Source organism: Gossypium hirsutum, chromosome A10 (assembly GCF_007990345.1).
Source record: "Gossypium hirsutum isolate 1008001.06 chromosome A10, Gossypium_hirsutum_v2.1, whole genome shotgun sequence".
NCBI classification, from domain to species: Eukaryota; Viridiplantae; Streptophyta; class Magnoliopsida; order Malvales; family Malvaceae; genus Gossypium; species Gossypium hirsutum.
The window spans coordinates 14,875,961-14,948,049 of record NC_053433.1 but is presented as its reverse complement, the minus strand read 5'-3'; the positions used below and the strand labels follow the sequence as shown (position 1 = coordinate 14,948,049).

At 32.5% G+C, this 72,089-nt stretch overlaps 3 protein-coding genes and 1 long non-coding RNA gene across 17 annotated transcripts; 1 reads left to right on the top strand and 3 right to left on the bottom strand.

The window, feature by feature from the left end:
* The first annotated feature begins 40,502 nt into the window (after positions 1 to 40,502).
* LOC107896123 (uncharacterized) lies at positions 40,503 to 41,321 on the top strand. The gene is made up of 2 exons (XM_016821256.2): positions 40,503 to 40,889; positions 40,989 to 41,321. Exons 1-2 carry the CDS (start codon positions 40,651 to 40,653, stop codon positions 41,119 to 41,121), a joined length of 372 nt encoding a protein of 123 aa, XP_016676745.1. The 5' UTR covers positions 40,503 to 40,650; the 3' UTR covers positions 41,122 to 41,321.
* A 467-nt stretch (positions 41,322 to 41,788) lies between these two features.
* LOC107897504 (uncharacterized protein At5g64816) lies at positions 41,789 to 43,810 on the bottom strand. Of its 2 annotated transcripts, XM_041078780.1 has the most exons (3): positions 43,551 to 43,629; positions 43,416 to 43,473; positions 41,789 to 42,383 (listed from the first exon to the last, which is right to left on the bottom strand). In XM_041078780.1, exon 3 carries the CDS (start codon positions 42,335 to 42,337, stop codon positions 41,960 to 41,962), a length of 378 nt encoding a protein of 125 aa, XP_040934714.1. In that variant the 5' UTR covers positions 42,338 to 42,383; positions 43,416 to 43,473; positions 43,551 to 43,629; the 3' UTR covers positions 41,789 to 41,959. The 2 variants fall into 2 exon arrangements, with proteins under 2 accessions (XP_040934714.1, XP_040934715.1); XM_041078781.1 differs by lacking the exon at positions 43,416 to 43,473 and having other exon boundaries at positions 43,551 to 43,810.
* A 597-nt stretch (positions 43,811 to 44,407) lies between these two features.
* LOC107897502 (uncharacterized) lies at positions 44,408 to 54,178 on the bottom strand. Of its 13 annotated transcripts, none has more exons than XR_005903207.1 (8): positions 53,940 to 54,177; positions 51,893 to 51,966; positions 51,524 to 51,764; positions 46,010 to 46,152; positions 45,678 to 45,922; positions 45,254 to 45,598; positions 45,078 to 45,179; positions 44,408 to 44,923 (listed from the first exon to the last, which is right to left on the bottom strand). It is a non-coding gene; the product is annotated as an uncharacterized lncRNA (long non-coding RNA). The 13 variants fall into 13 exon arrangements; XR_005903211.1 differs by having other exon boundaries at positions 51,524 to 51,629; positions 51,893 to 51,971; positions 53,940 to 54,175; XR_005903212.1 differs by having other exon boundaries at positions 51,524 to 51,629; positions 53,940 to 54,175.
* A 5,825-nt stretch (positions 54,179 to 60,003) lies between these two features.
* LOC107897501 (probable WRKY transcription factor 51) lies at positions 60,004 to 62,302 on the bottom strand. The gene is made up of 3 exons (XM_016822985.2): positions 62,006 to 62,302; positions 61,680 to 61,826; positions 60,004 to 60,282 (listed from the first exon to the last, which is right to left on the bottom strand). Exons 1-3 carry the CDS (start codon positions 62,218 to 62,220, stop codon positions 60,120 to 60,122), a joined length of 525 nt encoding a protein of 174 aa, XP_016678474.1. The 5' UTR covers positions 62,221 to 62,302; the 3' UTR covers positions 60,004 to 60,119.
* Between the last annotated feature and the right edge of the window lie 9,787 nt (positions 62,303 to 72,089).

The window sequence follows — 72,089 nt, the reverse complement described above, 5'->3', positions numbered from 1 at the left end:
TACACAAGCCATTTTACCAATTTAGGCCTTCGGATAGTGTGAACGAGTCTTTGACCTATCCCGATTCTCAAGCCGGCTTGTCAACAACTATAGTGAATGAAAATGAGGGGGTAAGCATAAATGCTTAGTAAGTTCACATGCAAATAGCAAGTAACATAATCATGCAATTCCACATAAAACATCATTTGCATAAACAACATCAAGACATTCGTGTTTCGTTTGCATTTAATATCTTTCTACGATTTCATCATACCAAGTTCTCAACCCGAGGATTTAAGCACATACCTATCAAATTTTCTCATTCACCACACTTACCAATATATCACCTTCGTTTTAGGCATTCTTCTCATTCACCTAAGATTCACTCGTTGAACACATCGGAATATAATTCGAATACGCGGATTTCATGAACATAAGTGCCATACCCGCAGCTAGACAAACTCAGTAGCCTGCGGAACTTATGTAGCCAAGCTACCATGTAACCCGCCCATAAGTGAACTCGAACTCAACTCAACGAGCTCGAGCGTTTGCATCCATAAGTGAACTCAGACTCAACTTAACGAGTTTGGATGCCTAGTTACATCTCACGAACTCGGACTCAACTCATCGAGTTCGGAACTCAAATATCCTAGTGACATGTCACTTGTATTCTAATCTATTCCCAAGGTTCAAACGGGCTTTTTCCTCGATTACACATCTTTTTCGTCTTCCACGGAATATCGAAATCGATACTTCGGTGATAGTTCATACTTATCAAGTAATTCACATAATTACATATTATTCAACAATAACCACAAAACATAACATTTTATGATAATAATAAGCATCATATCATATAAACAACATTAAATTGCTCAAAATGACAATTATGTTACTACATTTACACATGAACTTACCTCGATAAAAAATATTAACAATCGAGCCTATTCTTCGTAAACTTTGTTTTTCCCTCGATCGCGACTTGAATCTCGTTTCTCTTGATCTATAATGCCAAATTAATCTTATTTAATACATACATTCATCAAAACAGTCTTTAATACGAACTTTGGCAAAATTATATTTTTGCCCCTAAACTGCATAATTACACTTTTGCCCCTAGGCTCGGGAATTAAACTTCATCCCTTATTCTGATGTTTTATGACACGCTGATCATTTTTCCTTTCTATAGCAACATCAAATTCACACTCTAACATGCACTTATGACTATTAGGTATTTTTATCGATTAAGTCATTTTACTTGTTTTCACTTAAAACCGAGTAGTATAAGTTTTCTAACATAATTTAAAACCTCATATTCTATCATAAAACACCAAAATACACAAATTTCACCTATGGTTATTTTTCCAAATATGAACCCTAGGTTGAATTATTGCTAGCATAAGCTTAATCGAGCTACCGAGATTCCAAAAATGTAAAGAACATTAAAAACAGGGCTTGGAATCACTTACTATGGAGCTTGGAAGCTTGAAACAAACCCTAGCTATGGAGAACCCTTAAAATTTCGGCATAATGAAGAAGATGGACAAAAATTGGCTTTTAATTTTGTTTTTAATTCATTTTAATAACTAAATGACCAAAATGCCCTTCCTACTAAACTTTCAAAAAAAATCCATCCATGTCCAATTTTTGTCCATAGACTTAGAAATTGGTAAAATTTCTATTTAAGACCTTCTCATTAATTTTCCAAAGCAATTTCATACTAAAAACTCCTAGAATGCAAGTTTTGCAAATTATTCGATTTAGTCCCTAATTTCAATTTAAGCACTTTAGGCATAGGATTTCATCACGAAATTTTTACACAATCATGCAATCATATCATAGACATCAAAATAATTATAAAATAGTTATTTCTATCTCAGATTTGTCGTCACGAAACCACTATTTTGTTTAGGCCCTAATTTGGGATATTACACTTAGAATATACGTTTCTTGGAAATAATTCCACATTATCAGTGATTAGTGCTTCAGACTTACAACCAACCGAAAAGGACAAGTTACTCCAAGTGTTGAAGGAGCACAAAAGAGCCATGGCTTGGAAAATTTCTGACATAAGAGGGATCAGTCCTTCTTTTTGCATACATAAAATTTTAATAGAAAATGAATATAAACCTTGTGTGCAAGCTCAAAGATGAGTGAATTCTAATATGAAAGAAGTTGTGAAAGTAGAGGTAATTAAACTCCTAGATGCTGGAATTATTTATCCTATTTCTGACAGTTCTTGGGTAAGTCCTATGCAGGTTGTTCATAAGAAAGTAGGCATGATTGTTATAGCCAATGAAAAGAATGAATTAATTCCAACGCGAACAGTCATGGGATGGAGAGTCTGTATTGACTATAGGAAATTGAATGATGCCACAAAAAAAGATCACTTTCCCCTACCATTCATTGATCAGATGTTGGAAAAATTTTCTGGGCATATGTATTATTGCTTCCTAGATGGACTCTCTGGTTACTTCCAAATCCCAATAGTTCTTGAGGACCAAGAGAAAATGACATTTACATGTCCATACGGTGAAAAGAGATTGATGCAGCTGAACAAGTTAGAGGAATAGTGAGCTAATGTCTATGAGAACTCATGATTATACAAGGAAGCAGTAAAGCGTCGCCATGATACTCGTCTAAAGCAGCACAAGTAATTTGAAGTTGGAGATCCTGTCCTGTTATACAACTCAAGGCTCAAATTGTTCACTGGAAAGCTTAAATCACGATGGTCAGGTTCTTTCGTAGTCCAAAATGTCTTTTCATATGGCACGGTAGAGGTAAGTCACCCAACCCAACACACTTTTAAGATAAATGGAAATCGTCTTAAACTTTATAACGGTGAGGATTCTAAAGACAATAGAGAGGAGCTACGGCTTCGTGAACCCGCCTGACATTCCCACAAGGTAAAGTCAAGCTTAGACTTTAAATAAGCCCCTCTCGTGAGGCAACCCGAGCACTAACCCCACTAAATAACTTAGTTTATTTTTCCTTTGGTTTTACAGTCTAACTGCAGGTATTCTTGGCACACACGACCTAGCACACGGGCGTGCTTTAGGCCGTGGGATCCTCACGGGCAGGAAACATGGATGTAGCCAAGGCCGTGCTAAAACAGGACAAACATTTTTCCCAAGATAGGATAACACACGGGCTGCGATAAATAGCCATGGTCGTGCGACACGGCCGTGCGCACCACACTGCTAAGGGACACGGGCTTGTCCTAGACCATGTTGAAACTGCACTTTAATTTCCCAAATAAATCAGTAGAGACATAGGTTGCGATAAAACGCCGCAGCCGTGCGAGGTGGCCGTAGGAGCCATACAGCCTTTAACAGGGCGTGCCCGAGGCCGTGTGAGAACTTGCCCAAAGATTGACACGTTCAAAGAAGTCAAAATAGAACACGGGTTGATGGCACGGCCGTGCTTGAAGGTCGTGCACAATCTTGATTAATTGACACGGACGTGTTGGACTTACCACGGGCATAGGCGAAACGAAGGGAGCACCACATAGTCGTGCGATACAGCCGTGTGGGCCCACGACCTAGACACATGGGCATGTCCATGGGCCATGTGCAACACTAACTTAAATCATCAATTGATAAGCATAATTGATAAACACGGGCGTGGTATACTGAACACGGGCGTGGGAAAAGCGAACGAATGTGCGCACGACCACCACACGGCCTGAGGACATGGGCGTGTCTAAAGGACCGTGTGCGACACTGACTGCGATTTCATGAAAAACACGGGTTGGGAGCATACCACACGGGCATGGGCCATGATCGTGTGGCTTAAAACGGGGCCTAAACGACCGTGGCCCCCTTTTATTTCCCCCTAACCCTAATTTCTTCTCATTTCCCTTCACTATTTATCATCTTCTCCAACCAGACACCCTCTTTCTCCTTCCTTTTCTTCACTTTTCTTTCCTTTTTCTCATTTCCCTTCTTCTTCCCACTACTTCCTTATTTTCTTTACCCCCATCCTCTTTCTCAATTTTTCTTCTTCCCTTCTCTCCTTTCTCCCTTATTTTTCCCCTCCCCTTCCGACCACCTTCTCAGCCACTGTCGAGTCACCGATCAGTTCATGCGACAGCTTCACTGTCTGACATCTCTGACCACCTTCATCACTTTGAGCAATATTGCACTCAGTGATTCGACAGCATCGAGGCGACTTTACAACAAATTTGCCAACATTTTCACATATCGCCTCCAACACCACCACCTCAGGATCCAGCTGTCGATGAGGACTTTTGAGTCCATTTATTTTTCTATTTGTTTTTCTTTTTCTTTTATTTTATTTTTGCATTTATTTTTTACTTTATTTATCATTTTCTTAAAAGACCTTTATTAGTATAATTTGAATTTCCTTTTATCTAGTTATTTTATTATTACCAACCATAATATCCCTATCGATTTAAATCCCCTAAACATTATTGATGGCATCGCAGTTTTACAAGGTTCAGTCGATGGGTGGTACTCAGGAATAAACAAACAATCTTCCACAACTACCATGTCTTGCTCCACCACGACCATAGCCACCACGACACAGACCACCACGATAACCTCATCGCTGGGCACTGTGATTGTGGAACCCAACTTCTACCACCACCTTCACCTCTGTTTACATATCACATACACATCACTTTCAAGTTCTCTAAACTCGTTTCCGCTCTTTCAAGGATTATATCCAAAAATTCAGGGCAGTTTCGCTTCTCTCACTCTCTTCTGAAATTATGATTATATTACTATTATCTATCTTTGTACATTGAGGAAAATGTATATCTTAAGTGTGGGGAGGTAATTTATGTGATTATCAGAAAATCCCTGAATTTTTATCTCGTTCTCAAATAATTTTCTCTTATCATTATTAGAGTGAATTCGGATTGATTTATGATTTTGATTGATATGTTTTGAATTAAATCATAGGTAACCATGCATTGATTGTTTAAACTTTAAGACATTAAGGGATCAAGCATGATAAGTTGACTTTTGAGAATTAAACTTGCTAGGTTGTTTCCCTGGATTGAGGTATTATCTTGAAGTTTTGAATTTACAGGATTGGCATCAAATACCCATAATTTTTGTGAGATTTTAAGCCTTTTAGAGCATATATCTTTCTTGCTCACTAATTTTATTAGTTATGAGTGTGTCAATATTGATTTGTTATTCTAGAACTTGCATCAATTATACATGTCGAGACCATACCTTTGATTTGATATACTAAAATGATAAAGGCACTTAGGTTTTAACCCATTTACCCCATAAAAAAGCCTACCCACATAATTGACCCCTAGTAAACCCCTTCAAGCATTAATTATTGTTTCTTGATTTTCCCCTTAATATTAACCCGCGACTTAACCCTTTTTGATTCGTTAAGAATTTCTCCCTTCTCATTGACTCCTTTTTATCGAGATTTTATTTGACTAGTTACCTAACTATGTTCGTTCATTCCGGTTGCTGAATTATTTCTTATTATGTACTTTCCATTTAAGTACTTGTTTTTATTCTTATTTAAAATAAACTATATATTTATATTCATTTAATTACATATTGTTCTAAAGAGCTTGGATAAGTAAGTCATTATATTGAGAGAAAAGCTCACTTCATTAGTTTTGGTTAGTGTTAATTCTGGCACTTGTCGGTAATTCAGTGATTAGCTTTATTTTTTTCTAAGTTTGACAACCTATTAAATTAATCTCGATTCTAACCCTTTTTTTCAACCTTTATCCACACCTTTAACCCAAGCCCCATTATAACCCGATTAAAGACCTTTTGATTTGTGTACCATCTTATTATAGTGGTGGAGATTTGATTTTCATGCAAGCCTAGGGTAATAACTTTTCATGTTTGACTATTGAGTGCTTAATTATTGAACCTTAAACACTTAGAGTGATTTGAGTGAATCTTTAGTGAGGATGTCAACCCTTGTCGATTGGGAATTAAAGGTAATTGCTTAGATAAAGGGGGATACCTACGAATTCATGATTGAAATATTTAATTTGAATTGTTTGAAACTTTAATGTTCTTTTAGTTAAGCTCTCAATGTATGATTACTTGTGAATTATTTCGAACATTATTGATGAGAATTATAAGTTAAGAAGAATTTATTTTAATTGTGAGTTGAGGATTTTGCTTGAGGACAAGCAAATGCTTAAGTGTGGGGATATTTGATAAACCGTAATATACACATATTTTTACCCCACACTTGGCATATTTATGGATGATTTTTCCTTGGTTTCAATGAATACGATGCTCCTAATCCTTTAAATTCATGTTTTATACTTAGGCAAGCATTGGAAGGCGAAAACAGCAAGAATCAGGCCAAAAACAGACAAAATGGGCCTAATTTAGCATGGCATACGGCCTAGGCACTTCCACACGGGTGATCCACACGTCTGTGTGTGATACACGGGTAGACCACACGCCGTGTGTCATGGCCGTGTCAACACAAGACCAAGTCAGAATTACAAACGGCTTGAGCACCTTCACACGGGCATGGCAAACAGTCGTGTCCCTGTCGAGCTTAAGTCTAATTCTACTCAGAAAAGGCCAATTTTGGGCTAATTTGGGCATTCCAAAGTCTATTTAAAGACCCTAGAAGAGGATTAAAAGGGACACGCAGAGTTGAAGGCAGAAAATACTCAAAGACAGTCATCAAAATCACCTCAGAGGCAGGATCTACATCAAGACTGAAGATTTCCATCTAATTTCCTAGAAGTTCTTTGGGTTTCTTTATGCTTTGTTGTTTTCCAAATTTTGAGATGTTTTCCATTATTATTATGAACTAAACTCCCTAAATACCTAAGGGAGATAAAACCTAAGACGGATCTTATTATTATTTGAGCTATATGATAAATACTTGTTCTTATTTTTAATTGTGAATTTAACCCTTGCTTTAATATTCTAGGATATTAATTCAAGTTTTTGATGTGCTTATTCAGTGGAGCAACAGTCCCCGTTTAAGAGTAGATCATTCATAATTAAGCGGAGTTGCATGCAATCCTAGAGATAGGACGACATAAATCTGTCGGATTAGAGTCAAATCTAATAAGGGAATCCATAGATCGATTTAATGCGACAATAGGGGTTTTAATTAGAAAGAGATTTCAATTAATCAACCTAGAGTCAGTTGTTTTTAGTCTTGAGAGAGATATTAACATAAATCAGGGATTTCTACGGTTTAAGTCAAGTGAATAAATCGTTTAACTCAAAGGTAATAAGTGAAGTCTAGGTGGATTCTTCCTTGGGTATTGTCTTCTCCATCGGTTTTCTAAAAAGTATTTCCAACTTTAATATCTATCGTAACCTTAGTTACTTAGATAGTTAATTTTAGTTTTAAAACATCCCTTTCATTCTTAGGCTAGATAATAAAAAGATAGTAATTACTAGTACTTTTAGTCCTCGTGGATACGATATTTTCGGTCTCACCACAACTATACTACTGTTCGATAGGTGCGCTTGCCTTAGTCAAATTTATAGTTAGTTTTACGACTATCAAGTGTGTATCTACTTCAGTGGTTAAGTGTTCTGGGTGTGTGTGAGGTCCTAAATTCAATCCTTAGCTTAGGAAAATTTTGGTATTTTTCTAAATAAAGCTTTAAGCTTCCTTAATAGGCTTATGTTTAATTTTTTATAAGATTATATTAGAATGGGCCTGCTGGTTTGGTGGTTAGGTGGAGTGCTTGTTTGCATGAGGTCCTGAGTTCAATTCCTGGCTTCAAATTTATTTTTACACGATTATGGAGAGGAGTTTGAGTGGCGATAGAATTCTAAATAGTGGGGATTTGGTGGAGAGAATTAAGGGGGAAATGATTAGGGGGATATCAAAATATCCTATTTGGTTTCTTTTTTTTGTAAATTCTGGATTCTCATCTCCCTCTCTGTTGAAATTCCCATCCCTCTTTCCCTATTCTTTGTTCATTATTTTCGTTAGGTTCCAAATTACCTCCGGTTGTCCTACATCATTATTGCGCGTTTGGTAAGTGTGTTATTAACGTTTTGGCTCTGGAACTGTAGAATCTTTATTTAATGAGTTTAGTCCATGTTTAAGAAGAGGCTGAGACTAAAAGTCAAGCTCTTCGACCTGAATCGGGATTGAGTTCGATTGTTATCGGTAAACCATTTATGCGTTTATAGGATTCTTCGTTTCAATTCTGTTTTACTGCGTATCAAGTGTTAACCTGGTATTTATCGGTCAATAATAGGTTCTGGAGTGCTTGGGGTTGTCTTAGCTTCAAATCGATACCAGGTGTGTACCCGAAAACACAGGAAGCAAGAATCGGGAAATCCAAAACAGAAACTGTCAACGCCACACAGGCGCGTGTGAGCCCAATTTTCTTTGATACTCTAAAAGGTTGCTCGGGTCACCCAAGTCAACTGGAACCTACTGTAGTGTTGGTAAAGGTTACTCGACCCCCTGATTATGTGATCTGACTATGTATATATATGCCTTAGTATGTGCACTAATTTTTATATATGGTATGTTAATTGCATATTTGCATGTCATGTATTGTATGCTGTATTGCATCGAGGTTGGGTTAATGTTGGTGGAGGAAGTATTCTGAAAGACTCCTAAGCCTGATATCTGGCAGCCCAGCTACAATTATCTATTTATGTGTCGCATCCGATACAGCATGGTGTGTAAGGATGGGTGGGTCGATTTTATACCCACATGGTGTGTTGGGTTGGACGGAGTTGGTGTGTAAAGGCTTGTGGGTAGGACTTTATTATTCCACTCTGTTATGCATGATATATCTGAAATGGGCTAAGGCCCGTTCGTATCTGATTCTGTATTTGAGTGGACTAAGGTTCACACTGATTCTGTAAAGGGTTCAGGCCCTAGTTATCTGATATTTGGATGTATGTCTGACTTCTACTATGGTGTATAATTTCTGAGGGGATTACAAACTGATTTTGTGAAAACTCACCCTTTTCTATTTAATCTTTGTAGGTATTTCCCATACTTGACGGTTCAGTGCAGCGGAGGACTCGATGGTGGCCACACATATTTATACTATTTTAAATTCGGTTTCGGTATTCATTTTTTTTAATTATGTTCTGGTTTGGTTGATGTAATGTGGGACTTTATGGACTTTAATTGGATTTTTAAACTGTTTATGGGATTTTAGACTAAAATCAATTTTCGTAAAAGCTAACGTCTTCGTACATGAAATGGTTTCTTAAAATTTATTGGGTTTTCAAAAGCTTCCACGCAAAATAAATATTTTAAATCAAATCAATTAAAACGTGTTTTCCCGAACTAAGTGAAATTAATAATTGAGACGATTTTAAGGTCAATGCATTTCCAAAAACACTCTCATGTGACATCGCTAGATTCAGCCATAACGTCCAGGCCGGGTTTGGGGTGTTACATTTATTGGTATCAAAGCCAGGTTGTAAAACATGGCTATGGATTTAAGTTTTAAAGATTGGTTTTAAAGAAATTATTTGTAAGAAATTTGAAATATTTTTGGAATAAGAATGTGGCACACCAAGTCTTTGGCGCCGATCTTGTAAGTTTTCTACACCTCTGTTTAAAATTGTCTAAAAATATAATTAGAATATACTGAAACTAGTTTAGGTAGTACATTACACTGAAAACAATTTAGGTAGTGTAAATTGAAAACTATAGTGAAACTACCACTGGCGATAATCGACTTTGAATATTCTGATACTATTCTGCATAAAATATCTAGTAATAAATATTGGAACTGTAACTAATGCATAAAACTATTAATACAAATAAATTTTAAAATTTATTATGAGCACACGTGGTACTCGTGGACGGGGTACTAGAGGCTGTGGTAGGGGCCGTAGGGAGGTTCGAGCTGAGTCCTTGGCATCTGATACTATTCTGAATATGGATACTAGTGAGACGCCGATATCACCTGCGACAAAGATTGGCTCTGGGTCTCATGATCGTGTGGCTGGGGACGATGCACAGTCCCAAGCAATGCTACGAATTTTGGAGAGGGTCACTAGGCCCAACACTAGATCTAGGGGCCGAGGGTCGGTTATTGAACAACTCCAGTCCAATAGGGCTGAATTATTCAGGGGTGTCGCTGGAGTTGCCTCTAATGTGGCCGAGTATTGGATGGAGGCCACGGAGAGAATTACGGACGACCTGGATTTTACTACTAAGTAGAAGCTTAAGGGAGCTATTTCTCTACTTCGCGACGAAGCATACCAGTGGTGGTTGACAGTTAAGGAGAGCACTCAGCCCGACCGATTGACCTGGGATTATTTTAAGACTACGTACAAGGGTAAGTATGTGGGGGCCAACTATATTGATAACAAGAGGCATGGGTTTCTTAATCTCACCCAAGAAGACCGTTCAGTGGCTGAATATGAGGCCAAGTTCTTGAGGTTGAGCCGTTATGCGCGAGGCATGGTGGCAACTGAGAATGAGCGCTGTGTCCAGTTTAAAGATGGTCACAGGGACAGTTTGTGAGTTTTGATAGCTCTACAGAGGGAGTGTGATTTCTCTGTTCTATTTGAGAAGGTGAAGATTGCCGAGGAAGTTAAGCGTGCTGAGTGCCAAAATCGAGAGAAAGGAAAGAATAAGAGGGAATTGGAGCCCTCGAGTTCTGCGATGAGGCCTAAGAAAAAGGTCAAACCTGATGGGCCAGTCAGAGTTAGGGTCCCCATTGTATCTACTAGGGTGGCGCTGTGTGGGCACTATGGTAGACGCCATTCAGGCGAGTGTTGGAGGAATACTAGGGTGTGCTTGAGATGCGGGTCGACTGAGCACCGTGTTCGGGATTGTCTCTTAAGTACTGATCAGATGCAAGCTTTAGTTACTGGGACTGTACAACCGCCGAGGGTAGTTCAGCAGCCACATAGGAGCCGTGGTCAGGCTAGGGGTGGTAACAGCATGGGCTGAGGATAGAGAGCACCGAGCAGAGGTGCTGGACCGATTGAAGCGAGGCAGCCTGCTTTGGTTTGTGCTGCTTACCACCGTGAGGATCGTGATGCTCCGGATGTCATTATGGTACATTTTTAATTTTTAATGTAACTTATTTGGCATTTATAGACATAGGCTCTACCCATTCATATGTGGCTAGTATTGTGTCTGAAACCTTGGGCATTCCAGTTGAGAGTACTTTTAGCGAAGTAACTGTTGTGAGTCCACTGGGACAGTCTATCAAATGAGTAAACTATTTAGAGGCATTTCGTTAGAGGTTCAAGGGAAAATATTTTTAGCTGATTTAATGGAGCTTCTGTTTGGAGAGTTCGATTTGATTTTGGGAATGGATTGGTTGGTTAAACACCGAGTAAGTCTGGACTATGCGACTAAGAGGGTTGTTTTGAGAACCGAGGAAGACGTCGAGGTAGTTGTGATTGGGGAACGTCAGGATTTTCTGACTAATGTGATTTCTGCGTTGGTGGCAGAAAAGTTGGTCTAGAAAGGATGTAAGCATTATCTGGCTTATGTGAGTGTTTCAAATTCTAGGAACTCTTCGGTTAAAGACATCAGAATACTGAGGGATTTTCCAGATGTGTTTCCTGAGGAGTTATCGGGGTTACCTCCGAGCCGTGAGGTGGAGTTTGAAATTGAGTTGTTTTCTGGCATAGCTTTGGTGTCTATCGCCCCTTACAGAATTGCACCAAAAGAGCTGACAAAACTTAAAGCTTTAAGAACAAGTACCCACTTCTGAGGATAGACGACTTATTCGACCAGTTTAGAGGGGCTTCTGTATTTTCTAAGATTGATCTACATTCGGGATATCATCAATTGAGAGTAAAGGAGGCTGACGTGCATAAGACGGTATTTAGGACTCGATATGGGCATTATGAGTTCCTAGTTATGCCTTTTGGTTTGACTAATGCACCAGCGGCATTTATGGATTTGATGAATTGAGTATTTTAGCCCTATTTGGATTAGTTTGTGGTGGTGTTCATCGATGACATCTTGGTAGATTCTAAGACAAAGGATCAACACGATGAGCATCTCAGATTGGTTCTACAAATTTTTCGTGAGAAACAGTTGTATGCAAAGTTCAACAAGTGTGAATTTTGACTTTGAGAAGTAACATTTCTAGGACATGTAGTTTTTGCTAAGGGAATACGAGTCGATCCTCATAAAATTGATGCGGTGTTGAATTGGAAACAGTCGAAGAATGTGTTTGAAATTCGCAGCTTTCTGGGGCTAGCAGGATCTTATTGATGATTCGTAGAAGGGTTCTCCTCGATCGCAGCTCTGTTGACTAAACTTCTGCATAAGGGAGTTCCTTTCGTTTGGACTGATGCACAATAGGAAAGCTTTGATAAACTCAAAACAGTTTAACTCAGGCTCCTATTCTAATACAAAATGAGCCCGGTAAAGACTTCGTGGTATACAGTGATGCGTCGCATGTGGGTCTGGGTTGTGTCCTAATGCAAGATGAAAAAGTAGTTACTTATGCATCTCGACAGCTCAAGACTCATAAGACTAATTATCGACGCAGGATTTGGAGTTGGCAGCGGTAGTCTTCGCTCTAAAAATCTAGAGGCACTACCTGTATGGTGAGAAGTGTACTATTTACATTGATCATAAAAGCCTCAAGTATCTCCTCACTCAAAAGGAGTTAAACCTTAGGCAGCATAGATGGGTTGAACTGCTTAAGGATTACGACTGCACTATCGAGTACCATCCTGGTAAGGCCAATGTGGTGGTCGATGCGTTAAGCCGTAGGGCTATGACCAATTTGAGAGTGATGTTTGCTCAACTTAGTCTCTTCAACGATGGGAGTCTGTGGTAGAACTTTAGGTTAGTCCAACAATGATTGATCAAATTAAAGATAAATAGATGGGGGATAAGTCTCTGGAGTTGGGTTTCCTTCAGGCTGAGAGTGGTGTTACTACGAATTTTAAGATTAATAAGGATGGGGTATTGTGTTTTCGCAGTCGAATTTATGTACCGAAAGATGAAGACTTGAGACAGTCAATTATAAGGGAAGTGCATAGTAGCCCTTATGCTATGCATCCTAGCGGGAACAAGATGTACCGAGATCTGTGAGAATTATACTGATGGCCAGGGTTGAAGTGTAAGGTTACTGACTTTGTTGCTCGCTGCTTGATTTGTCAGCAGGTTAAGGCTGAGCATCAGTTACCTTCAGGTTTGTTGCAATCGGTTAATAAACCATTATGGAAATGGGAGCGAGTAACGATAGACTTTGTTAGTGGGTTACCTCTAACACCCAATAGGAAGGATTCTGTCTAGGTCATTTTGGATCAATTGACCAAATCTGCTCACCTCATCCTAGTTAGGATAGACTTCTCTCTACAGAAATTGGCTAAACTCTACATATCTGAAATAGTGAGCCTACATGGGGTACCTATCTCGATCATCGCTGATGGGGACCCTCATTTCACGTATCGGTTCTGGAAGAAGCTGCATGAGGCTCTGGGACTAAGGTTAGACTTCAGTACTGCTTTCCATCCTCAGACAGATGGTCAATCGGAGAGGGTGATTCAGATACTAGAGGACAATTTTGAGGAGTTATGTGATTGACTTTCGAGGCAATTGGGAGGAGTACTTGCCATTAGCAGAGTTCACTTATAGTAATAGCTACTAGTCTAGTATATAGATGGCACCTTATGAGGCACTGTATGGTCATAAGTGCTGCATTCCCTTATGATAAACTGAGTTGGGTGAGTGATGCATTCTAGGTCCAGAGATGGTTTTTGAGATTGAGGACAAAGTCCGTTTGATTCGAGATCAACTAAAAGCAACTTCTGATAGGCAGAAGTCTTATGCAGATCTGAAACATCGAGAGATAGAATATTCTGTAGGGGACTTAATTTTTCTCAAAGTCTCGCCATGGAAAAAGATTCTGAGGTTCAGTCGCAAGGGTAAACTAAGCCCTAGGTTTATTGGGCCGTACCGTATTCTGAAACAAGTGGGACCAGTCGCTTATCAGTTAGAGCTACCTCCGGAGTTAGACTACATCCATGATGTGTTTCACGTTTAGATGTTGAGACACTACCGCTCTGAGCCCACACATATTGTTCTTGTAGAGAAGATTGAGGTTCGACTAGATTTGACCTTCGAAGAGGAGCTGGTTCAAATTCTAGACCACGATGTTAAGGTTTTGAGGAGGAAATCCATTCCTTTAGTAAAGGTGCTGTGGTGGAATCATAGTACTGAGGGGGCTACGTGGGAGTCTGAGGATGCAATGCACCAGAAGTATCCTCATCTATTTTGATCAGGTAAATTTTGAGGCCGAAATTTTCTTTTAGAGGGTAAAGTTATAATGCCCCAAAATTTATGTTTTTGTTTTTGTGAATTTATGACACACAAGTGTGTATCTGCTTCAGTGGTTAAGTGTTCTGGGTGTGTATGAGAGGTCCTAGGTTCAATCCTTAGCTTGGGCAAATTTTGGTATTTTTCTGAATAAAGCCTTAACCTTCCTTAATAGGCTTATGTTTAATTTTTGATAAGATTATATCATAATGGGCCTGCTGGTTTGTTGGTTTGATGGAGTGCTTGTTTGCATGAGGTCTTCAGTTCGATTCCTGGCTTTGGCTTTATTTTTGCACGATTATGGGGAGGAGTTTGAGTGGCAATAGAATTCTAAATAGTGGGGATTTGGTGGAGAGAATTAAGGGGGAAATTATTAGGGGGATATCAAAATATCCCATTTAGTTTTGTTTTTCTTTTGCAAATTCCAGATTCCCATCTCCCTCTCTGCCGAAATTCCCATCCCCCTTTTCTTATTCTTTGTTCGTTATTTTTATTGGGTTCCAAATTACCTTTGGTTGTCCTGCGTCATTATCACGCGTTTGGTAAGTGTGTTACTAACGTTTTGGTTCTGGAACTATAAAATATTTATTTAATGAGTTTAGTCTATGTTTAAGAGGAGGTTGAGAGACTGAAAGTTACGCTCTTCGACTTGGATCCGGATTGAGTTCAGTTGTTACCGGTAAGTCGTTTATGCGTTTATAGGATTCTTTATTTTAATTTGGTTTTACTGCGTATCAAGTGTTAACCTGGTATTTATCAGTCAATAATATGTTCTAGAGTGCTCGGGGTTATCTTAGCTTTAAATCGATACCAGGTGTGTACTCGAAACACAGGATGCGAGAATTGGTGAAAGCTAAAAAACAAAACTGTCGATGTCATACGAGCATGTGGTCACCTGTATGGTAGGCTGTACGGCAGTACACGGACTTGCGATTGATGAGCTAGGCCGTGCTCGCAAGACACGGGCGCATGACACAATCGTGTGATAGCAAGCAAGGCCTTGTGCGAGACACGTGCTTAACCTATTGGGTCGTATGGGCCACATGGGCGTGTGGGCCCACACTGATGAACTATACGGGTGTGTGGAATTCTGGGCCAGGCCGTGTGATCTACACGACAAATGCCAATTTGGGCCATGTAGGCCACATAGGCATGTGGGCCCACGTGGGCAGGCCACATGGGTGTGTGAGCCCAATTTTCTGTGATACTTTAAAAGGTTGCTCAGGTAGCCCAATCAACTGAGACATACTGTAGCGTCAGTAAGGGTTACTCGACCCCCTGATTACGTGATCTGACTACGTATATATGTGTCTTAGCATGTACACCATTTGTATATATGATATGTTAATTGCATATTTGCATGTCATGTATTGTATGTTGCATTGCATCGGGGTTGGGTTAATGTTGGTGGAGGAAGTATTCTAAAAGGCTCCCGAGCCTGATATCTGGCAGCTCAGCTGCGATTATTTTTTTATGTGCCGCATGTGGTATAGCATGGTGTGTAGGGATGGGTGGGTCGATTTTATCCCCACATGGTGTGTAGGGTTAGACAGAGTTGGTGTGTAAAGGCCGGTGGATAGGACTTTATTATTCTGCTCTGTTATGCATGATATATCTGGGATGGGCTAAGGCTCGTTCGTATCTGATTCTGTATCTGAGTGGACTAAGGTTCACACTGGTTCTGTAAAGGGTTCAGGCTCGAGTTATTTGATATTTGGATGTATGGTTGACTTCTGCTATGGTGTATAATTTCTAAGGGGATTACACACTGAGTTTGTGAAAACTCACCCTTTTCTATTTAATCTGTGTAGGTAATCCCCACACTTGACGGTTCGATGCAACGGAGAACTCGACGGTGGCCACACATATTTAGACTATTTTAAATTCGGTTCTGGTATTCATTTTTTTAATTATGTTCTGATTTGGTTGATGTAATTTGGGACTTTATGGACTTTAATTGGTTTTTTAAACTGTTTATGGGATTTTAGACTAAACTCGGTTTTCTTAAAAGCTAATGTCTTCGTACACGAAATGGTTCCCTAAATTTATTTGGTTTTCAAAAGCTTTAGCGTAAAAGAAATGTTTTAAATAAAATTAATTAAAACGCGTTTTCCCGAACCAAGTGAAATTAATAATTGGGATGATTTTAAGGTCAATGCGTTTCCAAAAACACTCTTATGTGACATCGCCAGATTCGGCCATAACGTCCAGGCCGGGTTTGGGGTGTTACAGAGTGTATTATGAAATGTTAAAGAGGGAACACTCCAAAGAAAGCGTTAGAAGAATGAATCTGGCCAAAGGCTATCACTGCATGAGTGTGTGTGGCGCAATTACGTACTTCTTGGGGGTTTGTTGTACTCTATCGTTACTTCTCAAAAACAAAGGTACAGTAATGCAACGATATCCCTTATTCACAAAAAACATATATTTATGATCTTCATATATACTTAGTATTGTACAATAAATATTGTATTGGTAGATAGATTTTAGGATTTGAAGCATAATGCTGGTTTTGATGAATTTGCAATCTTATTCATTCATACTTATGTATTGTCGATGCAATATTCTGTCATCTGCATATGTCACATTCATTGGGATTTTAGGTGATTCAAGTTGTTAGAATGATCATTTGTTTTAGTGAATTCTTGTGTAGCCTTGCTAGTTTCTATTTTACTTGAAGACAAGTAAAAACTCAAGTTTGGGGGTGTGTAATGGTACTAGAAAGAACATATGTTTTTTCCCTACTTATTGATTAATTTGTCCCCATTTAGTTATCTTTAGCACATATTTTAGTATTTTCAGTTCAGTAAATTTCATTTTATAACTCAATGGATCTTAGCCTATTTATCCTTAATTTTTTCATGTTTTGGTACTAATGTCGCTGCATGAGTAATTCCAAATTGCACTCAGAATTATCGTCACACCTGACAGCTGTCTGGATAAGAACAAAAATGTGTGAGCTATTTAGTCTGTTACAATCAACTTGTACGTACAGAGGCATCATGATTCTGATGAATGGACACCTATGCTATTTGGATAAATATTAATATTCACGTGAAAAAGAATGGGAGAGAGGCTTTTGGGGGGGTATTATCTTCTTCAACCTATCTTTTGAAGCTTTTCAATTATGGCGACTTAAGTCTCCTGCGAGTGAACCTGCGTGAAAGGGACACAAACCAGCTCCTAACTAGGGGCCCTGAGTGCGACACAAGAAGGAATAGAGAGATTCAAGTCGAGATTATCTAGGAATAGTATTCTTCACTTGTTTCTTTTATATTTCTTTTCTAAACGATGGTGATTACTTTGTATTTCATGTTTGTACAGAAGTATACATGATTTCTGGGTTAAATGTTATTTTATTCAATCTTTCTTCTACTATTTAATCTTTGGGTTTGAATGTTTTTAGCATGGAAGTGTTATTGCAGTCACTGACATTGGAAAGTGCAGCGACAGTTCAAGCTAACAAGCATGACAACAGAAGTTGCTTGAGGATTAGAGGAATTTAACCCACTTGTTCTTAATAGTGTTCCATTGCCATCATCGGTGTGGTTAATGTGCATGTTTGAGTCTTAGATTAAATATAGAAGTTAAGCTTGGTAAGATATTCATTGCAATTTAATGCATCGACAATCACCTATCCTTTAATACCTTGTAAGCACATAGTATTCTGTTGAATCTTCATGTTGTGGATCTCATTTTATCATTATTATATTTTATCTTATTATTTTCAAGTTATTGCTTCGAAAACTACTCTCACAATTTATCTCATTTCTATCTATTTATTGCATTGACATTGATAGACAAAAGACAACCATCCTTATGAGATCGATATCTGATAGACTCATATCTGTCTACTATACTTGCATCGACATTGTACGATTGCACATTATTATTGTGACGTTAAACAACCGGTCAAGAACATTAGCCTTGCTTTCTAGAGAATCTTACTCGAAAATTTTTTGAAGTTGGAACCTAACAAACACTACAATAAAGATAATTGTAGACCATTATCTCTTGTAGATTATAAAATAAAAACAACTAAAGGATTTTTGTTTTTGTGCATTTGAGATTATTGGTTGTGTCTCTTTCAAACTTTAACCCAACTTCCACTCACGAGAAAGATGTAATTTTAGGGCTTGGAAAGAAATTGATCTGTTTCTTTTTTTTCTATTTCATGTTCTTATGGTTTTAAAATGCAGGTGGCTTTTATGTTTGTTTTTAGGTTTGCTTTTATTTTCTTTTTTAACATCTTCGTTTAAGGATGAACTTGTGTTTTTCTTTGATTTTAAGTATTTTTTTATGGATTAAATGGTTTGTTTAGAAATTGGCTTGCTTTGATTTTTAATTGAAATGAGTGATTGAGAGAGTAAAATGCAAGTGTGGGCTCTAATGAGAATGGTGGTGGATCACTATGTGTTCTTTTTCCTGTAAGAGCAGTTGAAGGGGAAGAGAGAAAAAAGAAAGAAAGAATATGCAAACAAAATGAAAAAAAAAAAGAAGAATTTTGTTAAACATTTTTTATAGATGATGTCATCTATGACATTGTGCTTATGTGGCATGTCATATAGGCTACTTCGCTAACCTGTCATTTGACTAATGGTTAACTCACGTTTCCCATTAAAGTTGGTTGATTTCTGGAAAAATCGTAACGTTGAGGGTGTCAATCCAAAAAAAATAAAATGTTGAGGGTATTTTCGACAATTATACTTTAATTTTTCTCTGATCCCATTTTGTAAATAATTAAATTTTTAATATTATTTTTATAAAAAATCCAAATACTAAAAATCTTATTGTAAACAATAATCTCTCAACTATTAATAAAATTCCTATTGGGAAATCAATTTTATAACTAAATACTAAAATTCTTAATTGGAAATCATAATCTCTCAACTACTAATAAATTTTTTAATGGAAAATCAATTTTGTAACCAAATACTAAAATTCTTAATTGGAAACCATAATCTCTCAACTATTACTATAATTCCTATTGGAAAACCAATTTTGCAACAAAATACTAAAAATATTATTGGAAACACAACTTTGTAATCAAATGCTTTGTAAAAAAATAATTTAAAAAATTGTTAATTAAAAATTATAAAATTTATTAATGATATGATTTTTAAAAATATTAATTAATATTTTTTATAATTTTTTAAGAATTTTCATAAAGTAATTGGTTATAAAGTTGAGTTTCCAATAGATACTTTAGTATTTGCATACAAATTGGATTTCTAATAGGAATTTGAATAATGGTTATGGATTTTTGTAGTTGTTATAAAATATTGTTATATAAATAATAGATTTTGGAACCTATGACATTGCAAGTTAACCCTAGGCATTGATTGGTCAATGCACAGGGCCAACGTGTCACATCATCGGTTCCAAAAATATATTTAGTCATTAGGGTCAACTTTGGTGGGAGTGAGGGTTGGAGTGGGAAGGAAGGACGATGGGGAATAGGGAGAGGGATGGGAGAGCGATGGTAGGGGGGCAGACTTTGGGGGGAATGGGACGAAAAATGACAGCTCTATTACGTCTATAATGGAAAATGGTTAGGGTGTCTGGTTTGTTATTTTTCTAAAGTTTAGTGATTGTTACTGTAGTTTTTTATTAACCATGTCATATATATATATATATTGTAATTATTAATATGATGTGTTGATTAAGTCTTGGCTCGATTGTGATTGACATTATTGCCAATGCAGAAGGGTATGGGTTTGAGTGTGTTGAAACGCATTATCCTCCTATTTAAGGGTTGGAGAGGACGTATGGTTCCAAATTATGAAGATAAATTTATTGAGTTTACATAGATATTTAGAGAGAACCTTAATATATATATATATGAAACAACTCCTAATAAGGATGAATAACGTGAATTTAGCTATTTTAAATTTAAATTAATATTTTTTTGTGAAGTCCAAACAATCAATGCAACTCGAATCAAGATCACATCTAGGACGATGAACATCCTTAACTATCAGGCCATTACATAAGTTCTTTTTATTATTCTTTTTAAAATACTTAATAACCCATTTATCTATTAAATCTCTTTATTTATTTTCTTACAATAACTTAAGTTAAACTTATATCTTTCTTAAAATTCATTTTCTTTTATTTTTCTCTAAATATCTAGCCACTCAATTTCATATTAAATTCTATTTATTTTTAAGTTATATAAACAAATTAATTCTTTTTTTTTAAATTGTTTTCGCTTATAGTTTTGTTTTGATTTACCGTTAGTCTGAGGCTTATCAAATTCCAACATTTTCTTTATCAAAAATAAGTTTTTCTTTTTTCTTTTTTCTTTTTTCAGTTTTAGTTTTGAGTTACCAAATATCACTTTAATTTAATCAAATAATTATTTTTATTCATATTACTAAATTTTTTAATGAACGGGAATAAATTTTATTTTTCATCATATTATTAAATTTACATTTAAAAATAATTACAATTTAATAAGAATTTTGGTAATTATAGGTTTAAAAGTAATTATAATTTAATATGCACTTGTTAGTTAAAAAAGTTGTGCTAATTTTAAAATAGTGTTATTACTAGACTAGAACTCTAATAATAAAATACAAAAAAAATTGTGAAAATTATAATTATAAAATAAAAATTGTTATAAAATAAAGAGAGATGGAGAGAATAAAAAACAAAGAAAATATGAAAGCAACAGAGAATGTAAGAAGCAATAGAGAATGTATTTTATTGATCAATTGGGATGATTTACAATGCTTCATCAGAGTCTCTATTTATAGGCATAAGAAGTATAAAAGAAGTAGAGATCTAATTCTAATAACTATTAGAATTTAAAGTATATCAAAACTTTATCTTTATCATGATGGACATCCACTTAATAAGATATTCATAACACTCCCTCTTGAATGTCCATTGGTAGATAATGTACCTCATTAAAGCCTTATTAGGAAAAACCCCATGGGATAAAAACCTAATGCGGGAAAAAGAGTACACAATCTATAATATGCATAATATGTTGCCTCATTAAAAACCTTACCAGGAAAACCCAATGGGACAAAACCTCGGTTAAGGGAAAAAGAGTACAACGCGTATTTACTCCCCCTCATAAAAACATCACATATTTTCTCATATGTTGCGTATTCAATCTTGAATACTAGTTTTTCAAATGACTATTTGAATGTATTTGATAAACATTTATATTAACATTCTTTTAAAAATCATGAGTGAGGGAAAATTTTGGGAAATATATTTTGATCTCTTCAGAAGATTCAACAATAATCATAACAAATTTTAATCATGATTCTTATATAAAAACACAAATAGGTATTTTGGATCATTTTATAATCCTTCTTCAACTACTCAAATTTACCACATATGTTCAAATTATTTCAATTCATATAAATGAATAATTTCCCAAGAATTTCAATATGCTTCTAGCATTCTAAATTCTTCAAGGATTTTAATATAAACTTTATTATATAGTGATTTATAAAGGTTGTAACAACAACCATTAGCCGCAAGTTAAATCTTTTATGAATTGTCAATTTAATAATATATCTAAAGGTTATTGCATCCACCACAAAAGAATATTATATCTTTTCATAATCAATACCAGTACTTAGCTAAAAACTTTATATTTTTATTCTGCTTTTGCAGAACTACTTCATTTGCACCCTCATTGGCTTTATACCTTTAGATATTTAGACTACTGGTCCAAAAACTCCTCAAATTTAATTGTACTTGAGTTGCGTCTTTCTATTTTGATCAATTTATTCCATATCTATATTTCTCAATAGATTTATTAAAGATCCTCCTTTTATTTCATTATTTCAATAATAATAGTGCATGCAAAATCATTGTCGACCACTTTTATTATTAGGTTCTACATTTTCTCGAATTGACATAACTTATTGAGATCTCTTATTTTCATTATTTTAAAATTCAGTTCCAGGTACCTGAATCTCTTTTGAAGTTTTAGTTATGTCTTGGGTCTCTTCTGGAGCACCCGCCTCCACTAAATGACCATCTAGAATAATTTTCATCTTTGGAACCGATCAATGTATTATTTATTCTAACTAATTGTCCTACTGGGACTTTGATTCAAATTAAAATATTAGATGGTATTAACACTTGGTTATTCTCATTAAGGTTGTAAATACATTTAACAGTTAACTTGTAATGAATTATCCTTATTGAACTTCTGGTTCAATTACTCTCCCCCTAACTCATTACAAGTTATTGTTTCTCTCCTCCTAATGTTGGGAAAACTGACAACTTATGTCACAATTAAATCTCGAATTAATTGCTCAAGAATATTATAAGGAGACTCATATAAATATACATTCTCAATCTCTTATTATGACCTGTGCGTTGTGATGAAGCAGTTGGAACATATACCGCACATCCAAAAATTGTAAGATAGGAAATATTTGGCTCTTGACCAAAAATAAATTGTAATGGGGAGTATTTATAATTTATTGGCTTGATGTGTATAACATGTAAATCAATATAATCTCATGTTGAAATAGAAAGTTTTGTTCTCATAAGTAATGATTTAGCTATTAGTTGGAGGCATTTGATAAACAATTCAGCTAAATCATTTTGTGTGTGAACATGAGCTACAGGATGTTCAACTTTTATCCCAATTGACATGCAATAATCATTGAAAACTTGAGATGTAAACTCACCAATATTAGCAAGATGAATTGTTTTAATTGCATAATCTGAAATTAATCATTTAAACAAGCAATCTCGCAAACGACAGGTTGCGAGTTGATAACGCATGTGATTATTTTGTAGATACATCTACCAAAATCATATAATATCAAAACCATCCACATGGTGGATGAATGATCCCATATTCATTTCAGAAATGCAAGACATTAAATCTCAACTTTAGCTAGTGAGTTTCTAAGAACAAATTTTTATTGAGAACAAGCAACAAATGAGAATTCTTTAAATTAAAAGAATCTTTTGGTTCTTTAATGGATGTCCATATGAATTTTTAATTTATTTTCGCATCATATACGATCCAGAATAGTCTAACTGGTCACGCCAAGTAGTAAACGCATTTGTATTAGTAAACTTCCGATTTACTTTATCATGTGTTTTAATTGTACTAAATTGTAACAAATTGATAATTTTATTGTCATTCTTTTTATTTTGTATCCACATTAAATACTATTGTGACATTTACTGCTGGAAATGTCTAAATCACTGTGAATTCTATAATGCCATTAAGTCAATAAATATAATTTCCAAATAATTATATGCAGTATTCGCTTCAGGGAATATGCCAAAATCTTCAAATGCCCAAAAATCTATTAATAGCAAACTTTGAGAGTGGATCTTATTTTCCATGTGTATAGCAGGTACATAACCAATGACTTTTCATACACAAGTTTTCTCACTTGCAAGTTCTCATTAGTAATATTTTACCACATAATTTTAATTGAGAACTTATTCTGAATACTGTAGAGTTATACTCATAGTTTTTAAAAAATAATTGCAATTTTAGATGCATCCAACCATAATAAGCTTTAGATAGAATTATCATATTCTATTGCTCATGAGTAGATCTTTCATAGTCAAATATTTTGCTTTCAACCCTTTAATAGGGATGATGACAAAAGAATATCATAAATATTATAAATTAATAACTCAATCCCCTTTTTTTATTCATATGAAATATAATCTTTTCCTCATTCATAATCTCAATATGAGATCCATTACAAATAACTTTTAAAAGTAATGCATTAACCATCACAAATTTTGTGCTTTTTAGATAGTGATATATTAGCTCTTCTGGAGCTTTCACTAATTTTGTACTATCAAATATTGGAATAATATTTGTTTGTTTCAATACCAAAGAAGATAAATATTTTGTATCTATAATGATAGAATTCATTCCTACATTTTCATATCCTTCCTCAAAGTATATTAACAAAAACAAAATATTTGGGCATATGCCACATATGTGGCCAATAATATTTCATATCACATATTGATAACATAAGTTATCCTTACCCTTTAAAGAGTTATTCATTGTTCTCTTATTTATTACTATGTTCTCACTTTTAGTGGTCCATTAGTATATATTCTTTATTTCATAATTACCACCGCAAACATGCATGAGATTTCAAATCAAAATATATCTATACATGTTGTCATGATTAGTCTCCAATTATAATAAACAATAAATAAAATATAGTAAAATATACCTGAAGATCTTTAACATCATCGTCATCGCTAGAAGGTATGAGATAGTTCGAAAATATTCTTGATTTCATATAGATAACGGTAACAAAATAAAAAAAGTAAATTTGAAAATCAAAACAATGATAACATATAATGAAAGAAGAATGAAAAATAATAATCAGATATGAAACATTAAATAAAAGAAACTTCCTGTAAAACCTTTGCATCTTACTGTCAAAGAAATTGAAAATCATGGAGGATAAATTTGATTGTCGATAAAAGGAATTATTAATTTGAGCAAGATCGTGCTGGTAACGTGTTATAAAATAAAGAGAGATGGGGAGAATAACAAAGAAAATATGATAGCAATAGAGAATGTACTTTATTGATCAATTGGGATGATTTACAATGCTTCATTAGAGTCTTTATTTATAGGCATAAGAAGTATAAAAGAAGTAGATGTCTAATTCTAATAACTATTAGAATTTAAAATATATCAAAACTTTATCTTTATTATGATAGACATCCACTTAATAAGATATTCATAACATAAATTACAATTATTAGTGAAAATTTTTTACTAAAGAAGAAATTGTGCTAATATTATTAATGTAAAATAGAGTTATTACTTAATAGAATTTTAAGTATCTTAATTATCACTTAATTTTATATAAAATTTAATTAGTTATTGTTTTAAATAATGTCATTTTGCATTAATTGTATAAATTAAAATTATATTGTATATCGATATGTTAAAAATATTTTAATTATGATTTAAAAATTTTATATTATAATATTTAAATTGATAAATTAATGTATTTTAATTATATTCAATAATCATATAAAAAATATTATTTTATATTAATTATTTTAAAAATATTTTAAAAATGAATTAAATGTTAAACTTATAAAATCATACGTGACATTGAATATATATATAAGTGATAATTTAAATTAAAATTTTATTTTCTAAGAATTCATTGGTATAGACCTCATCCATGAATTAAAATTTGTTTAATCAAAGTTTATAGAACATTTTTATACCTATTATTTAAGCAAATATATTTATAAAATTTAAAAAGTAAATAAATAAAATTATTATATAAAATTTTTTTAAAAAGTAAAAAATTAAATACATGACGCATAACAAAATTTCAATAATTACATATATTTGAGTTATATAATTGTCTAACTAAAGCCAATTTAATTATTAATTTGTTGACCAACTTGACAACTCCACCTTTTTTTGTCTCTGATTTTGCAGGTTTTTTGTACGATGTACTTCCTGACTAACATTTATTTTTAAAAAACAAAGTATGCTAACATTTTTAATTAATTTATATATTTTACTAATGGCATCAAATTCATGTAAGATGTTATCAAATTCATTTAACAACCTCTTGATGATGTAATTTCCTTATTGCATTTCTCTATCGAAAACATTTCATTTTTAAAGTTAAAAAAAGTAAGGTTAAAAAGTGAATTTAAATTCTTTAAAAGTTGTTTAAAAATTAAATTAATTTAATTGAGTCTTAATTTGATTGGTATCGATATTATTATTAATGTAAAAGGATATAGGTTCGAATGCACTGAAACACATTATTCTCCTATTTAAGAGTTAGAGGAGAAACTATGAATAATTCTAAGCATTGTATAAAAAAAATAGGATAAGATTAATGTTAAAAAATAGATTAATTTATATTTTATATTAAATTAAATTATTTAAATATCATTTATCATTATATTCATTATATTTAAATTTTAATTTTTTTATATAATTAATTTTACAAATAATTTATATTAATTACTTAAAAGGTATATAAAGTTCAGATAAAAAATTGTATGAAACTGTGATTTCACGTCATCTTTATCCCTTTCTAATAGGAGAATGACAAATCAAATTTTTCCTCTTAATTTATTGAAATTTCATTTAAATTAATTAAAACTCTACAATCCAAAATCATGTATAAAAAAAGATATTTTAACTTCCATTGCAATATTTTTATAGCATGTAAAATATTTAAATTTAACAAATCATATTTTTTCACAGCATTTTTCAAAAACACTTCTTAACCACAACAACAATGAAGAACTAAGCATCAATGTCTACTCTTTACAAATAGCAACTTCTATAAGAAAAAAGGAAGTGCTATCTTCATTCTTTCAACTAAACATTTACTTTTATACGTTGATTTACATGTTTATTAAGATGGTATTAGAATAATTTCGTCCTGACTATTGCATTATGTTCTTCATGATCAACTATTAATCATTGCTCGTTTCTTTTATGTGATTGTTCATTGCTGATTTTTTTCCTTCAACTGTGTTTAACAAATTTTAGTTCATTCTCATTTCCTATATACATTTATTTCTCTTTATATGTTTTTCCATTCTGTGTTTGTCAAAATGTCTGCCTCACTCATGAGTGTTGCATCCGGTAGCAATGCCGTAGTTTTTCCCACTATTAATGCTAATACCTTTTTCTCCACTAAGAAAGTAACTCTCCTCATTAATGAAGACATTTACCTCCTGTGGAAACAAGAAGTTTTCCCTACTATTAAAAGCCTTAATATGCATCATATCCTTGAACCTATATCCACTCGAACACTCTTGAAGAAAATGGCATTGTAATTCCCAACCCCGAATTTATTAGCTTCGAGCAACAGGATCGTGCATTAGCTTTTTGGCTACTAGCCTCCATCAGTCCCAGCCTATTTCCTTATTTGTTCGATTCAACACCTCTGCCGAAATTTGGGCAACCCTTTCCCAGTTATTTGCCACACAAACTACCACTCAAGTTAGCACCTACGCAATATACTTAAAACCCAAAGAAAGGGAATAAATACATAAGACAATATCTATCATCCATAAAAATTACTTGTGATTCTTTAGTTGGGTGTGGGGAAAAGTTTTTGACTGTGTTTGGATCAACACTTGAATATGAACCACTAAATGCTACCATCACTGCTAGCCAACAACTGTTCACTATTCAACAAATTTGTAGTATCTTTCTTGATGCAACAAGATAACCTTGTGCATCCCTTTGCCTCATTCAACTTAGTCACACATCAACAAGTCTACCCAATAACTACCAACATGCAAGGTTTACCTCCATACCAACCACTAAGGTTTAACCCTAACCTACTCACTGTTGCACAATTGTTAGCAAATACACAGTAATAAATTTTTTTAAGTATATTAATTTAAATCAAATAAATCACAAGATTGAAACAGGAATAACAAGAAAACTATTATTTAAAATAAAGGTTTAATCTAAACAGGTTAGAAATCGATTTAGAGTTGAGGCTTCTGGAACACAGTCTCCTTAAGACAGATTCGACTGCTCTTTTCGTGCCGGAGAAACATTGGAGATTATCTCCCAGGATTCAACAACTGGATGAACACCATAATAGCGCAACTGCGTGATCAACGAACTAGGCTTGCCTTCTTTCTATCACTGAAAAATAATTTTTTGGAAGAGAAAATTATCAGAATTCAATCTTCGTGTTCTGATCATTTTCGGTATAGAAAGAGATTATTGGAAACTTTTAACTAATTTGGAATTATGACGTTGTGAATTAAGGCCATTAAATCCAAATTAACGTCTGAATTAAAAGACATTAATACTGACCTTTTAATTCTAAATTCGAATACTCTACTAAGGAGAAGAAATAAACATGTATTGGGATAAAATATCTACATGCCTAGAAGGGCTCGACCGGTCCGGACATTTCGTGTCACCCAAGTCATGCAGATGTGCCCTCAACCCCGATGGATTTGAATTTACACCATCTCGTGCGCGAAGGAGAGCATTAGTTTAGTCATTCAATAACCACCAAGTTGGTTTACATATATATATAAGTTCCACACTTGATTCTCAATCAATGTGGGACTAATTCTTTTCATTTTTCTCAACATAATTCAAAAGTAGCTTATTTTGAGTATCAATTTTTCATTCATCCCTCAACCTTTTTGAGAATATGATATCCCGTTGTAAAGGTCTTATGGGGTAGAACATAAATCATAATTCTATGATTCAAAACTCGTCATTTACCAATCGAAAATATGCCTCAAAGATTCCAAAAGAAAAACCACATTTTTCTAACAATCCCCCATATGAATGAAATTGACAGTTTTAATGAAAAACATTGACTCGATGTGGTGATAGATTCTACAATTGATAGTTGCATAGGATAGGTAGACATCAACCCATGAACCTTTCCTTGTGAAAGTATATTTACTTTACTAGCTAACTAGTAGACACGGTGTTTTTGAATTGTTCTGTCGTTTGTGTAAACAATGATATACCTCACACAACTACCTCCCTGGCAAGGTCTTCGTTCTCATGGGTATATTCATATGACCATGAACATCTCTTGGTTTTGCAAAGAGTTTAAGAGAACTATGCCCCAGTAGTCTCATTGAAGCGGACCCACATCACTTTCACATAGGTGACTTATGTTGCCCGGCTCACTGAAATACACAATGGTCATTAAAAGCTTTGATTAACCTATCTCACTTTAAATCACTATTTATATCATAGGAACGAACTTGGGATAAGAACCTCCATAGTAACCTTACAAGGTCTATGCAATTAAGTTGTCCCTTTGAACCTAGATCTTGGGATCTCTAGTCAACTAAGATAGGTTTTCCTTTACATAGCACGTTTAATTTCCATGGGTTCTAATCTTATTTCTTTTGATATTTTTTCAACATGGTCTCGATTTAAGCCTTTAGTTAGCGGATCCGTATGTTATCTTTTGATTTTACAAAATCAATAGAGAAAACTCCATTTGGGACCAGTTGTCTAACAGTATTGTGTCAACAACGCATATGTCTCGACTTACCATTATATATTACATTCTGTGCTCTACCAATTGTTGTTTGATTGTCACAATATATACATATTGTGGATACATACTTTGGCCAGTTAGGAATATCCTCCAAGAAGTTTCAAAGCCATTCAGCCTCTTCTCCAGATTTGTCTTGAGCTACAAACTCAGATTCTATTTTGGATCTGGTTATAATTGTTTGTCTTGAGGATTTCCATGACACAGCTCCTCCTCCCAATGTAAAAACCCCACTTGTGCTTTTGGTATCTTGAATATTAGATATCCAACTAGCATCGAAGAATCCTTTTAAAACAACGGGTTCTTTGGAATAATGTAGTCTATAGTCCCGAGTATATATGAGATATCCCAATACCCTCACAATTGCTTTCCAGTGGTTTTCCCTGGATTGCTTGTGAATCTGCTTAAATTATTCACAATGAAAGCAATATTTGGTCGAGTACAGCTCATAAGGTATATTAAACTGCATATGACTCTTGCATATTCCACTTGGTCAACATTTTTGCCCTTTTTTTTGGACAGATGTTGACTCGTATCTATTCAAGTTCTGGCTATACCAAAGTCATCCTTACTAAATTTCCCAAGAATCTTGTCCATATAGTGTGACTAAGTCAATATGAGACCTTCACATGACCTATTGATTTGGATGTCCAAAATCACATCAACTAGTCCCATATCTTTTATGTCAAATCTTAAATTTAATATGTCTTTGGCATGTTTTACCATTTCATTGTTACTTCCAACAATGAGTATCTCGTCAACATATAAGCATAAGATTATTTATCCAACGTCAGTAGTTTTGACATACACACATTTGTCACACTCATTAATCTTAAAGTCATTTATCATCATAACATTATCGAACTTTTCATGTCATTTCTTTGGTGCTTACTTAAGCCCATAAAAAGACTTTACCAATTTACAAACTTTCCTTTATTATCCTGGAACTACATTACCCTCAGGTTATTCCATATAAATTTCTTCATCAAGATTTCCATTTAGGAAAGCTATTTTAACATCCATTTGATGTACTTCTAAATTTCGCAAGACAACCGCAAGTATCATCCTTATCGAAGTTATCCTGGATACTGGAGAAAAAGTATCAAAGTAGTCAAGAATTCCTTTTGTCTATAACATTTTATAACTAATCTGGCCTTGTACTTGTAAATTGTTCCATCTGCTTTCATTTTTCGTTTGAAAATCCACTTAGAATTTAATGGTTTAATTCCCAGAAGAAGATCCACTAATTCCCATGTATGATTTTGTATGATGGATTCAATTTCACTTTTAATAGTATTTTTCCATAAAATGATTTCAGATGACTGTATAGAATTATTATATGTTTAAGGTTTGGCCTCTACCATAAAGGTTAGAAAATCTGATCCAAAATATTTTTCCACCCTTGCTCGTTTACTCCTTATTGGTTCTATTTCAATTTCAACCTTTTGTTGATCATCTTGACTATTTTCATCTATAACCTCTGAAATTATTTTCGTTAATCTTGAAACAATTTCCTTAGTTTTACAAGGGAAGATGTTTTCTTTGATTTCAATGTTGTATTCTTGTAAATTTCAAGATTTTTTTATTTATACACAAGAAATCGAAATAGATAACGTAATATTTTGAAAAACAATTATTGTTTTGGAAAAGAAAACCATTTTCTACTCCTACAGTTATAAAATAGTATATAAAATTCCAAATTTAGAACCAGAAATTAAAAGAGGCCTTGTTACAAGCCAGATAAAATATAAGTACTTGTAAATAGATAACTTAAAAGAAAATCGGAAATAATAGCAGTTGTGTCCCTCGCAGCACCAATCCTCCTAATGCTGGAGATTACCTGCACAGTTAATAAACGGGGTGAGTTTATGAAAAATCAGTGTGTAATCCCCTCCTAAACTAAAACAATTAGTAAACAGTAACAAAATGTGTGTGGGCCAAAGCCCAGTACAATTCCACTTGGGTCTCAGCCTTCATCAGAATCAATTGGGTCTAGCCCATTCTCAAAATCAGTAACAGTTGGGCCTAGCCCATTAACAGAATCAGGTGGGCCTAAGCTCAGTACAGAATCAGTATCAGATGCAGATATGCAGACAAATTCCTAGCCCAGTCCAACCAACACACCATGTGGGGATAAAATCGACCCACCCAGCCAACACACCAAGCGTAGCACCGGTTGCAGCACTAAGTCAACAGGACGGCTCAATGCCGTAGACAGGATGGCTAAAGGCCGTAAATATCGCAGCAACGCTGCCAGTTAACAGAACGGCTATAAGCCATAAGTATCACAGAAAGGCTAAAGCCTTATGCAGAACGGCTTAGGCCGTACACTTCCTCCGTCCATAATAACCCAACCCCATGCAATATGTCATGTCATAAATATTACGTGCATGCAAATTCATACTCAGTACAATCATATATGTAAACCATAGGCACATCAGTCATACAGAACATAACGGCATAATCGTCATTCTACCATACAAGGGTATTACGGTCATTTTGCACTACAAGGGTATTTCGATGATTTTACAAATCGGGGTCTTCACGACCCAACAGAAGGTCCACTGTCGCCTCAAGTGACTTAAGTAACCTAAATAGACATAACGATACAAATGGGCCTAAGGCCCATTACTTGGCCCAAATGGGCCCACACCCTCGTGTGACCCATTTGGCCCAAATTTAGATATGGCTATGTGACCTATAAAGCCCAATCCAATAATTATCACAAGTTGCAGATTCAATCCGTGTGGGGCCTACGAGCCCATTGGGCCCACACGGCCCAACGTGGCCCAGAACTACCTAAGTCGAGTGCGCGACACGACAAGTCTATCTACATCCCACTTAACAATGAAGTTTACACAAGTGGCCCCACGGGCCTATCGAGGCCCAAAATAGCCCCAGCACACAAGAACTCTCGTGGCGGCTTCTACAGTCTATCGCCCATGATTTGTGGGCTCGGTTCGCCCCTCGTGCGTTCGCACACTCGTGAGGCCTTGAATACCGAGGTTTCAGTTTTTCGGCTTTTTTCGACTTCCAACAAAGAATGGCGTGAATACACACTTGTTTATGAGAACGCTTCGAAGTCTACGATCACCAATAAGCCAGCTTCTCACCAATTCCAATGTTAGCTTCCTAATGAGGGATTACTTTCAACCATTAGGTTGGAAAATTCCTTATTTTTATATAACCACTTCAACCACAGAGTTCCAATCCAACTCCACCTTCTACACAACTCAAACAGCAAAATAAATACCCCATTGCGCATCCCAATACTTGAACCATAGACCTCACAGTTACACAACATACCACATTGCCACTACACCACAAGGCTCTTTGTGTCACCATTTTAGCCTCAATTTTATAAGGTCTATAGGCCAAATTCTAAGTTCCTTTAAAAGAAAAACCAAAATAAATTGCAAGAGCCAAGACTTGAACCCAGGCTCCCTTACAACCTTAATGACGCCACAACCACTAGACCATATGCTTCCTTGTGTCATTTATTTACCACAATAATTTAAAAGGCCTTCATCTAAGCACCAAGGGTTTTATTCACTTAAAGCCAAAATTTTTGCTAAAGCCTACGTTTGAACCCAAGATTTCTCCAACACTTCTCAGAGCCATTAACCACCGAAGCAGACATTAAATTGTGTCATTTCCCTACATAATTAAATACTTATATTCAACCTCTTTACGGACCCATACTCAAGGTGCAATACTTCTAGTCGCAAATTCGGGGCATTATACGATAATTCATTTTAATTTATTAGTTTCATTTACCTTATAGCAGTTTATTCTATGCATATGACAATTCCATTTTTCATAATTTCCCTAAAGTTTTATCCAATTTAGTCTTTAAAATTGAAACTATCATATCTTTCACATTTAAGCCTCGTTTTTCAATCCAATTTCAATCACATCCTTCTACAGCTCTCTAATATCTATAATTACATAAATTTTTTGTCAATTTCAAAATATTTACAATTTAGTCTCTATACTCAAAACTAACAACTTTTACTTTACAAATTAGTCATTAATCATATCTAAACTTACTATCAAACTATTTAACACCAAAAGCTTCAAAATCATCAATAGCAATATTTCAAAACTTTAACAATTTCACAATTTAATCATTAGACTAGCTAAATCGAACTACAACAATCTTTAAAATATAAAATTTATAAAAAATGGACTTTGAAAGCACTTACATGAAAAGGCAGAACCTTAAGCTTCCAAAAACGACTTCTTTCTTCTTCTTTTTTATGAACAAACGGTGAGGAAAAGAAAAATAGTTGAATATGTGTTTATTTTTTTATGTTTTTGTTATAAAATAAAGAGAGATGTAGAGAAAAAATAACAAAGAAAATATGAAAGCAATAGAGAATATACTTTATTGATCAAATGGATGATTACAGTGCTTCATCAGAGTCTCTATTTATAGGCATAAGAAGTATAAAAGAAGTAGAGATCTAATTCTAATAACTATTAGAATTTAAAGTACACCAAAACTTTATCTTGATCATGATGGACATCCAGTTAATAAGATATTCATAACACTCTCCTTTGGATGTCCATTGGTAGATAATGTGCCTCGTTAAAACCTTATTAGGAAAAACCCTATGGGATGAAAACCTAATAAAGTAAAAATAGTACACAATCTATAATAAGCATACTATGCTGCCTCATTAAAAACCTTACCAGGAAAACCTAATGGGACAAAACCTCGGCTAAGGGAAAAAGAGTACAACGCATATTTACTCCCCTCATGAAAACATCACATACTTTCTCATATTCTACGTATTCAATCTTGAATACTAGTTTTTCAAATGACTATTGGAATGTATTGCTAAGCATTTATATTACCATTCTTTTAAAAGTCATGAGTGAGGGAAATTTAGGGGAATATATTTTGATCTCTTTAGGAGATTTAACAATAATCATAACAAAATTTAATCATGATTCTTTTATAAAAACACAAATAAGTATTTTGAATCATTTTATAATCCTTCTTCAACTACTATTCACTAAGTCAAATTTATCACATATGTTTAAATTATTTCAATTCATATAAATGAACAATTTCTCGAGAATTTCAATATGCTTCTAGCATCCTAAATCCTTTAAGGATTTTAATATAAACTTTACTATATAGTGATTCATAAAAGGTTGTAACGACAACCATTAGACATAAGTTAAATCTTTTATAAATTGTCAAAATAATATGTCTAAAGGTTATTGCATCCATCACAAAAGAATATTATATCTTTTCATAATCAATACTAGTACTTAGTGCAAACATTTATATTTTTATTCTGCTTTTGCAAAACTACTTCATTTGCACCCTCACTGACTTTATACATTTAGATATTTAGACTACTGTCTAAAATACTCCACGAATTTAATTGTACTTGAGTTGCGTCTTTCTATTTTGATCAATTTATTCCATATCTATATTTCTCAATAGATTTATTCAAGATCCTCCTTTTATTTTACTATTTCAATAATAATATTAGATGTAAAATCATTATTGACCACTTTTATTATTCGGTTCCACATTTTCTAGAATTGACATAACTTATCGTTGTCTCTTATTTTCATTATTTTAAAATCCAGTTTCAGGTACCTGAATCTCTTCTAGATTTTTACTTATTAGTTATGTCTTAAGTATCTTCTGGAGCACTCATCTTTACTATATGACAATCTAGAAGATTTTTCATCTTTGGAACCAATCAATCTATTATTTATTCTAACTGATTGTCCTACTAGGACTTTGATTCAAATTAAAATATTATATGGTATATAACACTTGGTTATTCTCATTAATTTTGTAAATAGATCTGATAGTTAACTTGTAATGAGTTATTATTGTTGAACTTCTGGTTCAAATTACTCTCCCCCTAACTCATTACAAGTTATTATTTCTCTCCCCCTAATGTCGGAAAAATTATCGAATCAAAACTAAAATCACAAATAATATCATAATTGAATCTCCAATGCATTCAAAACATCTAATAATACAAAGAAACTTGTAATTAATATATATTCTCAAATTTCTTTGAGGATTCACTCATCTTTGTGCTTTATGGTGGAGCAATTGGAACATATACGCACATACAAAAATTCAAAGATGAGAAATATTTAGCTATTGATCAAAAACCTATTGTAATGGGGAGTATTTATAACTTATTGGATTGATGCATATAACACGTAAATCAACATAATCTTATGTTGAAATAGGAAGTTTAGTTCTCATAAGTAATGGTTTAGACATTAATCAGAGGTGTTTAATCAATAATTTCTCTAAACCATTATGCGCAAACTTTTACAAATGTTTTCAAACTCAACCAATAAAAGATTGAGATATAAATCATCAGTATTAGCAAGATGAATTGTCTTAATTGCATGATCTAAAATTAATTATTTAAACAAGTAATCTTACAAACGACGGGTTGCAAGTTGATAACACATATGTGATTATTTCGTAGATGCATCTACCAAAATCATATAATATTAAAATCATCTACAAGGTGGATGAATGGACCTGTATTTATTTTAGAAATGCAAGACATTAAATCTCAACTTTAGCTATTAAGTTTCTAAGAATCAATTTTCATTGAGAACAAACAACAAATGAGAATGTTTTTAAATTAAAGAATCTTCTGGTTCTTTAATGAATATCCATATAAATTCTCAATTAATTTTCAAATCATATATGATCCAGGATGGTCTAACTGGTCACATCAAATAGTAAATGCATTTGTATCAGTAAACTTTTAGTTTACTTTAACACGTGTTTCAATTATAGTAAATTGTAACAAATTAATAATTTTACTATCATTCATTTTACTTTTACTTTTACTTTGTATCCACATATAAGTGCTATTGTGACATTTATTACTAGAAATATCTAAATCAATGTAAAGTCTATAATGCCACTAAGTCAATAGGTACATATAATTTTCAAACAATTATATGTAATATTCGCTTCAAGGAATATGCCAAAAGCTTCGAATATCTAAAAAAAAAGTGCAACTTCAGGTGCATCCAACCATAACGAGCTTTAAATAGAATTATCATATTTTATTGCTCATAAATAGATCTTTCACAATCAAATATTTCACTTTCAACCCCTTAATAGGGATGATGATAAAAGAAGATAACAAAGATTATAAAATAAATAAAAATTAATAATCCAATCCTCTTTTTTCATCCTTTTAAAATAGATATTTATAGCAATAATGATTCATATGAAATATAATATTTTCCTCATTCCCAATCTCAAAATAAGATCCATTATAAATTTCTTTTAAAACCAATGGATTAACCATTACAAAATATTAATATATTACCTCTTCTAGAGCTTTCGACTATTAACCATTACAAAATATTAATATATTAGCTCTTCTAGAGCTTTCGACTAATTTTGTACTATCAAATATTGAAATAATATTTGTTTGTTTTAGTACCAAATAAGATAAATATTTTCTATCTATAATGATAGAATTTATTACTACATTCTCACATCTTTCCTCAAAGAATATTAACAGCAACAAAATATTTGGGCATATGCCGCATGTGGCTAATAATCTTTCATATCACATTAATAACATAAGTTATCTTTACCTTTTGAGGAGTTATCTTGAGAACTCTCATTGTTCTCTTATTTATTACTATATTCCCACTTTTAGTAGTCCATGATTATATCTTTTATTCCCTTTATGTTTACTTTCACTTCAAGGAATGCAACAAATCTAGTAGGACAGACTTATAAACATCCCAATAGATTCTTTATTTCATAATCACCATCGCAAACATACGTGAGATTGAAAATCAAAATCTATATATTCATGTTGTCATGATTAGTCTCCAAGTATAATAAATATGATATAATAAATAAAATATAGTAAAATATACCTGAAGATTTTTAACATCATCATCATCACTTTGACTACTATCATGAGCACTATTACAAGTAGTAAAACAACTTTGTTTTCGTAATAACATTTATAATTTAATAGTAAAAATCATTTAATAAATAATCAAAATTTTCATGTATGATGCTTGAAAATTATCCGATACATATTTTACCAAATTTCAATACTACATATATGTTATAAAATCTTATCTTGCTCTAATAAAATATTTATAAGTTCAATTTAAAAGATATCATATAATCATTCAACATTAATAAGTTAATAAAAATAAATAGATCCTATCAATTTTCCCTTTAATCAACAATGGTAGGTTAATAACACTTTTCACCATAGTTTTAATAAAATTTCAAGAATTTAATAATCAAAACATCTAAATGTTATGCATAATATAAATTAATTAAAAAAACTTCAAAAAGAATGATTTACCAAAAAAAAAAAGAAAACATACCATATTAATTGCAAACATATCTAATTAGCAATTATGTCTTTTACATAAAAAAAATTTAACCGAGAGAGGCAAAAATTAAATACCACCAGAATGTGAAATTTATGTCAAATAAAAATTAATAGTAGTCATACCTTAATTGAAAAAGAAAATATGATCGAAATATAAAAGTTTCTTACCAAATCTATACTTTACCCATTCTTGTACAATAAATCAAAGATCGAGAATAAGAACCAAAATCCATTCTGAGGTTGAATCTTTCAACATCCCAAAGATGAATTTGTAAGGGTGAAAGTTTAATGTGAAAAAGAATTTGATTTGTGGGATGGCTTCGAAAGATTTAAAAAAAAATAGAGAACCATCGTGCTGATAACATGTTATAAAATAAAGAGAGATGAAGAAAATAAAAAACAAAGAAAATATGAAAGTAATAGAGAAAGTACTTTATTGATCAAAAGGATAATTACAATGTTTCATCAGAGTCTCTATTTATAGGCATAAGAAGTATAAAAGAAGTAGAGATCTAATTCTAATAACTACTAGAATTTAAAGTACACCAAAACTTTATCTTGATCATGATGGAAATCCACTTAATAATATATTCATAATAATTTTATTATATTTTACTTAATTTTTAACTTAATTTAACATATGTTTTAATTAGGAAACAAGCACTCACCGTCCACCATATATAAATAAGGTCTATTTTCCACATAAACCCTCAAATAATTATAATTTGAGCCTTTTTAACTAATAAAAATTAACAACGATTAACTTTTACGATTTCTTTTACTATTTAATTATTATACCTTAATTATTAGTCGTTTAATAAATTTATCGAACAAAAATCAATATAACTAAATTCGTAACTACTAATAAATAATATTTACTAACTCGATTATCGGAGAACTGGATTCCGAAACCACCGTTTCTAGCACCATTGAAAAATGGGTTATTACATTCCTGCGCGAATCTTAGCAATCACTTGTTCTGATTTTACATATTGATCGTTTTGAACTAAAAGAAAACTTTTTGGTGAAATAGTCACCTTATGTATAATATCTTCACTCTCAATAATTACATACAAGTTCAGATAACATAGAAAAGCAGGATGCCCGTGACGTGTGCGTGTAGGATGAACCAAATCCTCATTGAATTTAATTTTTCCATTAAAAGGGGCTCGTACAGACTTTGAATGATCAAACTCGAGCTTAGTCTATTTTTGAAACAGACCTTTTTTTTGTTGTTGTCTATGCCTATTTTTTAATCTAATATTTTTTTTAAACCCGAATTCGAATAAGCATTTGAACTTAGGCAAATAGAACAATTCTTTAATAGGTGGATAACTAGATCTTTTGTCTAATATTTTTATAATGATATTAAGAACACTATTGTTAGTGAAGTATCCAAAATTTAGTTCCGAAAAACTCTCAAAAACTGAACAAATGTGGATAGAATATAGACTGTTTTGTTGTTAACAATGTATCATTCCATCTTATTAAAACATATTAAATGTAAATAAATATATTTTCAATGAGATAATATAATTTGATTTATTAAATACTTATAAAAATGAATTTGTATATAAGATGGATATTTTTTTTTCAGAAACTAGTAACTTTTTTAATAATAATGTAATTTTTTAAGTAGTTTCTCTAGCATAAAAGTAGATAGTTGTTATAAATTTATTTCATTAAAAAGTAGTGAGCGTATACTGTATTTTTAAAGAAAGATGGAGATTCAAACTTCAGATAGAATTCATACTATCAATTAGTTATAGTATCTAAAGACACAATATTTAAAAACTTTTCCTTTCTTTTTTATTGAAAAAGAAAATGTGAATTCTCAGTTACAAAAGTTAAAATTCAAGACAAATAATTGAAACCATTAACTATTGATTGTAAAATTATGGACTATTCTTCTTCACTTGTCCTTTTCTAATGGTATAAGAAAATAAAATTAGATACATAATTAATTAGTATTGATTTTTTTCAATAAAAGAAAAACTTTGAGTTCCAAGTATATTCTAATAATATTACAGCAATTATTAGTGTATGTAAACCCAGCATAAGTTGAGAGTAAAACGGTCACTGAGAGTTCAAAATTAAATAAAATTTATTTTAAAAGTTTTCATAAAGATATTAACATCATTTAGTAAACCCGGCTTGCTTAGGCTAGGCTTTGGATAGAAGTTTGCTTGATCTAGATTGAATTATTGTTTTAGTAATAATAATATTTTTTTATTTAAATCAAAATATATAAATATTAATATTAATATAAATTAAATATTTTATTGTCGTAAAAACAATAAATATGAATTATTCAAATCAACTGGAGCTATTTCCAATCTTTATCAATTTCGAAATTGAACAATTTGGTTCCTCTCAAAAAAAATTAGAGCTATTTAATCTTATCAATTTAAAAAATGAACAAATAAGAACAATTAATCATAATGTTAATGTTTTCTATCAATTATATCAATTTTTAATTGGTATAATAGTAAATTTAACCTTTGATGTTTAATATCTTCTGTAAATGTTAACAGAATGTGTATATTTTGCAAGTTAAATTTATTAAATCAAAACAAAGTTGATAGAATATGTAAATGTTGCAAGCTAAATTTGTTATTATATCAAAAAAATGTGTACAATTGTTAAAAAATGTTAACATTCTGATTAATTATCATTAATTGCTCGCTTTCAAAATTGATAAGGATCAAATTGCTCTATTTTTTAGAGGGAACAAAAAAATTATTTTACCAAGATTTTCAAAAGCAACTTATATCTCACTTCTTTTTTTTTTTTTTTTTGAGAAAATATCTCGCTAAAATCATAAACCTTATAATTAGGGTGAGTATATATAACATGTATGTTTTGAAACGCTCAGGAACAAACCGTAGAGAAGCAAGGCGATAACGCCACCTTTCCTTCATGCAGTAGGACGTGAACAAACTTGAAAACACCTCCAATTACACAAACTACAAAGCTACATCAAATGCCGATAACACTTCCTCTTTTTATTGATTTACATTTACCAAATATAAGCAATGAACAAATCTAGAAGATGCTTCACATTATCTCTTCACTTCATCGTTCTCTCGCATCAGATCCTATGGGTAGTTGGTGAAACTGTGCAGAACCAGATCAAAAATGAAGACAAACCTTCTTTCTTCCAGGTTGTTTCAAACACCTTTTCTTTGTTGAAGAAATCTCATAAAAATTCTTTGGAAAAAATCAAAACCATTGTCCATGATTTCCGCTTGCAGTTTACTTCATCTAAGCCAGAGTACGATTCCATGAAATTTGTACATTTGTTGAAAGTGATGGGATTTATTTTATGAATGTCAATAAATCATTAACATGTTTTGTTCCATATCTTTGACAGTGAAGAAGCAATGAAGGCAAACTTTGAAACAAATAAAGAAAAAGTTCAAGAAACTGAGAAATCTACAGAAAAAACTCTGCAAAATACTGCTGAGAAGGTTGAAGACAAAAAAGAATCCCGTGATGAACTTTAAACAAAACCCATAAATCGTATCAGTATACTAATTTATTGTGTTATTTGTAAGTCAGCTTTTCTGTTATAATTATATCATCTTTTAAGTTACTAATATGCATTCGTTCTCCATCCCTGATGTACTTTTCTACTAGCCTAGGTTTATGGCTGAACCTTACAATATTTTAATGTTATTTTAATTCATTGAAATAATTGCTTTTACATCCATTTTCAATCAAATTTTAAAACCAGCTTTTTTTTATGTAAACAAAGGGAAGACCATCTGTTAAAACCTTCCTCAAACTTATTAAGGAAATCTTTTGCAGTGGATACTGGAAAGAATAGCTTAGTGAACTTGAACCTGAAGCAATTAGTTCATGCAGATACCTATCAAAGGTGACATCCAACAGATCTGGAAACTGAATCCCAGGATCTCCAATCTCACCAAAAAAAAAAAAAGCATGGTGAACTTGCTTGAGCTAAGCATAATTGAACTTTTTCACTAGCAGATAGCAATCATTGACAGCATTATGCATAAAACACGGATTAATAATGCTGTGCACCACAAGAAACTCAGATACAATGACATAAGATAAATGGCAAAACAGAATAGCATAACTCAGCTCCGAAGAGGCAGCACAATATAGAAAATAAGATTGAAATTGACTGCTAAGAATCACCCAAAATACTATTGCAAAGAAAAAACTTCCATTCCGACAATCACCCATAATATTCAACATAAAATTGCCTGCGTAGGATCACTACTTTGAGGCCAAGTACTGGGACCGAGATAGCAGTCACTGTAATTAAAGCACTATATTCTACATATATTGATGTTCAAAATCTTAGAGGAAAATGCACTAAGAATTTGAAGCAGAAAGTCTAAGGCATTCACTCTGACACCTTCGAAGGCAAATGTCATTCCAGTTGGGTACCTGATGTTGGTTGACGCAAACAGTACGAGCACAAGCATCGGAGCATGCATCGAGCTCAGACACACCACAGACAGTTACACAAGTGTCACGAATTGGATCTTTTGAAAATGCCCCAACCTTTTTCAGCATTCTCTTTGAAGTGCAGACTCTCTCACAGACAAAAACATCATCTGCAGTCTTCTCCCTTCCTCTGGCACTCTTAATTTTCTGATCTTCGGCATGCCTTTTCTTCATTCTAAAAGCTTGCCCTGCGATAACTGCAGGGATGGCAGCCCCAAGAAGGGACCACCAAACTTCTACCATCACAAATTGCAGTAAGCAACTCCTTTCTTCTTTCCCTTGTCCTCTTCTGCGATGGAAGAGGAAAATACAGCACTTTAACTTCTTATATATATTCATTTCTTGACTGAACATATATAGCAGTTAAATTTAAGAGGCATTTAACTTCACTTTTAACAGATAATTAAAAATTCTACTGCAAGGGCTATCAAATCTAAAATTACAAAAGAATCACCGAGTGGAAAAGAAAAAAAAGATTTTAAAGGTAGACAATGACAATACTTGGATATCTGCAGTTAGAAAGTTGGATTTTACACTGCCTACCATTGGAAGTTACAGTACATCTACCATTCAATACTTTGAAAGATTGCATATAATACAACATCGCATTACTATAAGAAGCACTTCAGATAAGTGCCACTTGCATTATGTTGTCTGAGAACATCAGAGATATGAAATAAGGAGAGAACCTATGCAATGCTGCTGCTAATGGCTTTAGAACATATACATTTTACATCCCAATATCAACCATTTTTAGCATGTTTCACTTCATATTTCTAACATAAAGCAAGCCACTCATCTAGTATGGAAAGATTTCAAACTAAAACGAAAACATATCCAGACAAGGCCCATTACTGCATTTATCATAGCCAACAGCAATAGAAAGCCTTACAATCCCTTGTATATATGTATAAATATTATCACATAACAATCAAATAGATAATTCCAATTTTAGTAAACTGCAAAGCACATTCTTATTTTAGTGAACGAAAAACTACAGCTTTCTCAAACAATCACATAAACAAATTCCCAATTAAATCTCTTCCTCTGCATTTATAAAAAAAAAAAAAACACTCTTTCAGAGTGAGCAAAATCCCAAAACTTTTTAGTTTTAAAACCCAATCTATTTTTAACAATATTTAGCAAAATTCCATTTTATTAAAAGAACAAAAGCATCAAATAATGCAGTAACTTAAACCCATTCTGAAGGCATAGTAAAAGCACAGAGAGATTAAAAGCCCGAAAATTTGTTAAACCCATAAAATTTGTACAAATAGGCAAAAGAACAGAAAAAAAAACAGAAATCCAGATGACGACTTACAGGCCAAATTACAAAGAATAGATACTCGACGCTTCCGCTAATCCTAGAGATTTGATTCCTATAAGAAAAAGATACAACTTGAAAGGAAAAAAAAAATTCAGGGTTTCGGAGGAAGTGAAAGGACGAGGGACTGACCTTTGGAGCAGGGTTTTTAGGGGAAATCAGCAAAGAGAGTGAACTGTTTATGTGAGGCTAATTTTATTTAAGTTTTTTTTTAATTATATGATTATCAAGTCAAATCTTTTATTTTAAAATATAATTTCAATACATCAATTTTAAAATTAAAAAATGAAAAATGGAGAAATTAAAATTTCTTAAAATTAAAATACATAGCTTAAATTTTAAATTTATAAAGAGTATAGGGAGTTATATCATATTTTAACCATTTATAAATTATAGTAAATTACACCACAATTTACCCAAATATTGCCCATTTTCTTCTTTTGGTCACCCGACTATCAATTTGTTTAATTTGGTCACCCAACTATTACCTCTTTTCTTTTTTGGATTACTTAACTATCAAATTTTTTAATTTGGTCACCTAACTAATTGAGATTGTTTTTTTTTATCCATTTCTATTAACACTACAGCAAAATAGGTTTTTAGCGGTGCCGCAAAAAAAATTTGTGGTGTTTTGATAAGCATCACAAAAAACGCCGCTAAATTTTGCAGCGTTTATGTAGAAAAACGCTGCTCCCACAAACACCACTAAAGAACATGAACTTTAATGGCTCTTTCCCTAAAAACGCCGCTAAAAGTCATGTTCTTTAGCGACGTTTTTAGTAAAAGCGCTGCTAAAAGTTATGTTCTTTGGCGGCGTTTGTGAAAAAACGCCACTAACTTTAGCAATTTTTTACCAACCCATTTTCATTCATATAGAACCCAAATTGTCAACATAATTTCCAATAACATCAAATCCAACCAAAAACTATAAATCTAAATGATACTTCAAATCCAACGAAAGAAATATGTATATGATCTAAATTAATAAATGAAATAACAAAATATATTATATTTAAAAGTTATATAATATTCTCACAATAAGAAAACAAACGTCTAAGATGGTGGATTCTATGACTGTTGAAACATCTTTATCATATTCTGAAGCTATAGCCAGAATTCGTCATATTTTCTGTTTCCCTCACTGCTACTTCTACTTTAAATTGTAGCTGGAGTTCTTCATATTTTCTTTGAGCCTCTGCTTCTCTTGACGATGCCTCCACTTTAAGTTGAGAAATTTGCTCAACTTTGCACGTTTGTATATGAGCCATCTAGTCTCTTAATCTCTGAACTTTAACTTGAGCCTGATTCCTCAAAGACATGTATTGCTGTGAGCTGGATCCAAAATATTGGGTTGGGTTAACGAAAGATCGTTGGAATCGAACCTGACCATACCTTTCAGGACCTAAAACTTCAGTAATAATTCAGTTATCAATATTGTCAAGATTAACAGAACTATCACTTGAAACGATCAGTTCATACTCCGCCCTTTTATCTTTTAGTTTCTCCTAATAAATTAATCAAAGAGTTAGAAATGAAATATATAATCAAAACAAATGCAACATAACTTAACATTATTTGCATTACAAATGAAAAATTAAACCATTATAATAAAACATGATAAATATTTAAAATAATTTAAATTTTATTAAGTAAATATACCATAATTTCTGCAGCTTCAGTAGTCATAAGAGATCCATCTTTCTTTCTACGTGTAATGTCAAAAAGCTGAAGGCGTCCAACTTTTTGACCAAACGACAGTTCCTACAATATAGTAGGAAAAATATTATTTAATGGAAAGTGATTAATATTTGACACAATTAATAAATTCAAAATACCTCATCATCAGCTACACAAGCAAAACTTTTCAACCCGGCTGCGTGCGTGAATTTTTGTTTTTGCCTACTTGTAGTTCCAACTTGCTCATGATTCGACATTATGAAATTATTATTACGTATATAGTAAATACTATAAACAGAAATAATATAAGAGTTTGGAAGTACGTAATACCTCTCATTTCTTTGAATTCCAAAATATAACTGCCGGCGAGACATTTCGTAATTTCTCTTCGAGGCTGATATTTTTCTTAAAATATTCCTTCTTTAAATCACTTTTATGGTCTTTCTTTTTTTTCCTAATGCCTTCTTCACATAATTATCCAAGACCTCTAAAGCAAATCTCTCCTACAAATAACACAAGTTTAGAAAGTAAATATAAATGAAACTTAAACCAAAGTATTATAAATTACATTCACCTTATTACCTTAATATTATCGAGAGCTTGATTTTTGTTACTATCAGACATAAGATGCCATGACTCGTAGTTTATAGACAACAAATTGGCATTTTGTGCTATAATGCCCAAGTATCCTGCTAAAAGTCGAGCTTCTGATCCAATAGGCTGACCAAGACTGTTTCTAGCTACTCTGACACGCTCGATGGAATTTAACTCGTATAAAACATTTAATAACGTACATCCTTAAGTTTTGCGCGTCCCACCACTTTCAGCTAAAAAAATGATACATTATAATATAAGATTTAAAACAAAAATCAATAATAAAAGTCAACATGCATGTAAATTAAAATTACTATTACTTTGAATTTCTGTAGGTTCATTAGTTGTATTCAGAACACTCGAAGATCCAATAGCAATCTGTTGTTCACTATTTGTTTTTTTTTTGAATTTAGAGGAATTTGAATAATACTTAGATCTCACAATCTTCTTCTAGACATTTTATCTGCAATATACATAAAATTGTTGAAATATTAGTAATAATTACAACAATAATAGTACATATAAAATAGTTGAAATATTTAACAAGATCAAGATTTAAATTATAATATTACATATAATTAAAAAATCGTAAAATCTTACTACATCATGATTCGTAAATATCTTCATCCACATCCTGGCGAACCCATTGAAATTGTGTACTAGTACTAGGGATAGTTTCATTTAAGTTTTGTTCTGGAAAAGGAAAAGTTTATGATCTTTCATTGATGTCATCTCTACTTCTATTGCCCATGTCAAACAAGTCTCTAGGGGTGTTACGGAGTACAACGTACCAACCCTCATCAGTTGGATCTTTCGAGTGAAATACTTGTTTGACTTGAAAAGAAAATACCTACGGCTCGTCTATCAATTGTTGTCTAGTGTGAATTAATCGAGACAAGTTCACCATTGTAAAACCAAATTTGTCTTTTTTTAATTCCGCGAGCAGTATTAACATCAGCCTAATCACATCGAAATAAGACAACCTTCCGTTTGCCATAGTAATCTAACTTAATAATGTCAATAAGAAGTCTGTAATACTCCACATTTCCCTCAACAGGATTACTGTCCCTAGCACTAGCATAACTTGTAATTAAAAAATTAACAACTATTCCACAATTTTGAGTCCTCATCAATCTTTTGCGAGATTTTGTATGAAACTAGAATCCATTAATGAGGAAGGCAGTATATCTTTTTACTACTTTATTCGGACCTTGAAAAAGTCATTTAACTTCGTCATTGACGTTCTTTCCACTCCAAACCTATTGAATTGAAAGTAAATTGATTAATTATAAATGTTATACGAAAACATTATTATTTGTCAATGAAAGCTTCAGTTCCATACCGTTTTCCCTAACCATTCATGAAAAGATTCTTTGAATAACTTATGAATCTCTAAATGTTGTAATCTTTGGGAGCATGAATGCGATCTCAAGACTTGTTGTACTCACTACGTTAAAAAGTGTATTACTTGGTTAGGAGATAAACAAATTAAAAAGATGAATATTTGTCAAATTCTAAACCTTACTTGCGTAATGGTTCAATTGAATCATGGTGAAAAAGAACATATCGATGTGCTTGTACCCAAGATCTATCATTTAAGTGTACAATTTCAACTTTACCAATTAGTTCTCCATAACTTCGAAATAGATAAGTTTCGGCATTTCTACTTGGTCTATTTAGTCTTGTTTCAACATCTTCTAAATATCTAGAACAGAAAGTCATACACTCATTTACCAAGTAACCTTTAGTAATTGATCCTTCTAAATAACGCTTATTACGATAATAAGACTTCAATTTGCATAGGAACCTAAACACGATATACAACATTATCAAAAGTTGCAACTAAAGGTATATTCATGAATAAATGAAAACTTTACAATTAAATTAGCACCTCTATAGGATACATCCACCGATAGAAAATTGGTCCACCAAGTTTTGCTTCATGAGGGAGATGGATTAGAAAGTGCACCATAATAGTGAAGAACAAAGATGGAAAGATCTTCTCCAAATTGCATAAAATTAAGGTGGCTCAATCTTTTACTTTCTCAAGTTCTTCAACAATCAAAATTTTGCCACAAATAGATTTCATTATATTGGATAGTTCAATTATACAAGACGTTACCTTTTTTAACATACAACACCGTAAAACAGTTGGTAGTAAATCTTGCATCAAGATGTGATAATCATGTAATTTTAGGGAATATATTATTCAATCTTTAAGACTCACACATCGAGATATGTTTGATGCATATGCATCTGGGACCTTTATATCCTTCAACACTGTGCAAAATACTTTTTTTTTCTTTCTTCGGCATTGCAAAAATAGAAGGCAGCAACCAAGACTTTCTATTCGGAAGTAATTAGGGATGAAGATCACGTTGAATTCTCATGTCAACTAGATCAAGTCGACTCTAAAGATTGTCTTTAGATTTTTTATCGACATTTAAAGTTGTCCCGATAATGTTCTTGCAAACATGTTTTTCAATATGCATGACATCAAGATTGTGTCGCAAAATGTGATGGTCCAAATAAGGCAACTCAAAAAAAAAACTTCTATTTTTCCATAAGTCCGCCTCATTAGGATCATCCTCTTCATCAGATTCATCATCAATCTGTCGGTCAACATCGCCAACATACACTTCCTCCGGTCTTCTCTTTGTTTGTGTGTTGGGTGGTTGATTCATTTTCCAATAACTAAAATTAATATCTTTTAACATGAACAAGATTTCAGATCCAATGGTCTACCCAAGAGCTTCTCTGAACTCCTTAGTACTATCAAATAGAGTCCTTTGAAGTCTAAATTTATGATTTCCATCTAACCAGCAACAATGCCTCATATAAAAGAACTTCCCATTATAACCATTCCAAACATGTTTGCACCGCACAACAAGGACAAGTATAATGTCTTTTGGTACTCCAACCAGATAAATTAGAATAAGTCGGGACATTATTAATAGTCTACAATAAAACTGCACGTAAATAAAAGTTCTCATTTCTCAAGACATCACATGTTTCAACACCCGCCCATAACTATTTCAACTCTTCAACAAGTGGCTACATATAAATGTCAATATCATTCTCAAGACCTTTCTTTCCAGGGATAATCATAGATAAGATAAAAAAAGATTGCTTCATGCAAATCCACAGAGGCAAATTATAAGGAACAAGCACTATAGGCCAAGTACTGTATGAAGTACTCTTGATTTTAAAAGGATTAAATCCATTAGATGCTAGCCCAAGCCTCACATTCCAAGGATCGCTTGCAAAGTTTGGAAATTTACTGTCAAATGATTTCCAAGCTAAAGAATCCACAAGATGCCTTAATAATCCATCATCAGTTCATTGATCATGATGCCACCTCATAGACTCGGCAGTTTTTGATGACATGAAATGTTTTTGAAGCCTTGGTATTAGTGGAAAATACCGCAAAATATTTATTGGCTTCTTTCTTGACTGTGCCTCACCTTCATCCTCATTCACATCTTCTATATTCATATTCATCCAACGAGATTTACCACAAACATGACAAGACTGTTGATTTTTCCAATCACCCCAATAAAACATGCAGTCATTTGGACAATTATGAATTTTGCTGTATCCAAGGCCTAAATCTTTTATCAGTTTCTTCATATCTTTGCATGAATGATGGATTTTTGCAAACGGAAACATATCTCTCAAAAACTCTAACAGCAGTGTCAAAGAGTTTCTAGTACACCCTCTCAAACATTTTAAGTGAAAAAGAAGAATGTAGAATGACAGTTTTGAAATTTTCAATCCCTCATAAAGTTCTTCATTCATTTCATTAAGTAACTTGTAGAACTTCGTCGTTTCTCCATTTGGGTTTTCATCAGGTACACTTCTTCATGTTTCGATAAAAGCATTTCCACCAATATCACAATCATCGGATGTAATAATTTCAGGTGAAAACGATTGCAAACCATGATTGTGCATATTAAATGCATCCCGCAACATACCTTCCATGTCATATTCTCTGACAGACCGGTGGTAAGCATTATGAGGATAAGCTGGATTAATTGTTGAATAGGTTCTACGAGGTGTACACTCTCCATGGAAAATCCATTTTTATACCCCCGAATAAAGCCATCAACAATTAGATGTTCATAGACAACTTCACGAATATTCCAATTGATGTTGCCACACTTCTTACACGAGCAAAGAATCATATTCTCTTGGCTTGCATTTTGAAATGAAAAATTTAGAAAAGTTTATACTCCATTTCGATAGTCGTTGCTTAACATTGACAAATTCATTCAACTTTTATCCATTTCATAGTTCTTGAAGTCTAAAATTGACAATAAATTACGGTTACTTAAGTATTCTAAATTGATTTAAATCATGTCATTGTACTCAAATAGATAATATATATCAAGTATCAAGAATCTAATAGGTGTAAACTAATTTTGGTAAGTTGTTTATTTATAAGTATAATTAAGAGTAGCAAAAAACAATAGTGTTGCCCAAATTTATGTGATTTTTATATATTTTGATCCAAAATTTTATGTAAGTTATGATATGATATATATTTATGTATTATGTAAGTTATGTAAGTTATGATATGATATATATATCTATGTAAGTTATGTAATTTATGATATAATACATATTTTTGTATTATATAAATTATGTAAGTTATGATCCAAAGTTTTTTTTATTCTTTGAATGTTTATGTAAGTTATGATTATCATCTTTAAATTTTAACTTTAAATTTTAACCCTTTAATTATACTCTTTTAATTTTTTAATTTTTGTTTTTTATCACCTTTATGTTTACCATACTTAAAAGGACAAAAATTAACAAATTAATAATTATATGTTAATAAAGTTAATAATTGTTAATTTTTCATCTATTTTGAGTTAGTATTTAAATTAAATTTCATGAACTTTTTAACTTTATACTACACATTAAAATCGATCAATTTATTTTTATGATAATATTTATGAAAAATATTAAAATAATTTTAACATTAAGATAAATATTATTTTCCTTTAAAAAATTTATTTTAATTAAAAAATATTTATTTCTATGATAAATATTATATTATGTTTTATTTTTTAAATTTATACTTTAAACTATATACTTTTAAGGATAAATAAAAAATATTATTTAAATTAATTTTTCTATAAAAATTTTAACGTTAAAACTAAATATAAAAATTAATGAATTTAAAATTAGAATTTAAAATGATAAATTAATAATACAATTAGTTATCATATTGCTCTTCTAATTTGTAATTTTTTATTTAGCTATTATCATGAGATAATAATTAATATAAAATATTTTTAAGAAAACAATTACTTTAAAATTTTAATATCCTTGAAATGAGTAATTTTATTAGAAGAAAAATTAATTTTAATTTTAAATTGGAAATATGATATTAATTTAAGCCATTTTAATTAGTAACTAATTTATTTCAAATGAGTAAATTTTTGTTCCTCAACACTAAGAAATAATAATATATAATAATAAATTTAGATCTTAATATTTATATTTTTTTTCAATTTAATTCTTATTATTTTAGATAAATTTAAAATTATAAAAAATTAAAATTAAAATTAAAAATATAAAAAGTTCATTGAAATTCAAAATATTAAAATTAAAATGCATTCATATCACCAATATTAAAATAAAACTGCCCTTAAGCTGAGTCTTAGGCTTATTCATGCTAGGTACATACGCATCACCTCTTTTTCAAACATTAACTAAGCTTAGATTTAATAGCTACTTATGTGATAGTGGTCGAAGACTACAAAAAATAGTAATGAAAAACAACCATTAATTCTAGTCTATACCAAGTATTCAAAAGGATAGCGCACCTTCGCAACAAACTGCAACCTGTACTAGGACAATGTTATCTGCCAACTAATGCTAATAACTATGTATCTCCAAACCCAAACTTAAATGTTTCCCGAAACCAAAATCCTGCAATAAAACAAATCCACATTCATAAACACAAACAGTAGATACTCACACCAAGTGCTAGCAAATATTTACCTAAATCAGCTTGCAAATAGAAAACAAAAATTTGTGAAGCGTCCTCAAATGCTAAAAAATTTCCTAAACAACAATCTAACACAACTAATCAAGAGGTTGGCAACATTTCATCAAAGGAGAAAATAAAAAATAAGTACAAGTAAAGAGAAAGCAGCAGTTATAAAAATATGGGTGAAATTCACTGCTATTACCTTTACACACTTTGTTCTGTTTAATTCGATCAGACCAAAAATGAGAAAGAAATAGAATATTTAGAGCTTAGTAACTGCACTGCAAAATCGTGCCCTATATCAAAAACTTGTTGATGTAATCACATAACATAACTATATGTGGCTATCTTAATCACATAAGAAACTTAATAAGTGAACTGAAAACCAGTAACATAACAAAGCCATAGACTAAGCTATCTTACAAATATAATGCGTAGATTATGCTGAGAAGTAAAATACTTGAGACATCATCATTTCATTACATACAATGAAGAATCAGACAAGCTGAAACAGGAAATCACAATAAAAACAATTTCCACAAATCTGAGCATGCACACAAACAAACATCTCTATTCAGATGATTAAAAAAGACCCTGGGGTCAGTAAAATGTTCCAACATTAATCAGATAAAAAAATTAGTTGCAGATCATAGGTTCTACAATTGGTTCAAGTGAAAGAAGGAACAAAAGGAATTAAAAAGAATGTCAATTTCATGGAATAACCAATTACAAAAAGTGTGAACTAATGGTATTAAAAATATTCTTCTTTTCATTATCATTTGCTTCTTCCTTTTCCATTCATTTTCCAACATGTTATTGTGGATAATTGTAAGTGAATACTCCCAATATTCCAAACAAACATGCTCCATTTCTTAAGTATGAAATAAGAAAAAGTCCTATATGATAATAAAGGCATTAGACATATTCATAAGATGAGCATATTACTAACATAATAATATATAGGTGTCCCATGCAGATGAGGTTTTCGGGAAGAACAATAACAGCCTCCCATATCCCACAGTTATCTTTGTTATCACTCAATACAAAGGTAGTTTGGTGCATTTTCCTCTGTTATTCGACATCAAAGGACAAGTTGAATATAATAGTTTCAAACACAAGGAGAGGGAAAAAACCAACTTACAAGCCACAAAAAAAAACATGTAACATACTAGAAAATAGAACAAAGCTTTGAGAAGCATGAACAAACAAAGTAAATAAATCCTTACTAATCATGCTAAATAGAATTGGGAATATAAAAAATAAATCATCCCCATATATAAACAAATTAAATACAAATACATTAAATCATTAATAAGACCATGATCATAATGAGGCACAGTATAAAACTTCATAAATATGTTGTCAAGGTGATTATCTTTCTTTCTAGAAAGAACAAAGCCGTAGACTAAGTTATCTGACAAATATAACACGCAGATCATGCTGAGAAGTAAAATATTTGAGACATCATCATTTCAATACATATCAATTCTTCCTTTAGCTGGGGATAACAAGTTAATAGCTTCTGGTGTATGCATTACAACTGTACAACTCAAAATGATAGGTGTATCCACTAGCACACCATGCACGACTAAAGAAGGAAAACAAAATATAAGAAATGATGACATGCATATAGAGTATGACTCAAGTGGCCTTGTCATCCAAAGTGTTTAGCTGGAAAATGAGATCTAACCGCTTAGAGCCCCACATGCTCTAATTATCCAAAAATGGAATATAAAAAGCCCTGAAAATCCCCCAAAAGCAAACATTAAAGAATTCAAATTATCAAATTTCATACTTTTGAAATCTTCTATAAAGGCAATCCAACTCATAACTACAGAAGCTAACACCGAAGCCTTAAAGTTAAACTTACATTGCAATACAATTCATATTAAAAAATCTAAGATTAATCACTAATTAACTGGAATACTAACAAATGACGAAACTATCCATATAATAATTAAAAAAAAAGAATTCGTACCAATTTCATAAACCCTAATTTGATAAATATGGAAGAGACAAAGAGGAAAGTGACATGTAACTGAAAGAAAAAAGTTTTAATGAACAAAACTAAAGTTAAACGATTAAGGGAAAAAATCAAATAGAATATTTTACCTTTTGAAGTGGTGGCGGAGAGAAATAAGCGAAGAATTTCCATCCAAAAATTGGGCTCAAACAAAAAGTTACTTAACTAAAAAATAGAATGAATTTAAAAAAAAGATATAAAAAAATAGAATGAAATGAAAACTTACCCAAATTTTTTTGGTTTCGGCGAAGAGAACGGCGATGAGTAATTTTTTGTTGTTGTTGGTGAAGATTTTATACAGAAGAGAAAAGGGTTAGGGTTTGAAAGATGACAAAAAGAAGGGGATTTGGGTAAAATAGTTAGGTATTTCAATCAGTTAAGGGGAAATTGAGGAAAAGAAATTAGGGAATAAATAAAGGGATTTGGGAAAAATAACTTATGGGTTTCGGGGAAATCTGATTTGGGGAAAAACTAAAGGAATTTCGGGGCTAACAAAACGACACCGTTTAAGTCAACTTTAATAAAAATTTGCGGCATTTATGAAAAACGCCACTAATGTATAACTTTTGCGGCGTTTTAGTCCAAACCCCACTAAAAATGATGCCATTTCAAAATTTTAATACATATTCGCGGCATTTTTGGTCCAAACGTCGCTATTGCTTCCTTTTGCGACGTTTATAATAAAAATGCCGCTATAACTCTAACCTTTGGCGGCGTTTTCCGATTAGCACCACTGATGTGTAACTTTTGCGGTATTTTTGGTCCAAACGCCACTAAAAGCTTAATTTCCTGTAGTGTAAGTGACGTGGGTGACCAAATTAAAAAAAAATATTTGAGTGCTGAAAAAAAAGACAATAATTGAGTGACTAAATTAAAAAATTAATAGTTAAGTTAAAAAAATATTAATTAAATGATCTACGATGTAGTTTACCCTATAAATTACGAATCAATTGTGGATGTTAATTGGTTGACGTACCATTCACTTTGCTTACCTGTCAAGCTTCAAACAAATTAAATTTTTTTATGAGCTTCAAACAAGTTATTTAGACATTGATATTGTGAATTTTTTCAAAAAAAATTAGATAAAATAAAATTTCATATTAATTTAATATGGAACATGAATTAATTGTAAAATATGTCATTTCAAGTTAGCCTTGTGGAAATAAAATTTGTAGTCTTTAATAGCCAAACAACTTTGTGGATTAAACTCGAAAGTAAACAAAGTCAATATCACATTAGAAAAGATAATAAAATTATCAATTGGTTTATAATTTTTAAAACCTAAGGATTATCAACAAAATTAATGGTAAGAAATGCATTGAATTGGGAAGCTGATATATCATCTTAATCTAGTTAACATTTGAAAACAAAATTGAAGTATTTTATAAAAATATAATATATATATTGTGAAAATAAAATAAAATAAAGAACACACAGATTTTTACGTGGAAATCCTTTTGGGAAAAAACTACGGGCAGAGGAGAAGAAAATTTACTATGTCGAATTCGAATTATTACAAGAGGAACAAATTATGTCTATTATAGGCTTGTAAAGCCATATTCTAGTAAGATTGAAATACCTTATTCTAATCAATATAAAATAGATGGAGTTTAATAAGGTTTAAAAAATCTTATTAAAATAAAATAAAAGAAAGTGTAGTTCTATATAGATTTTACTTTTATTTTATTTTACCACTGTATTTTATCTAAATAAGATTCGGGTCATTTAATTCTAACAATCTCCACCTCGACACGAATTCTCAATGAACAAGTTCTTCATTGTGAACTCTCAATGAGCAAGTTCTCCACCTCTTCCATAGGAAATGACTTAGTTATTATATCTGCTGGATTTTCATGAGTACTAATTTTGCTCACAACAATATCACCACGAGCAATAATATCACGAACAAAATGATACCGAACATCAATGTGTTTTGTCCTCTCATGAAACATTTGATCTTTTATAAGGAAGATTGCACTCTGACTGTCACAAAATACTGTACTGATTTGAAGGTCTTCATTGAGTTCACTAAAGAGTCCCTTCAACCAAATAGCTTCTTTAAAAGCCTCAGTAATCGACATGTACTCAGTTTCAGTGGTAGACAAAGCAACTGTAGTTTGCAAAGTTGCTTTCCAACTGATTGTACAACCTCCGATTGTAAAGACATAACCTGTGAGAGATCTTATTCTATCAAGGTCTCCAGCAAAATCAGCATCAACATACCCAATGACTCCATCTCTAATTTTTCCAAACTATAAGCAGACATCAATAGTACCTCGTAAGTATCTTAAAATCTACTGAACTACTTTCCAGTGTTCATTACCGGGATTCTCCATGTATCTGCTAACTGCACTGACTGCATATGATAAATCTGATGTAAACAAACCATAGCATATATGAGAGATCCCACTGCACTAGAGTATGGAACATGTGACATGTACTCAATCTCATCATCTGATTGTGGAGACAAAGCCGATGAAAGCCTGAAATGGGCTACTAAAAGAGTACTAACAGGCTTAGCACTCTACATATTGAACCTGCAAAGAACTTTCTCAATGTACCCTTTCTAACTTAGGTACAATTTACTTGCTTTTCTATCTCTGAGAATCTCCATACCAAGTATCTTCTTTACTGGTCCCAAATCTTTCATCTCAAATTCTTCACTTAGTTGGGCTTTGACCTTTCTTATCTCTCATTTATCTTTTGCTGCTATCAACATGTCATCAATATAAAGAAGTAGATATACGAAAGAACCATCACTATTTTTCTTAAAGTAAACACAACTGTCAAAACTACTTCTTTTGAAATCATGAGAAGTCATAAAGGAATCAAACTTCTAGTACCACTATCTTGGTGGCTGTTTCAAATCGTAAAGGGACTTTTTCAGCAAGCAAACATAGTCCTTTTTTCTGAGACAGTAAAACCATCTGGTTGTTGCATGTAAATGTCCTCATCAAGTTCTCCATGCAAAAATGCAATTTTTACATCTAAATGCTCAAGCTCCAAATCATGCATGGCCACAATACCAACCAAAGCTTGAATTGAACTATGCTTCACAACTGGGGAGAACACATCTGTAAAGTCCATTCCTGGAATTTGACTGCAACCCTTTGCAACAAGTCTTGCTTTATATCTGGATTCTTCAACTTCTGGAGTCCCTTTTTTCTTTTTAAATACCCATTTACAACGAACAACCTTTTTACCTTTAGGAAGTTTCACAAGATCCCATGTTCTGTTTTTGTGGAGTGATTCCATCTCTTCTTGCATAGTAGACATCCACTTTTTTGAATCTTCACAATTAACTGCCTCAGAATAATTAGATGGCTCTCGGTTTGCATCTATATCTTCAACCATATTTAAAGCATAAGCAACCAGATTAGCCTCGACATACTTCTTTGGAGGTTTAATTTCTCTTCTAGTTTTGTTTTTGGCAATAGAGTATTGTGGTGAAGAAGCAACTCTATTATCAATTTTTGTACTGGCTTGAGAAGTCGACTCTGTATTAATTTGATGCTTCACCTGCTTTTGATTTTCTTTATTGGAAGAATCTTTAAGAAATAAGTTAAGTAGCATAGCATTTTCATCAAAAACGACATCTTTGCTAATCACAACTTTTTCTATTTTTAGGACACCATAACTTATACCCTTTTACACCGGCTTTATAACCAAGAAAAACACATTTAATGGATCTCAGTTTCAATTTTCCATTATCAATATGAGCATACACAGGACACCTAAAGATCTTTAAGTCAGAATAGTTAACAGGATTACCAGACCATACCTCTTGTGGAGTCTTTTTCTCAATGGTAAAGGATGAAGATCGGTTGGTCAAAAAACATGCAGTAGAGGCTACTTCTGCCCAAAACGACTTCGGTAAGTTGGCTTTTGACAACATACATCAAGCCTTCTCCATGATCGTTCTATTCACTCGTTCTGCAACGCTGTTTTGCTGTGGAGTATGACTAACTATCAAGTGTTTCACGATCTCTTCTGACTTGCACAATCTTTTAAACTCATCAGAACAGAACTCTAAGCCATTGTCTGCGTGGAGGTATTTTATTTATCTTTCCTTTTGTTTTTCAATCATAATTTTCCAAGACTTAAATGCGGAAAACACATCGCTTTTCTGCTTCAGGAAGAACGCCCAAAATTTTCTGAAAAAATCATCAATAAAAGTTAGCATATAATTAGCTCCACCTCTCGAAAGAACTCTAGATAGCCCCTACAGATCAGAATGAATATACTCCAATGTTCCCTTCATGTTATGGATTCCTCTGATGAATCGAACTCTCTTTTGCTTCCTAAAAACACAATGCTCACAGAACTTCAGTTTACAAATTCCTTGCCCATCAAGAAGTCCTCTTTTACTCAATTCTGTCATGCCATTCTCACTCATATGCCCTAGGCTCATATGCCAAAGTTTAGTAATATCATCATCTGACAAGCAAGAGGAAGCGACAGCTACATCATCAGTAACAGTAGAACCCTACAAAACATATAACTTGGTAGTCTTTCTCTGCCCTTTCATCACAACAAGGGAACCTTTGGAAATTTTTAAAACTCTACTTTCAGCTGTGTATCTTTACCCTTTTGAATCAAGAGTACTCAACGAAATTAAATTTCTCTTCAATTCTGGAACATGTCGTACATCACTAAGTGTTCTGACAACTCCATCAAACATCTTAATTTTAATTGTTCCAACACCTATGATTTTACATGAAATATTATTTCTCATCAAAATAACACATTCAGACACTGTTCGTAAGTTTTAAACCAATCCCGATTAGGACTCACGTAGAAGTGCAGCCTGAATCAAGTATCCGCTCCTCGCTCACTTTAGAATTGTTGACAGAAGCAACTAGAAGTTCACCATTGCTGTAGTCTTCTACAACATCAGCTTCATCGAAATGTTCTAGTTGTTTTCCCTTTTGATTCGCAGCCTCCCTTTTAATCTTGTTCTGTAGCTTATAGCACTCAGATTTAATGTGCCCTTTCTTCTTGCAGAAGTTACAAGTTTTACCTCTATTTGAAGACTTCGATCTACCCTTAGATTTACCGCGAGGATTCCGTTCCTGTGTCCTTCCACGATCATCATCAACATTCCGATCTTGTCTCCCAAAAACAATGAGACCTTCTCCCTAAGAGTCGGGTTTAACCACAAGATGCTTCATCTTATCATACAAGGTCAAAAAATCATAAACCTCATCAACTGTGAGAGACTCGCGGCTATATAAAATCGTATCTCTAAAGGTTGAATAAGACGGGAGCGATTAACAAAGTAGAATCAACCCTAGATCTTCCTTATCATACTGAACCTCCATGGCCTTCAAGTTTGAGAGAATTTTTTTAAACACTGTTAAGTGTTCGTGTACAGATGCACCTTCCTCCAAACGATGAGCATAAAGACGCTGCTTCATATGTAACTTACTTGTTAGAGTTTTTGACATACATATTTGTTCCAATCTATTCCATAATGCAGTGGCGGTCTTCCCCTTCATCACATCCTGCAAAATTTCGTTGGACAAATGTAGATGTAATTGTGTTAACGCCTTTCGATCCTTACGCTTCTTCTCTTCATCTGTTAATGTCGAAAGCATCTTATCTATCCCTAGTAGGGCATCCTCCAGATCCATTTGCGCAAGAACTGCTTGCATCTTAATCTGCCACAACGCAAATCTAGTGTTGCGATCCAACAGTGGAATTTCATACTTCAAAGACGCCATTACCGTGATCGAGATGAACAACTCGGAAGTTCTGATACCAATTTGTGAAAAGTAAAATAAAATAAAATAAGAACACACAGATTTTTACGTGGAAACCCTTTTGGGAAAAAATCACGGGCAGAGGAGAAGAAAATTCACTATGTCGAATTCGAATCATTACAAGAGGAATAGATTATGTCTATTTATAGGCTTGTAAAGCCATATTCTAGTAAGATTGAAACACCTTATTCTAATCAATATAAAATAAATGGAGTTTAATAAGGTTTAAAAAACCTTATTCTAAAATAAAATAAAAGAAGTGTAGTTCTATATGGATTTTACTTTTATTTTATTTTACCACTGTATTTTATTTAAATAAGGATTCAGATTATTTAATTCTAATATATATATATAAGAAAAATGTGATTGATGCTATTACTTTTTCTTGGATTCGGTGAAAGTAATGTTTTGAATATGGTAAAACATTTTCTTAAATTGGTGACTAAATGTGTTTACAGGCACTAATAAAATAGACCCCATATATACTATACATATAATTACGTAAAATATGTAAAGTAGATGGCCATGTTAAGCAAACATGATGATTAGAAGAAGCATCTCCTAATAAACAATACATACATGTATTTATGTATGTATATATTTTTGTTTTTTCTTGTAAAAGAAGAAGAGGATGGAGAAGCTTGCTAGGTCCAAGCATTTGGAGGCATTTGATTATAATAAACCGTGAAAGGGCTGTCATGATTGTGAGAACCTTCGTAGGTAGTTATCACAAAACTATGGTCATCTCTGTCCCTTTCTATCCTCTTCTTCACATTGCATCCTCCACTTGAACATTTATAATAGTTCCTGCATAATATATAATACTTATTCATATAGGCTTATCGTTCATGAACTACCCAAGAAGAAAGTTGGGAATACAGTAGTAACACATAACTTCATAGCCATATTCGTATACAAATGTTATTTTTTATGTATAAGTTATTGTTTATAATGGGGTTATTTTTCTTCATCTATAATCCCACCCTTTTCCTCTGTTTTAAGATTCAAGCACAAGACTTTAAACTTAGAGTCTAAAATTCAAAACTCAAAGCTGTTTAGTAGGTCATGAAAGACACACAAATGTACATATAATCTTGTTAGCGTATGCATATTATATAAAGCTTAGAGAGTGTATGGTTGTTTAAGTGATTCTATATATAACATAATTATCTAGATAGATATTACAGCTTAGCTGCTGCTGCTGATGATGATGGTGCAGCCCATTGTGTGTGTGTGGAGTGAACTATTAACTAATGCCTCTTGCATTGATTCGCAATCTACTTCATGGATGATTGAATGATGATGGTACTTAGTTTATGGGGCGTCCCAACTTGGCTCCCCTTCACCCATTTATGCTACCATCCTACTCTATGATGTGATGGATTTAATTTAATTCATCGCCATTTTATATTATATAAGAAAAAATATTATAGATAATATAAGATTAAAGAAAAAATATTATAGATAATATAAGATTAAAAAAACTGTAGATATTTTGAATTGATTCATTGTAACTTCTATTTTAAGAAGAATATATTATTTTAAGTTCTTTTGTGATAATTTAAAGTTTTGAGTACATACCAAGTTAATTCATATAATAAGAAAGAAATTATTAAAAGATTCAATGTATAAGTTTTGACATGAGGGACCTGTGAGAGACACACTAATCTTAATCTTTTAGCATGAACGTCTACCAATATTGCAGTCGTATTTTGGATTCCAATTTTTTTTGTGAGAATAATTCAAAAAATAAATTGAAACCTCTTAAAAAAATCCTAAAAACTTAGTCTTATTCAATAGCTGAAACCACCAAATCAGGTGGAGCTTCAAGAAGCTGAAGAGATAATTTCCAAGAGAGACTAATTTTTGCCAGTTGATCCACAATTAAATTACACTCACTAGGAACATACTAACATATTACAATAAATTATTATTTTTTAAATAATAATAACAAAATCCAACATGCAACCGGTAATTTTATGAGACGCAGGTTGTCTGCATAGTTGAATTATATATAATTTTCAAATGATCACGAGAAAGAAATGTGAGAAAATTATTAAGTTATTTATGAAGTTGAAACTATAATATATCGAATGAATTAATATAAATCACCAAAATGTGTTCATCACTTGATGCAATAAGGTAAAGGCAACGTCCCAAAATAACTTATATATTTTATCTTAATTAATTTGTACAAAATTTACCTTGGATTTGGGCTGTTCTTCACATACTTTTTCCCATATTTCCTCCATTTATATCCATCATCCATGACTTCTATCTCCGATTTCGTTCTAAATGCAACCCGATGCCTCTGTTCCAACTTCTTTTCCCTCGTTTCAGTCTTGCATTTTCTATAAATTTTTAGGAAAAATAAAAAAGAAGACCCATTATTGCTTAAACAAGAATGAAAACTATTACTATTTACTTAATTATTTACTTCTTTTTATGGGTTTTCAAGAAGAAAGTGAAAAAAAAAAAGAAAAAAGAAAAAAGAAAGAAGAAAAAAGAAAAAAGAGCTTATATCACTTGCATGATGGGGGTTTTTGATGTTGCACCACTAACTTCGTTAGCTCCTCCCAAGCCCTTCTCCAACGATTCTATACTTTGCGATGATGAGTCTTCCTCGAAAACCCCACCGTCGAGCATAAGATAATCCGACAGCTCGAACTCGGTCACCGGATCCAAGTTATCGGGATAGAAGGTGATATTAAGGTTAGGGTTTGAGCTCTCCCGAGAGAAGTCCATTAATTTGCAAGGAGAGGTGGACTTTGGTCTTTGACAGTGTGTAGGAAGGCAAACTCGTTAGGCATAGATTCAACTATTTTATGCAATTTATATTTCATAAAAATATTCTAATTAAATAATTATCTTTCTCCCTTCATGGACATTTCCTGGAGGGATGCGTCGAAGGTGCTTAAGTTCTGCCACGTGTCACGATCTGTTGAATGACGTCATGTGCATGACGTATGGGATAAACTTTAGTGCATTCGAATCTGGGACCACTTAAATGATACTCAATCTGTTTCTTTTTTTGTCCTTTATAAGCGGGAACCGCTGTTAGTAGAAAGTATTGTGTCTAAGCTCCTTAGATCACAAATTTTAGCACATATGGGTTCCATATTTAAGTGGCTCTTTCTGATCGGATCGGATTCATTTAACTTGCAATTCGTTGCACACATTCGAGATGTTTAAATTTGTGGTTTGTACTGTTAATGGCAGTAGGTTTTGAATTTTTTCGCTGCATGTTGGGTTTTCTTTGTTGGACCTTTGTTATTAGGTTGGCCAATGTTGCTTCTATTTCAATAAACTTGCCGGTGAAAGGGACTTGAACTCAAAAGAGCTGACCTTAAGGAAAAGTCTCAACAAGCTTTGTGGATTGCATTAAGCTTGATAGCTTTCTTGGCCATGGCTCCTTTGGCAGGGACCGATGGGTAGAGCTTGTTATGGGCATGGGACCTTTTTTTATTTGGGGTTTCTGCTGGCAAGGGGTGGAGAAATGCTTTCATTGCAAGTATTTTTGGTGTTTATTCGTCTATGCTTTTTGCAATGGAGTTAAGTATATGATATTTGGGTGTTGTTTGGTGAGCTGTTTCAATTGTAGGATTCAGGAGTTTCTTGGCCTTATTTTGGTGTTGGTCTGGTATTTTGTTGCAATTGTTGCTTTCGTTGAGCTAATCTCACCCTTTATGGGTTTTAATAATAACATTAATTATGGCTGAGAAAAAAATATTGTAATTGTGAAATTTTAAAGATTAATCTCATGTACCTAAAATTTATTAAAAAGATGTTTGGTATTTCATGATAATAAAAATAATTGCATTTTAGATTCATACATCTTTAACAAAGTAATTATAAATCCCATAAAAACAATTTCTATTAGACATTGTACTTTTATCTTTTATTATACCAAAAAGGGCCATGATCTTGGTTTTGGAGATAGAAAAATGTTTAATAAAATTGTACATTATAAGGATGAGTGGATGAACTATTTGACCAACGAGAAGAATGAGAAATCGCCATTATTGAATTCTAAAAAGAATAAAATTGCTAATAAAGCTTTGGTGGGGTGTTGACAAAGGCTCAAGTTTATTATGTACCATTCAAAATTATTATGATTTAAGATTAAATATATTTTAATTTTTAATTTATTATATTTTATATTTAGTTAATTTTAATTTTAGTTGATTTAACATGTATTATTTATAATTTATAATTATATTTGTACTTAAAATTGTACTTGTAAACTCATCATTAATTTTTATGATTTACTTTTCATCGTCTTATCATCCTAATATTATTAATATTATAAAATTTATATTGCCTCATTGGTTATTAGTGTAATAATATGAGAAAAAAATATATATTTATTGCATATGTATTACAATAGTTAGACATAGAATAAAATAAAGAATAGATAGTACAAATTTAACCTTGAAATTAGAATGATGAGTAAAAACTCTTATTAAAAAATAAGACCTATTCAAAATAAGCGGAAAATTTTCTCTCTTTTCTAGAAATAAGTCATTGGAGTAGCAAAATATTATCAATTGAATTAGTTTATTGCTAACTTTATACTAAAACATATGTAAAAAATAATACTCCTACCAAATGTAGCATATATGATTTTCATTTTCAATCATCTTATCATTCTAATATTATAAAACCATTTTGTAACACCCCAAAACCAGCCCAGAAGTTTTGGCCTAATTCTGGAGGTCACATTGATCACCAAGTGATCGTAGGAAAAATTTTAAACATTATAGTATTTAAGTTGTGTAAAAACGCTCAGTTATAAAATCCCGATATTACAAAATTTTCAATCCAAAGAAAACCATTTACGAAAAGCTCAATTTAGAACTGTACCACAGTTCTTATAACCATTTACATTTCAAAACCATTTACCAAAATGGCAATCGAAAAGAAGACTTTTAAACATGTTTCTTCATCGAGACTGTCTAAGGCCTCCGTGTACCGGGTCCAAGCTTCGAAGGTGTGAGTAAGTACCTGAAAGGGGACACACTATAGGGGGTGAGCTATTCGAGCTCAGTGTGAGACCAAAAGGTGACAAACAACAGACTTATAGAACATAAATCCAAATAGCAGTTCAACGGCATAATGTATTTATAGAGATACACAGAAACGAAGGGTAAACTCGGAACCTACGTCCTGACTATACGCAACAATCAACACACTTGGTACTATACACAGAATCACAACAGGCAAACCCATCAATGGGTTGATACCAATGTAAATGCCCAAATTTGACCGGGCCTTAATAAATAACAGTCCATTAACAAAATTACAAGCCCAAATAACAAAAGTACAAGCCCAAAATACAAAGAAAACCCTAGGTGGCCTGTTGGCCCAACAACTTAAACATATCTAATAAAAACCAAAAAAAGAAAACCCTAAGCCTTTTCGCGCCGTAGCCTTGCCACGTCGGCAGGCATGCCGTCTCACACCCCCTCTGCCCCACCTCCGTTGACTTCATAACCACCTGCAAAAAAGCAAACACAAAAGCAGCATAAAGAACACGTAAGAGCAGTAGCAAAATAGTGTATGGCAGAAACAGAAAAAGAAAAATTAAATTAATATTGTAAAATCGGCTATAAAAGCCCAAGATGTATTTTGACAAAAACAAGGAGAAATACAAAAAAAATCAGCAAGTTTAAAAAAAAATAGATAATCTTTTTGTTTTAAATCTGTTCTTATCTATTATTTTTTTACTTTTGTGAAAAAATAAAAAATTTCTTCTTACCTGTGCCGTTCGCTATGCGAAGCCGAGGTCATTGTCTCCAATGAAAGATATTAATACTGTCGGAGGAGAAACCGAAAGGTTTCTTAAAGATTTCCATTTATTTTTGTCATTTTTTAAATCAGGATAAAAGGGTTTTAAAAAAGGGGTTTTAAAACGGTTTAAATGAAGTCAAAAGGGCATTTTTTGGGGTTTCCAGCCACCATAGACTGCGGCCATAGTTGCTAGTGACCGGTGGTCGCCATGGTGGCCCATGGCAGCTCAAAGGCCGGATATGAGAAAGCTTGAGAGAAAAACTAATGGGCTTCCAAACTTTTTTTTTAAATGAAGGGGAAATGATTTTTTTTGAAATTTTTTAAACTTATATAGACTAAGTAAAATGACACCGTTTTGAAGTGGCTCCAAACGGCCCAAAACGACGCCTTTTTGAAGCCAAACCCGAAATTTTATTCGATCCTTTAATAGGATCCGCTTTTTTTTTTCTTAATGTTCTATTTATGCTTTTGGTCTTTCTGCTTTTTAATGACATTTCAATGCAGTCCTATTTCTTTTTTTCTTTTTTTTTTAAATTTTTACCATGAAATTTTAGTTTTAGTTCATTTTCATCCCCATGGAATGATGCGTTTAGAGGGCCTGGGAATAATTTCCCAATTGGTCCCTATTCTTTTATGCGCATTTTATTTGAGTCTTTATTTATGTTTTCTAATTTAATTTATTTGTTTTAATATGATTTATGCTTGTAATTTTGTTTAAATTCCATTTTAGTCCTTATTAGTCTATTTATTTATTTACAATTTACAATCCTTAATTTCAATTAAGCCCTCTGTTTATTTAATTTCAATCTTTCTACAAGTTGTTTTTATTTATTTCTTTATTCATTTATTTGTTAATTACTTTTTTTACATCTAAATATTAAATTGTTTATATTCTTTTATTTGTGCGATTTTTTAAATTATTATCTTTATTATATATATTATTTTTATTTCTTGTTATTTTATTATTTCTTTATTTATTTTTGATATTTTCATGTCATGTTTATTTATTTTCTTAAATCATGCATATTCCAATTTTTTTTTATTTATATGAAATTACATCATTTATTTATTATCACCGTGATATGATTATTAAGGTCAGTGTTATTCTTATAATTATGTTATTACTATTATAATATTTCTTCATTTATGTATTATTTCTCGTTCTATCTATATAGTCATTTTAAATTATCTCATATCATACATTAAGGTTCAAACATTTATCCATTTGTGTATCACACTCGAATGAATTAAATACACATCGTTTTAAATATTGCATTTGTCTTTGTGAGAGGCACAAAAAAGAAATTTTTTTAAATCAAAGTAATGTTCATTATTTTGGGATTAGAAAAGTCATGTTCTTAACTTACGGAATGCGACTTTTTTCTAAAACCGAGATAGTCGAATATTTACTTTAAAATAAAATAAAAACGGGATTTAAGTGATGATTAAATGGCGTTCATTTTTGTTCTCGAGGATCTAAGGCATTGTATCCTAACTTACGGGACATGATCCTTTCTTCTCGATTAACTTGAAATAAGCCCCTTTTCGTGAAAATTAATTTAGTTAAGTAATGTATTAATAAAGGATCGTATTTTAAAATCTCTTCAAATTTTCAATTTTCGACACTAAAGACATCAAGTAATCAATTAGGTACCAATTTTGGGTGTAACGAATGTGTTAATCCTTTCTCATGAGTAACTGACTCCCGAACCATTTTCTGAATTTTTGTAGACCAAAAAAATTGTTTTAATAAATCAAACCTCTTACTAAAACGATCAAATTATGAGGTAATCCGATCACACCTCCTAAAATTGATTGGTGGCGACTCCCATTTTCATTTTAAAATAAAAGTCAATTTAAAAAAAAAGGTTTCGACAACCAAAACATTGTCATCACAAACACAATGATATGAAACGGAATTACGCTTGTAGACACTCAATTTTGCCCGGGCCCAGAAATAATTTCAAAAAAAAAAACAAAGTCCAAGTCCAGTACAAAATTACAAACATATAATTTGGCCCAATCGAAATGGCCCATTACTTGAAAAGATTGAAGGTCCATCTATGAGCTTGACTCATATGGAAATATAATCTTTAAGGATATGCAATCTTAGATATGATATGCAATCTTAGATATGATACAATCTTAGATATGATATGCAATCTTGAAGATATGATCTTGTAATCTTGGAGATTTAATTTGTAGATATCCTTTAATCTTAACCGTTGATGTAATTGATCTGTACTGTTGGATTTGGGGAGGCTCAACTATAAACAGAGGCCTCTCCTTTCATTGTAAAGTACTTGAGTTTTGGGAAGCAATAAGAATTCTTGAGAGCATTCACTCAAATTTCTCTCCCTCTTGCATTCTTATTCTCTGTGGTTTGTTCTTATTTTATTCTTTGTCTATCTTAGTTTTTCAACCTTTTTTTTATTTTAATTTCTTCATTTTTCAAATATGTATATTTATTCCTATCTTTTATACATTTGATTATGTATTTTATATATTATAATATTTAACCTTTTTATATAGTTTATTTTCAAATATATATTTTCTATGCATGTATATATATTATATTATCATTTCATGTATTTTGAACTATTGCATTATATTTTTATAATTTGTAAATGTTCTATTTATTCATTTTTTTAGTGTATGTCATTTATCTTATTTGCGCATAGTTTCATTTTTTATATGCTATGTTTAATTATTTCTTTTATGTGCTATTTTATGATATATATTGTTGTATAATTTTTGCATGTATTATGTTTTTCTTTTAGTTTACTCATGTTTTTATTTGTTTATTATCTTATATTTACCCTAGTATGATTTTTTCATTAAACGTATGTTCATGTTATTTAGTTTTGTCTTAATGATATTATTTATGTTTGTATGGAAATGTTAGAATATTTTTTACATCTATGCTTCATGATGCATTAATATGTCATCCTAAAACGTCATCTAAAATAATATTCCAAGGTTTTTTTTAAAAAAAATAAAAGGCAATGCTTGATGTTTGGAAACTTCGAGAAAGGTAGTGCTCTAACTTACTGGGTTGCGACTTTTCTCGTTGAATTCGAATAGTCAAGCACCCTTCTAAGTGATTTTGAGTTTTCAAAACCTAAACAATTATTTCGAGATTTCATAACATAGTGTTCTAACTTACTGGATATGGCGTTTTGTTGTTTCGAGATAGAAATTTTCGAAAGACGAGCTTAGTTTCGAAGGTTTTAAAATGTTGCGTCCTAACTTACTGGATGTGATGTTTTGACTCGTTTGAAATAAGTGAGCCTTAATTTTCAAAATTGAGACATTCTAATTAAAAGAGGTTTGATCTTAAAACTTTCAAATTTCCGATATTAAAGACACTTGATAACCAATTAGGTACCAATTTTTGGGCGTTACGAGGGTGCTAACCCTTCCTCGTACGTAACCGACTCCTGAATTCGTTTTCTCGACTTTCGTAGACCACAATTAATGTTTTAAAGCAAAACATTTTATAAGGTGATCCAATCACACCTAAAAAGATTGGTGGCGACTCCCGTTTTCGTTTTTCTTAAAGTCGATTCCCATTTTCCAAAACAAGTTTTTCTTAAATGGAGTTTTATTTAGATTGGGCCATTTCCATATGAGTCAAGCTCATAGATGGAACTTCAATCTTTTCAAGTAATGGGCCATTTCGATTGGGCCAAATTATATGTTTGTAATTTTGTACTGGAATTGGACTTTGTTTTTTTTTTGAAATTATTTCTGGGCCCGGGCAAAATTGAGTGTCTACAACGCTTACACCTTAATACCCACAATTAGAACAATCACGAATGTTAAGACAAGCAAATAGAAAACAGAATAATAGATTTGCACCCAGTCATACAACCAGATGTGTATGAATGCAGCCAAGTAGTAAAAACCCGTCTATCTAGCCAGCATACCTCTCTGTCCCCCGATCACACCCCAAAGAGTTGTTGAAGCTCACCAACCAAGCACACCACAAAGGACCTCAAAGACCCATCCAATCCTACTCACTATGTATGTGGACTAAGCCACTTAGATAATAATACGCAATACAGTGCATTGCAGTAAACTGTTGTACAGACAAGTTGCAGTTTAAACGGTCAGATCAGATAATAATACCCAAAAAAGTTGGCGTATATGCAGTATAGTGCGGTAAACTGCTGTACCGATAAGTTGCAGTTAAATTGCCTGATCAGATAATAGTATGTAGCAAAGTTGACGTTGTAACGACCCAAAAGTAAGGGGTGTCAAAAAACATACTTTCGGGACTCCATTTTCGTAAATTGGGCTTATAATTTTATTTATTTATTTATTTACTTATTTCATTATTAAATATTTATATTTGCCTTAGAAGTGAATTGACTGATAGACTTATAATTTAAATTTTCGATATTAAAATTTAAAATACGAGGACAAAATCAAATATGTGACAAAAAATATATTAAATTGCATGGTGGAAATAGGATACAATACTCATTACATAAATAGACCAATTTGATAACTAATGATAGTGGAAATGTATGAGTATCATCATGTAGAGTATGTTAGTTATATTATATTTATTATTTTATTTATAAAATAAAGGAAAATGTTAATAAGGGATATTAAATATAATAAAAGAAAGAAAGTTAGGGGGAAAGGGGTTTTCTTCTTCTTTGTTGCTGCCGAAAGTCCAGGGAAAAGCTTTGCTATTTTCTTTATTTCTAATTTGAAATGCATAGCAAGAAATAAGTGATTTAGCTGTTAAACGCGGGAAAGGAAAAATGGTTGAGTAGACGATGTTGAATACTGATTGTCACTGCACGGGTAAGTTCGTGGACTCAAACTTAATTTTATTTCTAATTACTATTTAAAATAAGTAATAATAAATTAGATATTGATATAAAATGTATGCATATCATTGAATTAATGTAAGGAAAATAAATGAGGAAATTATGGAAGTAAATAATTGTACAATCAACGATATGTTCGACTAGTGTTGGGCACAACCTTTGCCAGCTTGTCTGACTAGTGCTGGGCACACACCCGTCGGTTTATCCGACTAGCACTGGGTGTAATTTTTGTTGGTTTATCCAACTAGAGCTAGGCTCAGAATTATAATCGTCGGTATACCCGACTAGCACTGGGTGCAAATATCGTTGGTTTATCAAACTATAACTGGGCTCACATTCAATATTGTCGATTAATCCGAGTAGCACTGGATGAAAATATCGTTGGTTTATCCAAATAGAGCTAGGCTCACATTCAATACTGTCGGTTAATTCGACTAGCGCTAGGAGCAATCTCTTTCGCGATTTACCGCTAGGCACCGGGAGCCACGTCGCTAATAGATCTTACGATAAGGTTACTTGAATTATTGAAAGAATCGAGATCTTATTTTGTTAAGTTAGAATTTCATATTAATGGTGATTGAAATTGTATTTAGCTAATAAATGGAACCTATTAATGATAAATTGGTTTACATGTTCAAGGTTAGATAAATTGATTTACATGTTGCAGGTTAGATAAATAGTAGAATCAGACTCGGCATCCTGCAAGAATCCCATATTCAATGTTGGTGATGTTTCCTTTTTGTATTTTTGGAATGTACCTAGGATGTAAATTTAATGTTAGCATCCCTTTTATTTATTGAACTTTCTGATACATGATTTTGTAAGTGTAAATAATTGTAAATATATGTTTGAAGTCTTATGCTATATTGAAAGTAATGTTTGCTCAAATGAATTGGTCATTTTGGTGATTTATCTAAGTTGGTTGCTTGATAGGTAAAATGAAACAAATTCTTACCACTTAGGTTGTGAATTGGATAGGAACAATATAGGTAGGTTGTGTATTTACTAAATTCAATAGTTGTATGTGATGATGTTACATGTTTTATGCTTGATTTTGGGTTGGTTTATATGCCTATTATATCATGGTCATATGCATATTGTTGAGTTTAGGTTGGTATCAATTTGGGTGAGAAATATGGCTTGGAAAATGACCTATTTTTGTCCACACGGGCAAATATACGGGCATGTGTCTCAGCCGTGTGTGACACACGGCCAGGTGACACGACCATATGTCCCCTGTAACTTCTATAGAAAGCAAGTTAGTAGCTTTACACGGCCTAGCACAAGGGAATGTGGCTTGGCCGTGTGGCACAAGTCAGTATATCCTTCAGTTTTCACAAAGCCTAGCACATGACTTGGCACACGTGAGGCCATTTCGAAGGGTACACAACTCGAAACAAGGGCGTGTGGCCTGACCATATGGCCCAAATTAGTATGCTCACTAGTTTGGACACGGGCTAGGATACAGGCATGTTGCCCCATTTTGAATACCCACACGGCCTGAGACACGGGCGTGTCTCTTGGCCATGTGAGACACATGGCCTGGCCACACGGGTGTGTGTCCCTTGTACCTTTGAAAAATTTCTTTGTTTTCTGAAAAATTCCTTGAGTATCTGACTTAGCCCCAATCTATTTTTAATGTTTATTTTGGGCTTCGAGGGCTTGTATTAGGGACACTATGATTGATTGTGATTAGTTTTGACTTGAATCTTATATGACTTGAAATGTTTGAAATTATATATGTTCGATCGGTAATACTATGTAACCCTACTTCGGTGACGAATATAGGTTTAGGATGTTACATTTATTGGTATCAGAGCTTACAGGTTTAGTCAATTCTTAGACTAAATCGAGCTCAAAAATGAGTCTAGAGGTACATGCCAAAGTCGAGTCGAGTTTGAGTCAGGATTGGATGCTGATAATTATGTTCCTATTTATAGCGTAAAGATGTAAGATGATGCTAATAACATAGTTAATCAT

What these genes read in the sequence shown, in the direction of transcription:
- LOC107896123 (XM_016821256.2), top strand. Translation starts at nt 40,651, where the DNA reads ATGAACAAATCTAGAAGATGCTTCACATTATCTCTTCACTTCATCGTT. An exon ending in TTTACTTCATCTAAGCCAGA is followed by an intron (nt 40,890 to 40,988) that starts GTACGATTCCAT and finishes TATCTTTGACAG; the next exon opens with TGAAGAAGCAATGAAGGCAA.
- LOC107897504 (XM_041078781.1), bottom strand. Translation starts at nt 42,337, where the DNA reads ATGGTAGAAGTTTGGTGGTCCCTTCTTGGGGCTGCCATCCCTGCAGTT.
- LOC107897501 (XM_016822985.2), bottom strand. Translation starts at nt 62,220, where the DNA reads ATGGACTTCTCTCGGGAGAGCTCAAACCCTAACCTTAATATCACCTTC. An exon ending in ACATCAAAAACCCCCATCAT is followed by an intron (nt 61,827 to 62,005) that starts GCAAGTGATATA and finishes AAAAATTTATAG; the next exon opens with AAAATGCAAGACTGAAACGA. An exon ending in AAGAACAGCCCAAATCCAAG is followed by an intron (nt 60,283 to 61,679) that starts GTAAATTTTGTA and finishes TATATTATGCAG; the next exon opens with GAACTATTATAAATGTTCAA.